The sequence below is a fragment of the Camellia sinensis genome, chromosome 13 (genome assembly GCF_055761805.1).
Source record: "Camellia sinensis isolate YWXY chromosome 13, ASM5576180v1, whole genome shotgun sequence".
NCBI classification, from domain to species: Eukaryota; Viridiplantae; Streptophyta; class Magnoliopsida; order Ericales; family Theaceae; genus Camellia; species Camellia sinensis.
In genome coordinates this window covers 73,025,951-73,098,039 of record NC_138973.1, presented here as the reverse complement: position 1 = coordinate 73,098,039, position 72,089 = coordinate 73,025,951, and the positions used below count along the sequence as shown (strand labels likewise).

Here is a 72,089-nt window from a genome sequence, read left to right as displayed (position 1 = left end):
AAAAGTCAAAAAAGCCAAAAAGTCCATCCCAAGCAAGGCTTTTTAACCCCAGGCTAAAATTCAAAAAGCCAACCCACATCGCAAATGAAGGCTTAACATGAGAGAACTTGAGGAGCCCGTGAAACCCACCACAATCTCATTTCAATAATCTGGATCGTTTTATTTTGTAAGGTCTATATTATAAATGAAAAAATTAAATCAATCTGATAATTGTAATATTTTCATTTTATCATTTTTTCTCTAAAAAAATAAATAATAGATGATCTATTTTTAAAAAATATGTTAGAAATGGTTTGGAAATTCTGGGTAAAAACTGGAATTTTTTTCTAACTTTGGTCTATTATTTAGGTGGGACCCGTACGCCAACATTGGCGGATCTAAGTGGTAACGCGTTCTATTCCGCGTTGTGAATCACGTGGTATATTTGGTTGCTCAAAACCATTATCGGTTGAACGGGAAATTGAAGCCAAAGTGTGCTCCATGGAAATGGAGTTTTGGTGGAAAATCCTTAAAGGTTTAAAAAAATGGCTTGTCCCACGTTGATTTTGTGGGAAGTTTTGAGTGGATTTATAAGGCATAGGATTGGAACTTGGGGTGTGCCCTAAGGGGTACCCAAGTTTTGTAGAGAGGGAGGTTATGGGCAAAATGGGCTAGACCCATTGGACCTAAAAATCACCACACGCGCGCGCGCCGTCCGTCCGGTCGGGCAGGCTAGGCTGGGGCGTGGTGTGATTTGGGCAAAATAGTTTTATCTGTTCATTCAAAACCAAACATGTGTTCGTTGTATGAATAAATTAAATTGTAGTGCTGCATTTATTCGTTGATTGATCATTTTATCCTGGGAGATAGACGTCCACCGTGGAGAGGACGAATCTGTCTTAAGGACACAGTTTCGAACACTAGACTTGATCAGAATATTAATCAAGTAAGTTGGTTATTTATTTTCTGTTTTATTTTATTTTATTTAAATCAAATTTTGATATTGTTTCTGTAATAAAATAAAACTTAATATTTAAAACATTAAAACTTACAATTGTTTACTGGAATGAAGTAAGCAATTCTTCAAAATACATAGCTTAAAACAATTAAAATTACAGAGATAGCTATTCTTGAGAAAGGAATGCTCTCAATTTTTCTAGCTCTCCCTTCTTCTTGAGTGAAGAGGCTCTTTTATAATCAAAAGCAACAATTGTAAGCCTTGTGAGTAAATGATCTTGACTTGAAAGGAGTATCAGGAGCACATGGTAGCTGTCTGCTGCTTTCGGTGAGTGACTAAAGTTGATGGCTGCCTTTTACTGTGTTGAATTTGTCGGTTGGATGAATCATGATGAATGAGGAATAGTAATGTTGAATTTTTTATGAATAGTGAACAGTAAAGTTGACTTTTTTTCACTATTCATTGCTTGGAGGCATGTGACTGAGGGAATCAACATAGATATATATATCAGTGGCTTTTCTCAAAAGACGAGTATTGATTGAAGCTGATAATTATAGTTATATAAAATCCAATGACTAAATTAAGCATATGGGTCCTGAGCATCTTGAAACTGGGGCCTATAAGGATCCTGATTAGTTGAACCTTCAGAAGAATTTGAACTGTCTAAACTGTTTTCTGAATCACTATTATCCGAATCTGACTTGACTTGGGCCATAAGGAGACGAGCCATTTGAAGAAGCTCATCCTTGGATGACTTGGATTTAGGCTTAACCTTGGACTTGGGTTTTTCTTTTCATTTGGGCTGATCAGTGATAGACTTTGCTAACTTGGACTTAAGCTTTGACTTGGATGACTTGGGCTTGGAACTGGATGTTGAGCTTCCAAGATTGCCTGGAGGAAGTTGGTTTCCTTGTGTTAATGAAGCAGCTGGGATCTGCTGAGGTTTAACCATAGCAGGAATTGTAGCATGTATGTTGATTGGGAATTCATGTCACGCCCCACTTTTTATTACTCGAAGTATTACCAATTTCATTTACTTAATTTCATTTCAGAGATAACATGCGGAAATAAACTCGTATATTCAACTCGTAGAAGTGAATAACATTGCTCTCATTCGTATGCAAGTAAATACAACATGAGTATAATAAATAAATTGCCCTTGGGCTTACATCATTAACAACAAATCAAGAAGAAGGGTGCAACCCTTTTACACATATGGCATTCTGCCCATATAAGAGAGGCCGCGTGGCCAACAAATCAGAAGATCCAAATCTTGCAGCACATTCAGCTCAACACCTGAAAAAGATTCAACAACGTGGGATGAACATATAGTCCAGTAGGGATCTCAACATGGCCCTCAACAATAACAACATACAGATAGCTATGATCATGAATACCCAATCTCATACTAGAATAGTAATGTGACAGTTTATACAAAATATACATAAGTATGAACTTTTCTTGAAAACAACCATTTCAATCAACGCCATAGGCGATTCAATTTTCTTTTCTTTTCATTAATCCCCGTTTCCAATCTTTCATAACATTAACAATCACTTAGGAAATAAATTCACTAAGACCACGACTCTCCTCCATTTCCCAGATATACAACAGATGTATCTTTTCAAAACATATTTCTAAAACGTTCGATTCTGTTCACACTTTCCAAAAGAACAAAGGGGTTTCCGTTCAATCCCAATTCTATCATAACTATACATGCATACCTTTATAAAAAGGGAGATAACAACTCAACTACATGCATAAGATAAACCAATGAGGCAACTCAGCCCTCTAAAACTGTAACCAGCACAATCTACAACGTTCCCAGATACACTGAAACAATAACAACAAAACTTTGCTCTACTAACTATGTGCGTAGTAAGCCAAAGATACACTTCTCACAACAACATACCAATTTACCAGGCGCTAGCTGGAAGGGTGTGGTACCTTAGATTCTCAGCGCATTCAGTTCTCCAGGCGCTAGCTGGAAGGTAACGGTACCTCTGATTATCAGCGCAGAGTATAACACCAACAATCACAATACAACAAAGCATAACCAACATGTGTAAAACATACATATAAACTATCAGGATACCAACAATGTGTTAAGGTATATGAACACATAGGTGTGTGGAGTCCATCCCCTATCTTCTCACACACACTGGAGTACAACCCTTCTCTCCTCCCTAACAAGTATACATATATAATGTATCTCAACACTTCATACCATAAGATGTTCAATCAACAATGGTGTAATGTATACACGGCAATTCAACGCAACCGTGACATCCTACACCGATGACCAAGGACAAAACCTCTAGATGTAAATATTTAGTACATCCATTAAAGACTCAATTGCTATGAGACCATAAACCCACCAATAACACTAACACGGTAGTTAAAGATACAGCCTCCACGTGTGTGTGTTTAACACTCAAGAAACAACAATCCAATTTTCATACTTATCAAAGATACTTTTCTCATTTCATAAAACAAATTCCGTTTCCTTTTGTTTTCACAAAACCAACTCCATCCCTTTTGTTTTACAAAACCAATTCCTTTGCTAATAGAGCCATAACTCACATTAATCCACTACATTTATTTCAAAACCATTACAAAAACCAAAGTTAACCCCTTAGGCATTAACACCTTCACCCAACTCGCATTAACAATAGAGATTTACAACATAGGTTAACTACCCTCCATTTTAATTTACCAAATCAAAATATAATTTAGGGCTTTTTCTTCTTTCAACTATAACATGCTAATTTACACTCCAATTAGCCCAAGACAACCATCAATGATAAAATAACCATTTTCAAACAACCAACCCTAGGTTCCTTCTCATGATTTCAAACAAATCCAACATGGATATGATTTTCATGCAATACAAAACTACCACAAGTCTATCTATAGACGAAGTATTGAAAAAGAACAAGGAAATCTCTACCTCAAGCTTAGGAGAGAAAACCACCCAAAAATCACCGGTGACGAAACCACGAACCACTCAGACCAAAAGGAAGCCCTTGACGAGATCTACAATCCATCTCAAAGGACTATGGTGAAAAGATCACTCTAGGTGAGTAGATCTAGAGATCTTAGAGTAAAAGTACCTTTTGAGAGAGAGAGAAGGTGTTTCACGCTTTAGAGAGAGGAAATGGAAGAAAAAGTGAAAGAAAAGGTCAAGTGAGGGCCTTTATATAGTACTAGGTCAAAATAGATATAAGCCCCAAAGTCAACTCAAAATATTTAGTCAAAATATCCCCAAAAGGTAGGTCCAAACCGTGAGAAAAATCTGGGAAAAGTCGCAGGTGTCGACCCCTGCAACAGTGGTGTTGACCCCTGCAACAGTGGTGTTGACACCAAAGAGGAAAAAAAATCTAGGAAAGCTTTGACTGCACTGTAGGTGTCGACACCACCCCAGACTGGTGTCTACCCTAACTTCCAACAACCAACACACAGACAGAAGAGGGTCAACACCATCCCAGACTGGTGTCTACCCTATGTTCCAGCAACACCTCCAGAACTTCATCAACAGGTAAGGGTCGACCCTAGGAAGGCTGGTGTCGACCCTAGAATGGAATTTCTAAGTCTCCAAGGAACTTTTGACAAGAATAAGTGCGAACAACCAAACCCAACAAGTTTAAATCAATTTTTCACTCATCGAAAACCAAGGTACAACAACACCAAAGATTCTCAAAACATAATACATGATTCGAATACACTTCCTAAAAGTTTTAAAAGGGCCCAAGTGCTACAATTCAGTTTGAACAATTTCAATGATGCGTGGAATTTTGAAATTATTCCACCATTCAACCATGTGTTGACGGTAAATAACATCATCAGAAATACGATATTGCCATTTGAATATCCAAGGGATTTTGTATTTGGATATAAAAATAAGCAATTGAGGGAATTTCTTTTGCTGAGGAGTGAATAAGAAAACAGTGGAGAAATAATTGACTTGATCCATAATTACAGATGGGAAGATTTCTGAAATGGCGCCATACTGAGTCCACCATCGCAGAAACTAGGTAGGTAACTTGGATTTGAACTTTTGATCAAATTGAAGAAACAAATAGTGACTGTTTGACTCATTTTGATACGAGAGGACTTTGAACAAAGCATCAATGTAATCATAGTAACTATATTGAATTGAATGACCAGGCAAATCTCGCAGTTGGTAAGGAGAACCACAATCAACTAGAGAAACAAAGTTGTGAATATAGAGTAAATGGTACACAATTTTATTTGTGTAAGTGCGATCATAAATGGGTTTAATCACAATTGACTGATGGTTGAACAGGATGTCTTTATAGAAAGTAATTGTTTTTTCTGGATGGAGAGGAATAAAATGCCATCCAGGAGGGAAATAAGATTTAACCAGATCATGAACAGTATGACTCTTTGGGTGACTAGGTTCTTTGAAAAAGAGATTAGTAGTGGTGGATTTAACATAATCAGATCAGGTTGATTTAATAGGATTAGGAGGGTGTGGAGTAATTGCTTGACTAGATGAAACAAAAGGATTAGTAGCCAAAGCAGATGTATAACTAGGCTTAGGAATGTTACCAAGAATTTGGTAACGGTTAACCAATTCAGCAAGATGGTATTTGGTGACTAGTTTTAAAGGAGGAGGAGCAAAAGGTTAACTAGATGGAACCAAAGCTTTGGAAGGAGGCCTTGGGTGAGACATCTGTGAAATAGATGAATAGAAATTACCATCCACTGAGGATATCTAATTGATCAGTATGTTCATGTAAGCAGTTAATATAATGAGCAAGTTGTTGTTTCTGAGCTTTAATCCGATGAAATTGAATGTATTGGGCTCTTTTAGTAGGTAAATGGGTTGATTTGAGAATAGCAAGGCGACGAGCAGTGTGTTTAACAAAGGATTTATGATGGGTAATTTTCTGTTTGTGGTAAGAAATAAAAGGAATTGGCATGATGTAACTCAATATCCACCCTGTAAAAATTCTCTGGTAACAAAACCAGGAATAGAATTTGAACAACCAAGTATATATTCAATGTCAAAATCAAAAATACTTAAAATAGATTGTCAACGAGCAAAAATTTGTTTACTAGAAAGATTTTGAACATCTTTTTCTGAAACATATTTAGCAGATTTGCAATCAACACGAAGTAAAAAATTTTGATTTAAAATATCATCTTAAAATTTACTAATACATAAAACAGTAGATAAAATTTCTTATTTAATAGTACTCTAATTCTTTTGTGCTTTATTCCAGACACCAGAATGAAATTGAACAATTTGTTCAGATGACTGAAGAGTGATTTTTTGGAGAAGGATGCCACCATAACCAATATCAGAGGCATCGGTTTGAATAATTTTAAGGGAATTTTCAATAGGAATACCAAGACAAGGAAGAGACTTGACATATTGTTTGACTTGTTTAACAATAGCAGTATGAGTAGGAGACTAAGGGGGAGGATTGTCTTTTAACCTATCAAATAAAGGTTGACAAGTTTTCCTAAGGTCTTTATAAAATTCAGCAATATAATTAAGGGATCCTAGAAAATGTTGTAACTGGGTTTTTTCGAGAATTTCATCAGGAAATTTAGAAGCAAATTCAATAGAGCGACTAATAGGGAGAATTGTATTCTGGTGAATATCATATCCTAAAAATCTGACTTTAGTTTGGAACAATTTAATCTTAAGAGAAGATATGACTAGACTATGACTTTTAATAGTATAAAAGAAAGCGATAAGATGTTTCTAATGTTCACTAATTGATTTTGAAAAAATAAGAATATCATCTTTATAAATTATAGAAAAATGACTAAATGGATTGAAAATATCATTCATTATATTTTGAAACTCACTAGGTGTATTTTTTAGTCCAAAAGGCATAACATTCCATTCATAATGACCAAAGGGTGTAGTAAAAGCAGTTTTATATCTATCTTAGTATAGCGATCCCGGGTTTGTCCCCTATATGAACAGTGCTTCGGTCGTAGGTTTCCGTGGAGTTAGTGGTTGTATGTCTTGTTGCCATCCTTTAGGTTCCGTATGTCTGAGTTTTAGGATGTGTTGGGCGTGTTTCGAACAGGCTGGTTGAGCCTTAGTCCCTTTCCTTGTTGCCCAGAGTTTTGGTGGTACACTCGAGCGGGTACCCTTGCGCTCGAGCGGAGTTTTATTTTTAGTTGCACGCTCGAGCGGACCATATCACGCTCGAGCGGAGTTTTCACACTTCCAGTATCTGTGCCTCTGCAAAACTTCTGCAGATGTGTTTTTCACGCTCGAGCGGGTTTCATTACGCTCGAGCAGGTCACGCCCGAGCGGGTCTGTTGGCGCTCGAGCGGGGTGTCCTTTGCCTGCGAAAGTTCTGAGAGGGGGTAATCTACGCTCGAGCGAACTGGTTTTCGCGCTCGAGCGGATGTGCTTGGTTCTTGTGTCCTGGAGCTCGAGCGGGCCTTATTGCACTCGAGCAGTTCCAGTTTTTGTGCTTGACGCTCGAGCGTTCTATTCTCCGCTCGAGCGAATCATGCGTATATCAGTTGGCAGCTGTGCATTTTTTAATCACATTTCAACATCCTTTCTCTCTCTTACTTTTCTGAAAAAGCCATTTGAGAGCTTCTCTCACTAAAACTCAACTTCTCTCTAAGTATTGATCTAGTTAGAGTGTTCTTCTACCCTTTGTCCTTTACAAAAAGTGTGTTGATCGTCGAGGGCTACGTTTTGTTTCGAAAAGTTTGGAGTTTGGAGCACTTTGAGTTTGGTCCTCTCCTTCGTTTGAGCTCTAACTTCGAGGTAGGGATATCCTACTCCATCTTATGAGCTTTGTCTTTGAATTTTGGCATTTTGGTATGTTTGGAGTCGTTGGGTAATTTTGAGGAAGTTTGGGTCTTTGTGTAATTTTACAAAGTTGGGGTTTTATTTATTATTACCTATATGCATGTTGGGCATAGAGAAATGAGATGAATGTTGGATTGTTGATAGAAATGAAACCTTAGGGTTGTTTTGTTAATTATGGGAAATGCCCTAATTGCATTGTTAAATCAATTTGTGAAATAAATGTGAGAAATGAGAAATGGAATTGAAAATGTTGGAATTGGGAATGTATGGGATTAAAGGGTGCAGTTGGGTTATTCATCACTCACCAAATTGAAATGTCAATATTTTACCCATTTGGCGCATTTATTCTCTGTTTAGAAATAACTGTTTGGGGCTATCGGTAGAGGATAGTTTTGATTGTTATTGACAATGCATGATGATTAGGCAAACTAAAAATAATCGATTAAGTGTACTATTGAATATAGCGATTGGAATAATACATTAACTTTATGTATTGATTGGTTGTATATGATAACTGTTTATATACATTGTTTGTGTGGGAGGAGAAAGGGGCTGTACTCCACGGTTTATTGGAAGAAAGGGGCTGGACCTCTAAACCGGACGGTTTATTGAAAGAAAGGGGCTGGACCTCTAAACCGGAAGGTTTATTGGAAGAAAGGGGCTGGACCTCTAAACCGGAAATTGAAGTGTAGTTACAGCTCATATGCTTATCTATTGAAGTGCAGATACAGCTCATATGCTTATTTGTTGATGTATTGATACAGCTTGTATGGTTATCTGTTGATGTATTGATATAGCTAGTATGCTTATCTATCGCGAAATGTAAATGCTTAATATGGGTGTTTGTCTCATATAGGTTGTTTGATCAGGCTCTGAGTCATAGTCATGAATTGAGAATTGGTTAAGAAACGGAAAGTGAATGTAACATGGACATGATTGTCGTTAAACTGTAACACAGTATAAATTGGTATATAAGTGCGGACCACCCATTGAACGCTATTATCTTAGTCATTGTTTATAGTTGGTTTAGTGTATTTCTACTGGGCTGTGGCTCACCCTATATAGGACACCATTTTCAGGTATAGGAAGCATTCCACTTCCAAGGGCGTAGTTTGGAAAGCAAGAGGCAGACAGACTGCTTTTGTTGTTTTGCTTTCTTTGATGTATTATATGTAAATTCAAGCCAAGGGCTTAAGATGTATTGAGTTAGTACTCTTCTCTTTTTGTAACCAAGTGTTAACTTGGAAAGCTGTAAGCCCGTAGGGCATTTGTTTGTTAGTAGCTTGTAATATTTCTGTAAGAGCTACTCTGATTAATAGAAAGATATTTATTTCTCGTACATCATGGCATGTCTAAAATGATGGGCTTTTCGTATTATTTTGAGGGCGTGACACTTAGGATGAATTTGAATTTACCAAAAATCACTTTTTAAATCAAATTTACTAAAAATAATAGCTTGACTAAGTCTTTTGATTAAGTCTTTTTTATTAGGAATTGGATAGCGAATCCATTCTAAAACTTTATTTAATGGTTTATAATTAATAACTAAGCGAGGGACACCTCGTTCTAGTTCAGCATTTTTATTTACATAAAAAGCAGGACAAGACCATAGTGATTTACTAGGACTAATAATTCTATTTTTTTAATAATTCATTGATTTCTTTTTTGCACATTTCAACTAACCATGATTCATTTGAATAGGTCAGGATTTTGTAAGGATTTGTCGTTCATTAAAATTTTTAATATATGGTAATGTAACTACATGTTTTTTTCTATGCTAGAAGGCAGTGGGTAAAGTAGAACAAACAGTTATTTCTAATTTTAATTTAAATTCTTCAATTTGAGATATAATAACAGGATCAATTAATTGTTGTTCAATTCTTTTATAATTGACTTCTTCTTTAAGAAAACGTAACTGACGAATTAATCGATTAATAGATTGAGAAATAGAACAGTCTCTTAATTGATTTAATTCCAAAATTTCAGGTGGAGATAAAAATTTAAAAGTAACAATTTGATCAAAAGCTTGAGTAGTTATTCCTTCACTAGATGTAGGAAATGGATATAATAAAAATATAAATGGTGTTCCTAAAATAACTTTATCAGTCATATTTCTGACTAAAACAAATGATGTTTTAAAACAAACATTATCTTGACATATATGAACTTTAGGTAATTTGTATTTAATATGCATTTTACTACCATTAGCAGAAGTTAACTGTTCACTAGTTTTCCCATAATATTTTGTAGGGAGTAAACCTTCTTGAATACAATTAAGATCAGCACCAGTATCAATTAGGGCAATAATATTTAATTCAAAATCATTAATAATTAATTTGACTTTTGAATACCATTTTTGAATATGGATTTTATTGATAAGATTTAATCTATTAGATTCAAGCTTATGGGATTGATGTGATCTATTATCAAACAAAAGATTATCTGGGTTAGTATGTTCAGATTCATGTTCAGATTCATCGGGAGATTTATCATCTTTTTCTTGGAAATTATCTAAACTTTGATTGAGTTTTAATGTAATAATTTCATCTTCTAAAACTCTATCTTTACTTTGTAAATCTTTAATAGTTTGTTTAAGTTGATTAATTTCACATTGTAAATCTTGTATTGTAACTTCTTTTTGTTTATTTTTAAATCTTTCTAAAGTTTTAGATAAGCTAATAATGGGTTTATCATGCTTTGGTTTATGATCACTGTTAGTAAGTAAAGATTTTAATTTGTCAGTATACTTTTGTTTTAACTGGAGATCTTCTAATCGACCAATTAATTCAATAAGGGCAGTTTTTTCTTGATTTTGTTTAGTAAGAACAGTGATTTGTTTAACTAGTTTGCAACAAATATCATTACATCCTAATTCAATGTTATTAGTAGAATCATCACTAGGTGAATGGTATTCAGATGAGGTATTAGGATTATCAAAAGAAGAATTATTATCAGATTGGTTTAATTGGAAGATTTTAAATAATTGATGTTTGGATTCATCATTAATTTGGAGTTGATTGACTTTATCTTTCAATTTTTGTTTTTCTTTACATTTATTAGAATAATGACCTTTTTTACCACAGTTATAACAAGTAATATCTTTGGCAGATTTAGATTTTGGATGGGATTTTTTATAATATTTCTTTTTGGGTTTAGTATAGAATTTATCATTTGATTTTGAAGGTGAATAATTCTTTTTATACTTATGAGAATATTTGTAAGATGATTTATGTTTATTATACCTATGTTTTTTACGATGAGAATGGGCAACAGGAGGTAAGTCATATTGTTCACAGAAATTTCCTAATTCGTAGTTAGCCTTATGTTTATATTTAGCAGCTTTTTGACTAAGTTTTAAGTCAATACACATTCTTAGGCCTTCTTTTTGAATAGTACTAATAATGTCACCATAAGTTAAATTATCATATTCAATCATACCTGTAGGTTGACTAAGAACATCTCTAATTTTATGAGCAAAAAGACTAAGTAAGCCATTAATGAATTTTTCTTTCCAAAAAGATTTAGTACAGTCTTCTCTTAACATAACTCTAGAGGTAAAGACATCTTTATATCATCAAAAATCACTTAAGGTTGGACAAGTGAGATTACTAAATTGATCATGTATGCGAGAATAGATATTAGTAGGTGTTCCTATAAAATGGCGAACTATGGTGTAGATTAATGTATTTATACCATCAGGTTTATAATAACCAATAGTTTCATCAAAGATAGGTAAATCATTTTCATCTTTTTGATTTGCATGTAAAATAGATTCTCTTTGATCTTCAGTTAGATATTTTTCCCACCAAGATTTGAGCATCCCAGTAAAGCCAAAAGTAATTAAGGAAACAATTTCAGGTTGAGTATAATCAGGATAGTTACTAAGATAACTATTTGTAACCATAGATAAATGATTTAATTTTTGAAGTATTTGATCTTCACTGAGACCATCAATATTCCATTCGTATAATTTTTTAGCAGATACAGAAAATTGATTACTAAGATTAGTTTCTTCATATTGGAGATTAGGGGGAGTAGGTCTTGAATACCAATTTTTTGTGAGCGTTGTAGGATTAGGTTTAGGATAATGAAGTTTATTCAGAGTAGTTGATTGAAATTGTTGAGCTAAATTACTAATTTCATTATCAGTTGTGTGTAGCACGTCCCCGAACGCCCCGGGAGGGTGAGTCCCGTTCCGTTCATTTGGGGTTACTACAGCTCGAACTCTCAAATTGTCACGGTTCTTAATCTTGAACCAAAGAGTCCAAATGTGGCAAATCGTTTTGAGAAAACAGATTTTTGAAAGAGAAGTGCCAAACATGGACTGCTTCGCCAGATACAGAGTCGCCACCTAAATATTTTTTATGGGGGAATTTAGGAAACCCTGACTCGGTGCCGAAGGCCACATGTCCGTCATCACCAAAGTTGTCTCGGCTCGGGAGCTTGGGTACGATCGGGGAAGGTCAACTATGAGCACCCCCTTTCGCCCGGTCCGAAGACCAGCCTCTACTAACCATGATATCTGATTTTGAAAACGTTATGTGTTCTTATTCCGGTTATTAGCTATAGCGATCCCGGTTTTCCTTTTCATGCTTAACTGTAATCCGGATTCGATTTCGTAAGGGTGCTGTTGTCTTATCCTCTTTCTATCCCTTTCTCTTTGTGTTCGAGCTTGGAGTTGTGTTCGGCAAGTTGGGAATAAGTTGGTTGCGTTTTAAAACGTAAAGTCTTTGCCCAGTTTTTGGTCTTACCGCTCGAGCGGCGATTTTGACGCTCGAGCGGGACTCTGTTGTTGCTTGTCCGCTCGAGCGAGGGTGTTGGCGCTCGAGCGGGGAAATCACCCATCCAATATTTCGTCTGCAGTGGTATACGCTTGAGCAGGAGTATGTGTCTGACGCTCGAGCAGGGAGTTTGACGCTCGAGCGGGCATCATGTCTGTAACAGTTCTGGGAGCGTGCATCCGCCGCTCGAGCGGGGGATTGGACGATCGAGCGGGGATCTGTGAGTGACGCTCGAGCGGGGCGACTTTTATATAAAGCCGAGATTCGACCTTTTTGTTCACTTTTCAACATCCTTTCTCTCTCTTACTTTTCCAGAAAGCTATTTTGAGAGTTCCTCTCACTAAAACCCTAACTTCTCTCTTGGGAATGATCTAGTAGGAGTTGTTTTCTCACCTTGGGCCTTTACAAAAGTTGTGTTGATCGTCGAGGGCTATCTTTTAATCTGAAAATTTCGAGATTTGGAGCATTTTCGTTTCTTCACCTCCTTCGTTGAGCCCCATCATTCGAGGTAGGGATAACCTACTCCATCTTATGAGCTTTGTCTTTAAATTTTGGCATTTTGTTATGTTGGTGGTTGTTGGGTAATTTTTGAGAAAGTATGGGCCTTTGTATAATTTTACAAAAGTTGGGGTTTTAAATATATAAACCTATATGCATGTTAGGCATAGAGAAATGAGATTAATGTTGGGACATTGATGGAAATGGAACCTTAGGGTTGTTTTGTAAATTATGGTAATTTGCCCTAATTGGTTTAATTAATTAATGCATATAATTAATTGAAGAAAGCGAGGAATTGAATTGAGAATGTTGAAATTGGGAATGTATGGGATTAAAGAGTGTAGACAAATCATTTGTTGCTCACCTAATTGGAATGTTGATATATTATCCATTTGTGCATTTATTTCCTGTTTAGAAATAATTGCTTTGGGCTACCGGTGGAAGGTAGTGTTGATTGTTGTAGACAATGCATGATAATTAGGCAAACTAAAACTAATCAATCGGATGTGTCATAGAGCATGACGGTTGATAGAATACATTAACTTTATGTATTGAGTGATTGTGTATATGACCAATGTGTTTATATGCATTATGTGTAGACGGTTGGTAGAATACATTAATTTTATGTATTGATTGATTGTGTATAGAACCTTTGTGTTTATATGCATTGTGTATAGAGGAGGAGATGGGGGATGTACTCTGCGGTTTAGGGGAAGATGTGGGATGTACCTCTAAACCGGATAGGATTGGGAGGAGATGGGGGATGAACTCCGTAGACACAGCTCATATGCTTGTCTAGAGAAGTGAAGATACAGCTCATATGCTTATCTTTGTGAAGTGTAGATACAGCTCATATGCTTGTCTAGTGAAGTGTAGATGCAGCTCATATGCTTGTCTAGTGAAGTGTAGATACAGCTCATATGCTTGTCTAGTGAAGTGTGGATACAACTAATATGCTTATCTGTTGATGTGTAATATGCTTATCTATTGGAATGTTGATATAGCTCATATACTTATCGGATTGTAGTATTGATGTAGCTTATATGCTTATCTGTTGTAGTAGTGATGTAGCTCATATGCTTATCTATTGAAAAGTTTGTTTGATTTGATATAGCGCTAAAATGTATATCATCATCGTTTGTGAACTATGGAAGTAGTTTATGTGTTATTGATACAACACCAAAATGTGCATCCACCGTGAATTTTGAAAGTGTTCTAGTGATGAACTATAATCTCATCAAAATGTTTTGGCCAGAGTACTGAGCCCTGTTTTTCAAACTCAAAGTTGAATAAGAAATGAAAAGTGAATTGTAACGTAGGCTTGGTTGTCATGGAATTGAAATAAGATGTAAATGGAGGTGTAAGTATCGACCATCTTTCAGTTGCTAATCTTTTAGGCATTGTTTATAATTGGTTTAGTATATCTCTGCTGGGCTGTGGCTCACCCTATATGGGAACATCATTTCAGGTACAGGTAACATGCCACCTCTGAGGACATAGCTTGGGAGGCTAGGGGCAAACATACTTTTGTTGCCTTATTTTCCTTTTGATGTATTATATGTAAAATTCAAGCGAAGGGCTTAATGTTTAACCGAGTCAATACTCTCTTTTGTAACCAAGTGTTAACTTGGAAAGCTGTAAGCCCGTAGGGCATTTACTTTTGTTGTTAACATGTAATACTTTTGTAATGAAGTACTCTAATGAATTGAGGAAATGTGGATCTTTTGTATATAAATGTATGTTTATATTGATGGGTTTAATGTTATTATTTTGAGGGCGTTACATTAGCCTAGAATTACTATGTTATGCGCACAGCAAATAAGTATAGACTAGATTGCCTAATTTGGAAAGAAACATTGCCTATCCGTTTGTTTTGGAAAATGTTTTGGAATTTCCTACTCGCAAGTAGGCTAAAATACGGATTTCAACGAGTTTTTCCAACTCAAACAATCCAACCTTCACCCACAGGCATTCAAACAGTTTATCACATAAGCATCTAGCCACATGGTAAGCATACTGTCATGATAGCATTCACACACATGCGATGATGCTAAAGCGTAAATACTTACATCGTACTCCAAGCCAAAACAATAAACTGGTTAGCAAACATGCGTGATCCTAGTTCATGTTAAATTGACTAATGCAGCACATACAGGATGCAATTAGATAGGCTCGGCTAACCTAAACATGGTACGTGAAATGCTACAACTATCACGTATTCAATTTGAAATTGAAGTACAAATGCAGTTAACGTGATGCGCCGAGCCCGGTGCACGCAAGACAAATGTATGAATGCACGCATGCATTGCATAAGGTATGCTAAATTTAAAGATGCCCTAGTCTACCATCAAAAGCGGGTAAATAAAAGGGAAGAAAGACATGGGGTTGGAAGACATACACCCACTCACGCACACTTATTACACAATTGCCCTCACTCGGAGGGTACAAATAAATATTACAGTCTGAATAACAAATACATTAATTATTACAGAATTTCTACTTAATTAATAGAAAGAATGCAAAAAAAAAGAGAAAGGTGGCCACAGCCTCCACCTCGAGATGCGCGAATGATGCATGCTCGAACCCGCCTTGCCCGGAAAGTCCGTACCATACTAAGGTTGCCTCTGTTTATACTGCCCTGTCTCTCTGAAAATTGCCAAAGCCCTAGGACAGGTTCCTTGCATGCTTCAGAATACCACCAGCTGGAGGAAATTCCCACCGGCCAAATGTAATTTCCATCGGCTGCTGTTGGAGTTATCGGCCATTCACACATGGCCGGTCGGCATTAGATTCTGCCGGTCGGCAGAAGATTCCTGCAGAGGACAGTTTTGACAGCAACAGAAGACAGACAGTATATGGCATGGGATTTCAGGCACATGTGAGCACGGTCATGTTTCCCATCACGCTTTGAACTCAGGGAAGCATGGCCCTCGATCCTCGAGCCATCAATGGTGCATGATAGCCCAAGAGATCAAGCTTGCCACTTGATGTAAAAATGCATGCAATCACACAAATGAGGACCAAGACCTTATCATACTGAAGTTAAGGGCCCCGGTGACCGAGAGTCAAGGCACATTACATCACTTATAGTATGAATGCTCCTTGACCCTCACACTTGGTTTGACGCCCCAAACCAAGTAATGCAATGCATGTTATGGGAACAATGACTCAAAGGTACAACATGAGATTGGAAATGCAAGGCGTGCCAAATGCCATGCAACTAATATGGCAAGTATGCAATGCTAGGCATGAAAGATGCAAATGCAATGCAAACATGGATAATTTAAGCAATAGGATCAACATATTACAACACTTAATGAAGCAATTATGCAATGGACATGAGACAAGCATGCAAAGGGGCCTTAAACCATAGAAGGGTAGACCTTGATCCACCCCAAAACAGTGGCCAAAAGTGCCCGAAAAGATGGACAAATACTCATGCCAACAAGTAAGCCAATGGTCCTAAGATTAAGGCACAAAAAGGGGCAATTTACTTCCACCAACATGACCACTCATGGCATGAATTAGATAAGCAAAAACAAAAACTTAACATGCAAAAATAGGCCCCAAAACCTACTAACATGGCAGCTAAAGTGGCTCCAATGAGATGCATGCACCAAAGCTCATATCTAGGCATAAAAGGGCATACCCTCAAAGCATGAAAGAGGTCACTTATGTACACATACAAACATGATTTATAGGCTGAAAAACGATCCTAAATGATGCCAAATCATGAGGATGGTCTAAGCTATGCATGCTAGAGGCCAAAATGTTCAAAGCTTACAAGCCAAAACACAAAGAGAGGACACCAAATAAGGCAAGCATGACTGAAATAGATGGCCAACAGGCCTTAAACATGGTAAAATAATGCCAACACCTTCATGGGACTAAGCCAACACATGCAAGAATCATGGCCTAAACACAAGATGCATTTCTAGGCCAAATAGGGGATGTAAAGCAAGTATGTTGAGCATGCAAAGGGGCATAAATCCGACCAAAAATAGAGATTACATATGACCTAAAAACACCCAAAAACCTCTGAAAAAGGGCCAAAACCAATCAAGCATGCATGTTACCCTTTAAGCCAAAATGCAAGGAAATAAGACAATGAAGGGAGAGGGGTGTCCCTCCCCTATGCAAGACTTCAAACCACCTTCCTCACCACTGAAAATCCACTGGTTTTCAGTGGTGAAAAGACCAAAACACTTAAGCAAACAAGGCCTTACCAAGGAGGCAACAAAAAAGGCCAAATAAGGCCTAAGAGGGTGGGTTTGAACTCAAACCACAAAGGACCCTTAACGAAAGTTCTTAAGCATGAAAATATAAGCCTTTTTTATGTTATGTACAAAAACTAAATCAGCAAGCAAGATAGGTAAAAGACTAGTGCAAGTTTGGGGAAACTAAAGCAAAGTGCTCACCCTTGAAGCACACCTCAAGAACAGCCAATGCAGCCCTCTTCTTTTGATCAAAAACAGCCCCAAAACTCAAGAATCAACCCTCAAAAGTCCTCAATCTCGGAGCAAGGTGTAATAGTGTGTGTATTAGTGCAAAAGTAAGGTAAAAACACACTTTTAGGCCAAGAAACACACACAAGGGAGGAGAGAGAGGGAAATATAGAGAGAGGGTGTATCTATATGTATAAGCTCTGGTTTTTGCCTTCAAACTTGCTAACTTAGAACAAGGAGAAGACCTCTCCTCTTATAGAAGTCCCTCTTGCAAAGCTTACACAACAAGCTTGCTTAGAGGGAAATCCCTCCATACACGTGTATGGAGGGTAGCAGAGTTGGTTCCAGCTATCACAGCTGGCACAAAATATCTACATAAAGTAGATGAACAGTAGTCGGCTCCTCAAAATTGCCATTTTGACAAAAATGAGTGTCGACCGGCAATATATATTGCCGACGGCGACAAAAACCAGCCGGTGGCCTTTGGCCATGGCCGGTGATGTGCGGGGATGCCTCACAAGGCATTCCCTGCCCCTCCAAGGCAAAACACAAGTGTTTGGTGCAAAACCAGACACTAAACAGTCGAGTTCAGAGATCCTGAGGCAAGGCGCATAGCCGAGACCTCCGAGAACTCCAAACGAACACAAACAAGGGTAATCACCAAGTGTTCCAATGGTGACGTCCAAGTCTTGAGGACGGTCAAAAATGGGGTGTCTATATTGTGTTAGGGTCTGAATGAGTAGAAACTATAGCGATCCCGGGTTTACCCTTGTTGTACAGTGATCCGGACATGTGTCTGTAGATGTTGGTAGTTGTTTATTATCTTGTCTGCATCCTTTTTACTTTGTATATTGAGTTATAGGATGTGTTGGGCAGGTTTGTTACAGGTTGGTTGTGTTTGGGAGCCTAGTGCTGCTGCCCAGATTTTTGGACCTTCGCTCGAGCTAGGAGTTGGTCGCTCGAGCGAGAGTGGAGTTCGTGTCTGGTGGATCAAGCCAGAGTGGCTTCGCTCGAGCGAGCGATTGCGTCTGGTTCTGGACCTGAGAGTTGCATTTCCTGGCTCGAGCGAGCATTCCTTCGCTCGAGCGGTCTGGTTTGTTCTTCGCTTGAGCGAGAAGTCTGTCGCTCGAGCGTGCCTCTGGTTGCAGACCTGAGGGTTTGAGTTGTTGGCTCGAGCGAGCATTCTTTCGCTCGAGCGCACTTTTGAGTTTTTGGCTCGAGCGAGCGTGTTTTATATCAGCAGACAGTAGCGTTTTTGAACATCAGTTTTTCACTTTCTTTTTCTTTCCAACCCTAGATCCGAGACTCTCTCTCTCTAAACTTACATTCTCTCTAAGATTTGATCTCCCTAGAGTGTGAATCTAGCCTAGGGCCTTTGTTAAAAAGATAGAGGGCGTTGAGAGCTTCGATTTAATATGAAAAAGTTTGGATTTGGAGCACGTTGATCTTCGAGTCTTCATCTCCTTTTTGGCTCAAACTTCGAGGTAGGGATATCCTACTCCTCTCTATGGGTTTTGTCTTTAAATTTTAGTATTTTGAGATGTTGGGCTTGGTTAGGTAATTTGGTGAAAGTTTGGGGCTTTTGTGTAATTTTACAAAAGTTGGGGTTTTATTCATAATAAACCTAGATGCATGTTTGGCATAGAGAAATGGAATAAATGTTGAATCATTGATGAAAATGGGACCTAAGGGTTGTAATGTTAATTATGGGAATTGACCTAATTACATTGTTTGATTAATTGGGATAATTAATTGGGAGAAATGAGGAAATGAAATGTTGATTGAATATCCATTTGTGCATTTAATTTCTGTATAGAAATAACTGCTTTGGGCTATCGGTGGAGGATAGTCGTGATTCTTGTAGACAATGCATGATGATTAGGCAAACGGAAACTAATCAATGGAATGTGTCATGGAATTTGACTGTTGATAGAATACATTAACTGTATGTATTGAGTGATTGTATATAGAACCAATGTGTTTGTACACGTTATGTGTAGAGGAGGAGATGGAGGATGTACTCCGCGGTTTAAGGGAAGATAGGGGATGTACCTCTAAACCGGATAGTGTTGGGAGAAGATAGGGGATGAACTCTGTAGATATAGCTCTTATGCTTGTCTAGAGAAGTGAAGATAGAGCTTATATGCTTATCTTTGTGAAATGTGGATACAGCTTATATGCTTATCTGTGAGTGTGGGATATTGTTGTTATACATATCTGTTGAGATGATGATAGAGCTAACATGCTTATCTGTTGAAAAAGGGAAAATGAAAGGTAACTTGGACTCATAAGTTGTATGACATAAATATGTGATTTATGTGAATGTATCAGTGTTGGCCATCTATCAATTGCTAATCTTTTAGTCATTGTTCATGGTTGGTTTAGTGTATTTCTACTGGGCTGTGGCTCACCCTATATGGGAATATCATTTTCAGGTACAGGTAGCATGCCATCTCCAAGGACATAGCTTGGGAGGGTAGAGGCGGACATACTTTTGTCGTTTTATTTTGATGTATTACATGTAAATTCAAGCCAAGGGCTTAATGTGTAAACGAGTTAGTACTCTTTTGTTGTAACCAAGTGTTAACTTGGAAAGCTGTAAGCCCGTAGGGCATTTTGCTTTTGTTGTTAACATGTAATACTTTTGTAACGAAACTCTGATGAATAGAAGAATATGGTTATTTCATATGTCAATGAATGTCTTATTTGATGGGTTTAATGTTATTATTTTGAGGGCGTTACAGAAACAGATTCAAGAGTAGGATGTTGGTTTAATACAGTAAGACCTTTCTCAGTGGATGGAGAAACCTTTTCAGAGGTAGTTAATTTAGTAAATAATTGTTCAATGGCTTTGACAGTAGAATTATCTTGGGTGACTAAACTATTATGTTTAGAACGGTTACTAGGTAAATTAAGCAATGGTTGGTCTAAAGATTGTTGAGTAGATGTATTGTTAGCCGAATAATCATCTAAATTGGTTTCTATTTTATCTAATTGTTTACCAATTGTTTTTAGACATTGATTAGTATAATTATTTTGTTCAATAACTTTTTTATTTTCAGAGTCAGTGCCAGGTAACTTAAAAGGAGAGGCTGGGACTTCGAAGCCGTGATGATCAATAATTATAGTAGATAAAGGAGGATGACTAGAACTAATAGTAGTAGTAGGAGAAGTTTTCCATTTATGTTTTGTAATGGTTTGAACTTTTTTATAATGGTCTTCTAAATATTCAAAGAAAGGAATTTCAATTTTATGTTCAATCATAAATTTGTACCATTGACGAGTAATTTTAGATTGTTGAGTCAAATCATATTTGGTACGATATGCATAACGTTTAGTCCTATTATCTTTAGATTTAAATTCAATATGTAATTTATCAAGATCAGGAGTAAAGAGTCTACTAATAGTCATTAATTGAGGATTTATTGGAGGTATAACTTCGAAATCAGTTTGAGTTAGAGAGTCTTGAGACTCAGTATCGTCTTCATGTAGATATGTGTGAGTAGAATAAATAGGTTTACTAATTTGGGAAGTTGTCGAATTATCAATTCCTTTCATTTTACTATGGGAATTCTGACCAAGATGAATTTGACTATTTTTCTGAATAAAGGTGTATTAAATATTTCATCTTCAGTTTCAACATCAGTAGGTATACTAGAAGTACTATGACGAGAAGATTGAGATCAATTAAATTTAATCCTAGCAGATCCATCAATAAATTGTTGAATATCTTGAATATCTTGACAAGTAGATTGTTGTTGATTATGTTTGTAATTTTCATTAACTGTAATCTATTGGTCGGGGAGAGTAATATTTTTCCATTCAATCATTTGAGAAATATTTATATTAGTATCATTATTACTACTTTGGATTAGTAAGGTTTTGTCTTTAGGACTTTTATGTAAGGCTTGAACATTCAAATTGGTTTTAATACATTTGTAATGAACACGATAAATTAAAGCAATATTATGAACATTTTCTTTCATATTTGTAAATGAGCCATGTAATTGAATATTTAGAGTTAAAGCATTTAATATATGGGGGTCTCTAAGACTAAGAGTGAAATCAGGAAAACAATTGAAATGGACGGGTCCTTTGTGAAGACCAGTTTTCATCATACCTATTAAGCTATCATTATAATCAAGAAAACGAGCATCTCTTAAGCATGATAAAAAAGAAGTATTTTTACCTTTTTGTGTTAATGGTTTGATTCCAACCTGAATTAATCCTAAATGAATAAAATTGTGATTAGTTTTTAAATGACGTTTAATAGTATTAGCATCAAATAATTGACATGTTTCTCTAGATTTTTCTAAAGCATAGACTTGTTCTAAAGTTTTAACATGAAGATTAACATTAAATGTATTTTGTATAAAAGTAGTTTTATAAATTTCTTTGATTGGTAAACATGGTATATTCCAACTTAAATCAATTTTATCATTTTGTATTTCTACATCTTCTTAATTGATTACTAAACCTTGATTAGGTATAGAAGGCAAAGTTGTTGACCTAGAACTAACCAAAGAATTACTTCTAAATAATCGACTCATTTTATCTTGAAATAGTTTACAGTGAGCTCAATACATTATCTAATTTTATCATGTTTTCACATACGATATTTTCACACATACCCAGTTCGGAGAACCCCTAAAATCCAACACTGCCTAACCAAAGGTCTTACTTAGGACTTGGGACGAAGGATGGGTGGCTAATAGTAACGTGGAAAGACACGAATATAAATTGGATAGATTAAGACAGTAAACAATTTCAACACAGGAGAATGAGTAGACACAAAAATAATGATTCAGTGAGTAACAGAATACAACATAACGTGTCTCTGATTCCAAAAGTCTATTTTTTATTTATTTTATTTTATTTTTCTGGTTTGATTTTTGTAATCAAACAAATTCTCTCATTTCCTTTATTTCTTTTATATTTTGTTTGTTGTTAAGTACACAACATAATTTATTTTTCAAATACTGTGAAGATTGTCCAACAATCTTAAGACAGAACTTTTTTGTATCTTTATTGTATTTAATTTTCTGTGTTTTCACAAAGTGATATTCTGGTTGGAAAATACAAATAGTATTTATAAATAATTTGACAGATAGTAATAATGTACTGTCTATTTTCTTTGACAACTAGTAGTAATATGCTAGTGTCATTAACAATTGCAGAATATTATTTGGTGTTATAGAAAATTATTGTGGTATTTTATTTTTCTGATTTTTGTAACAAGGAAAATAAATTTATTTTGTGTTATAATTTATTTTATGATTTTAGTAACTAGAAAATTAATTTGTGGTTTGTTTTTCTAATTTTTGTAATCAGATATTACTGCAACTGGAAGTGGTACTCCAATTGTTACACCAACACCGGTTCCTATACAGAACCATGTTCAAGTACCAATAAATCATGGAGAAAAACGAGAAACATTTAACGGTACTGAGTTTAAGAGATGGCAGCAGAAGATGTTGTTCTATCTGACAACTCTAAATTTGGCCCGGTTTCTCCATGAAGAGGCTCCAGCACTTAAAGAGGGTGAAAGTGATCGGCAAGTTGTTGCTGCAGTAGATGTTGGGAAACATTCAGATTTCTTATGCAGAAACTACATCCTCAATGGCCTTGACAACATGTTGTATAATGTTTACAGTCCTCTAAAGTCAGCAAAAGAATTGTGGGACTCTTTGGAAAAAAAATACAAGACAGAGGATGTCGTCACGAAGAAATTTATTGTCGGTAAATTTCTGGACTTTGTTATGGTAGACTCCCAAACGGTAATTTCTCAAGTTCAAATTTTTCAAATAAGTTTGCATGATATTCATTCAGAAGGTATGTCTCTTAGCGAGTCTTTCCAAGTCACTGCTCTAATGGAAAAGTCACCACCGGCTTGGAAAGATTTCAAAAATTATTTAAAACATAAACGCAAGGAGATGACCATGGATGAATTGATTGTAACATTGAGAATTGAAGAAGATAACCGAAAGGCTGAAAAGAGAAATGAAAAAAATCCCATTGAGTCCAAGGCCAATGTGGTTGAACGAGTTCACAAACCACATAACAAAAAGAGGAAGTTTGCTGGAGATGGTCCTAAACAAGGCAACAACAATGGCAACAAGAAGTTCAAAGGAAAATGCAATAACTGTGGCAAGACTGGACATCGAGCTTCTGACTGCCGCCGCCCTAAGAAGGATCGCGGAAGTACAAGCAAGAAGACTACCAATCAGGCCAATGTAACTGAACTAGATTACATCTCTGACGGGATGAATGACATCAACCTCTCTACCGTGGTGTCTGAGGCTAATTTGGTTGGAAATCCTAAGGAGTGGTGGGTTGGCATTGGGGCAACTCATCATATTTGTGCGGACAATAAGATGTTCACTACCTACAATGAGGCTGCAAATGGTGAACAAGTTTTCATGGGAAATTCTTCTACTTCTACTGTGGCTGGACAAGGAAAAGTGATCTTGAAAATGACATCAGGGAAAGAATTGACCCTCAACAACGTACTGCATGTACCTGACATCCGGAAGAATTTGGTTTCTAGCTCTTTGTTAAGTAAAAATAGTTTAAGGCTTGTATTTGAGTCTAATAAATTTGTATTATCAAAGAGTGGTATGTATGTTGGTAAGGGATACATGAGTGATGGTCTCTTCAAATTAAATGTAATGACAGTTGTACCAAAAGTTGCTATGAATAAGAATAACACATCTTTTGCTTATATTCTTGAGTCGAATTTATGGCATGGTAGATTAGGACATGTAAATTTTGATACATTGCGCAGAATAATTGGTTTGGATTATATACCAAAGTTTGAAATTGATCCTAATCATAAATGTGAAATTTGTGTAAAAGCGAAACTAACTAAGCCTCAATTTAAATCGGTTGAAAGGAAAACCGAACCTCTAGAATTAATTCATACAGATGTATGTGATCTTAAATTTGTTCAAACTAGAGGAGGCAAAAAGTATTTTATAACATTTATCGATGATTGCGCAAGATATTGTTATGTATATTTATTTAGAAGTAAAGATGAAGCCTTAGAAATGTTTAAACTCTACAAAACAGAAGTTGAAAATCAACTTAATAAAACCATTAAAATGGTTAGAAGTGAGAGGAGTGGTGAATATGATGCACCATTAAATTAATTTTGTGCACAACATGACATTATTCACCAAACTACAGCACCCTATTCTCCTCCGCAAAATGGAATTGTTGAAAGGAAAAATAGAACCATAAAAGAAATGATGAATGCCATGTTACTAAGTGCAAGCTTACCACATAACTTGTGGGAGGAAACAATATTGTCTGCTAATTATGTTCTTAACAGAATACCCCACAAGAAAACCAATAGCACTCCTTATGAATTGTGGAAAGGTCGATCACCTTCCTACAAATACTTAAAAGTGTGGGGGTGTTTGGCAAAAGTTGATATTCCTGTTCCTAAAAAGACTAAGATTGGACCAAAAATAGTAGATTATGTATTTATTAGTTATGCTCAAAATAGTAGTGCATATCGGTTTCTGACTTATAAATCAGAAATACCTAATATAAATGTGAACACTATTATAGAGTTTAGGAATGCTGTATTTTTTGAATATGTCTTTCCTTACAAGAAAGGACAGGAATTAAGTTCACAGAAAAGAACTTATGATTGTACACAAAGTCAAGAAACTAATGACAATCAAACACAAGAGACTAGTAATGGTCTCAACCAACAGGATTTAACTGATGATGAACCAAGACAAAGTAAGAGAGCGAGAACATCAAAATCCTTTGGTCCAGATTTTCTGGCATACCTATTAGAAAATGAACCTCAAAGCTTTAAGGAAGCAATGACAGATCCTGAAGCACCTTTGTGGAAAGAGGCTGTTAATAATGAAATTGAATCCATTATACAAAATCATACTTGGGAATTGGTGGATCTTCCACCTGGTTCTAAACCTCTTGGATATAAGTGGATATTTAAGAGAAAAATGAAAGCAGATGGTTCAATAGACAAGTATAAAGCAAGACTTGTAGTAAAAGGTTACAGACAAAAGAAAGGTCTGGACTATTTTGACACATATTCCCCTGTGACAAGAATAACATCCATTCGCATGCTTATTGCTATAGCAGTGTTGTTTAATTTAGAAATACATCAAATGGATGTTAAGACAGCTTTCTTAAACGGTGATCTAAATGAAAAGATCTATATGAAGCAACCCGAAGGGTTTGTAGTACCAGGGCAAGAAAAGAAAGTTTGTCGACTTGTAAAATCTCTTTATGGATTAAAATAAGCACCTAAGCAATGGCATGAAAAAATTGATCATGCAATGTTTACTAATGGGTTTAAGATAAACGAATGTGACAAATGCGTCTATGTTAAAAATACTGACCAATGATATGTCATAGTTTGTCTTTATGTGGATGACATGGTTATCATTAGAAGCAGTCAAAACATGATCAAATCAACTAAGCAAATGCTTAACAAAAGATTTGATATGAAAGATATGGGGGTCGCAGATGTTATATTAGGAATGAAAATTACTAAAACATCTGACAGATATGCATGATCTCAATCTCATTGTATTGAGAAAATTCTTGATAAATTTATCAAGTATAAATTGAATGTAGCTAGAACACCTGTATACATCAGTCTTTATTTATCGAAAAATAAAGGTGATGCAGTGTCTCAGTTAAAATACTCTCAAATCATTGGAAGCCTAATGTACCTAATGAATTGTACTCGTCTTGACATAGCTTATGCAGTCATTAAATTGAGTAGGTACACTAGTAATCTCAGAGAAGACCATTGGAAAACGATCATTTGGGTTCTTAGATATCTAAGATTTACCCGTGATCATGGTTTGAACTGTACTCAATATCCAGCAGTACTCGAAGGTTATTGTGATGCAAATTGGATATCGGAAACTAAAGATTTAAAATCCACTAGTGGATATGTCTTTACTCTAAGAGGCACTGCTGTTTCTTGGAAATCCACAAAACAAATATCCATTGCACGATCCACAATGGAATCTGAGTTCATTGCTTTAGACAAAGCAGAAGAAGAAGCAGAATAGCTTCGTCACTTCTTAGAAGACATTCCAATGTGGCCAAAACCTGTGCCAGCTATTTACATTCATTGTGATAGTCAATCTGCAATAGGCAGGGCACAGAATTATATGTATAATGGTAAGTCACGACACATTCGTCGTCGACATAATACCGTAAGGCAATTGCTCTCAAATGGAATAATCTCAATAGATTATATAAAATCTAAAGAGAATATTGTGGATCCGTTAACAAAAGCTTTGACAAAAGAGCAGGTGTATAGTTCATCGAAGGGGATGAGATTAAAGCCTATTACATAAGAGTCATCATAATGGTAACCCTACTTATATGACTGGAGATTCCAAGAACTAAGTTCACAAGGACAACTAAGTTATGTATGTCTCACCAGAAATCACCAAGGGATTAAAATTCCTTACCCATTCCTATGGTAAGAGTGATATCTGCAACATGTGTTGTTTGTAGGGGTATAAGGATAAGCTTTGCTTTTAATGATTACTTATATCTTGATTAAGGCATAAAATCAAGACGAGTATAAAGAGATACTCACAATAAGAATCACCTATATGAGTGTAGAACTGCGGCTGGTTCTATGAGAATGAAGAGGCTAAATTCTCTAGAAGCACTCATGAAAACCAAGAGCGTTCAAGGCCAAAATGAACACAACAGTGAGAACCACGATGTGTTAGAAGATATTTTGTGTGAAATCTATTGTCTTGGCTTACACAAACGGCTGAACAATTCAAGGCATCGCGTCCATTGGTTAGCTAGTAAGTCCGATAGGTTATCACTAAGGAAGGTTCAAGGCCGAAAGCTACCTATCCTGATGCAAGATATTTTCGATTTATACTCTTTTGACAAATTCTGCATATTGTTGCATTTCCGTTGTCATCAAATTCCATTCATGTGGAGGATTGTTAGAAATGGTTTGGAAATTCTAGGTAAAAACAAAAAAATTTCATAACTTTGGTCTATTGTTTAGGTGGGACCTGTATACCAAAATTGACGGGTCTAAGTGGTAACGCGTTCTATGTCGCGTTGTGAATCACGTGGCATATTTGGTTGCTTAAAACCATTATCGGTTGAATGGGAAATTGAAGCCAAAGTGTGCTCCATGGAAATGGAGTTTTGGTGGAAAATTCTTAAGGTTTGAAAAAATGGCTTGTCCCATATTGATTTGGTAGGAAGTTTTGAGTGGGTTTATAAGGCATGTGATTGGAACTTGGGGTGTGCCCTAAGGGGTATCCAAGTTTTGTAGAGAGAAAGGTTATGGGCAAAATGGGCTACACCCATTGGACCTAAAAATACCTACATGCGCGCGCGTGCCGCCGTCGCCTTTCCGGTCGGTCGGTCGGTCGGGCTGGGCTTGAGCACGGGTGCGTGGTGTGAGGTTGGGTTGGGCTTGTCCGGCCCAATACTAATCTTTTTGGGCCAAAAACATTTGAATTCAATTTTAGTTTTTGGTAAAATAAAATTTGTCCAATTTAAATTTCAATTTTTTGAATTCAAAATTGGGTCCGTTTTTCTCCCACCCGAACAGAATTGAATTTGTTTAAAATTCAGAAAACCCGGACAGATTTAAATATGGGCAAAACAATTTTATCTGTTTGAATTTTGAACCCAACAGATTTAAATCTGTTCATTCAAAACCAAACAGGTTTTATACTTGTTCAGAACATGTTTGCACCTATTTAATTCAAAACTAGCAGCCACTAATCCATCTATAAATAGGCAGCCTTCATTTGATGTTTCATTCACTATTTTCGTCCCAAATAATTCTGCTATTATTCTCTTTATATTGCTGCATTAGTTTTTTGTGAGAAAGAGTATATACACTTAGTGTGTTCGTTGTACGAATAAATTGTAGTGTTGCATTTATTCGTTGATTGATCATTTTATTCTGGGAGATAGATGTCCGTATTCTGAAAGTATCGTGGAGAGGACGAATCTGTCTTAAGGACACAGTGTCGAACACTGGACTTGATCAGAATATCATTCAAGAAATTAATCAAGTAAGTTGGTTATTTATTTTCTGTTTTATTTTATTTTATTTAAATCAGATTTTGATTTTGTTTCTGTAACAAAATAAAAATTTGTTTTTTATTTATTTTATTTTATTTTTCTAGTTTGATTTTTGTAATCAAACAAATTCTCTCATTTCCTTTATTTCTTATTTATTTTGTTTGTTGTTAACTACACAACATAATTTATTTTTCAAATACAGTGAAGATTGTCCAACAATATATATGTGCGGTGCTCAAGTGGTAAATGTATTCTTTACCAGACTTAAGATTTTAATTTAAAGACTCATCGTTTTCTTTTATACAGTTGTGTATTTTTAATAGAGAAAGTGAAATTAACTCTGAACAGTTAATTATTCATTCGACTTGATTCAATAAACTTAAAACTATATAAAAATATCAAATTACTTAAACTCAACTCAATAAAAACTAATTTGAGATTAATTCAAAAGAATTAATATGAACAAATTTTAAAATTCGTTAAAATTTTAAACTAAAATTTTGAGTCGTTTATCTTCTAATTATAAGAATAAAGATTGGTAGTTTGCATTGAGCTTGCCTGAATGGTCTGAATTTGTGCTTACCGGTCAACCAACCAGACAATTACTTAGACAATTGGTGCAACACTTGCCTACTGCGATTATCACCTTGTCGACTGTGGTTGTCGGCCTTCTTGCCAGATGCCGGTCGATAGGGAAGCTAAGGTAGCGTTTGGTAGAGTTTTGGATTTATGATTTGAGAATAAAGTTGTATTTTGAGTTTGTGAGTTTTGAAATTATGATTTGAGTGTGAAAAATTTTTGGTTATGAGTTTTGAAAAGAATTTTGAATTGAGTTTGAGATTTTTGATGTAGCATATGATATTTGATTCAAAAATTTACAACTCAAACACACAATCCAAAATTATATTCAAAGCTCATAAAATATTTTAAAAAATTATGAAAATATTTTTTATTTAAAATATAAAAAATAACGGGTGGTAATTGCAACAAAAAAAAAAAAAAAAACAAACAAATAATGTTCCGGTCAACTGGCCAGACGATCGAGTAGGCCAAATTTTAAAATTTAAAACTCTGCCTAAAATAGATTTTTAAAAATAAGTGTGATATTAATTTTTAAAAATTATATCCAAATACCTCACTCAAATATGAGTATGAAATCATGATTAAAACTCCATGCAAAGCCAGCCTAAAATTCAAGACATGCGGGCAAAATGAAATTCACGCTGCGTAGCAGCCTTCTAGTGACAATTAAAGATGTACATGGTCGGATTTTATCAGGATTAAGAGAGAATTTAACAGCAAATCGATCTTAAAAGAGCCTTGGTGAAAAAATTATTTGTTAGTTTCAGGACATCATGTGGGTAAACTTCTGACCAATAACAATCTATCATACCTTTTATATTCTTCAAACACCTAATGGCCTTGTTTGGAAAGTGACTATTTTAGTAGGCAATTTTAATTTTTAGCTATTTTAGTAGGCTAAAATTTTTGTGTTTGGGAAGATGATTGAATTTTTTTGTGGTTGGATGTGATGTTTGTGAGAGAAAAAGTGAAATGATTATGAGTTTGATGTGATATTTTGTCTTATTAGCTATTTTAGCCTATTTTGTCTTTTTGTGATTTTTAACCTAAACTAAACTATTTTTTTTCTTCCCAAACACCCCCATAAAATCGTGAATATCACTATTTTCATCAATCAAAACACACATAAAGCATCATGTGGTACACCAGTACCACCAAATAATTTCTCTCTCCCATGACTCGTTTGGTGGGACCCGTGGCGTTTCTTTACTCGCACTCAAAGCCCCAACCCGAAAAGTGACAAAGCAGTACAAGGCGGGAATACAGTTCCAAAATTTGTGTTATTTTGTGTGCTCAAAAATCACAAATAAAAACAGTTAAAAAAAAAATCATAGATAAAAAAATCAAAATTTGGAGTTTGTTTGAAATACACAGCCATATTTTTATCATATTATGGCCAAGTTTGGAATCCCTATATAATTTATTTTTTTATCTTTTTTTTATCACATCACTTCTCTATTTTTTTGCATATCTTTTCATAAAAAGACAAAAAATATATTTATTTAGATCATCCCAAACAATCCCGATATTTTTTTTTTAAATTATCAAAAAATATTTTCATTTAAATAATTCCAAACAAGTCATAAATTTTTAAAAAACACAAAAAAACAAAACCCCCCATGCCCACACCATTTCCATTTCCATTTTTCCGTAACCATATCATATGAAAATGGGCTGTCATCATCACAGCTTTCCCATATAAAATTTCGGATTTTTGTTTTCAAAAAACAGAGAAAACACTTTCAATACATAAGCATTGCGGTTAGGTGGATCGATCTGGAGCTCAAAGCCTCCCATTTTCTCTCGATCTGAAAACCTCCAACAGGGCTTTGGTTTCTCACGATCTCAAATCTCTCCGCACCCCCCACCAACAGGTTCGTCATTTCCAACCCACATTTCGTTTCTGCAGAAAAATCTAGGGTTTCTTGTGGATCTGTTTAGATTTCATTTACATGGATTTTGGTTTTGATGCCCTGAATTCGCAAATGTGCTATGTTTTTTCAAATTATACGTACCAATTTGCTTCCATTGAAAATTGGTGTGTTTATACTCAATAGGGTAGCTGAATTTTTGATTGTCTTTAAAGGGTTCACATTGTAATCTTTTTCAATGTTCATTTATTGTCTAGATTTTGAAGTGGTTTAAATGAGGGTGCTTTCTTAGCTGTTTAGGTAATTGGCATTAAGTTTCTATTCCCGTCGAGCTTTTTTATTATCTTTAATTTGCATAAAAAAGAGGCTTGCAAACTATAAGCAATGCGTGAGCTGGAAGTTCTATTTCTGCTCAATTAAGGAAATGATTCCAATTTCTCTTCCAAGTTTTCCATGCGGTTATCCTATGCCATGAATTTTCCTGCGAAATAGACATGCATTATAGATAGTGTTAGAAATGAGGCAGTGATATTGGGAATGTAGAGCACCATTAAAAATAAATAAAAAAACTCGTTCCGGTTTATGATATCAAACCCTGACAGTTTGATAAGCATGGAATTTAATTAACCGACCCCATACCAGGTTACCAACTACTTCTTGTTACCCATTCAGCTGCAATTAGGCCTAGGGGCAGAACCGGTAAGGGTTGAGGATAATACCCTGAAAAAAATAATAATACTACTAATAGTATATGTTTTGGATAACATTTGTCCCTTTAGGAAAAATTTTTGAGCACCCTATGCACTACTTGTCATCCCTTGAACTTTTTTTTACACACCTTTGTGCCACTTTTTTTTTTTATTTTCGAACACCATGACATCAGCTGTTGGTTTGAGCCCAATTAATCAAAGTTTTGAACGACTTTTTTATGCATAGTTGGTTCCATCCCCCCCCCCCCCCCCCCAAAAAAAAAAAAAAAAAAAAAAAGAAAAAAGAAGAAAAGTAGCTTGCATTCTCACTAACTTCCAAACCTGACTTTTTATTATTATTGTTTTTTTGTCTACGAAGTTAGCCCATTGTTCAAGAGTCTATGCTCTTCATTAGGAGGTTAGAATTCAATTTTGTCCACCAATGTGTCCTTTGTGTTTGTTTGAGGTCTGTCATGTTTGTTGTATATTAGTGGTTGTGTGTTGGACTTTTTTTTCCAAGTTTAGTATTTAGTTTGATGTAATTCTTATAATATTTGTAATTTATCTTCTATTGATTGACAAAAAATAATAAATAAATTTGTCTACCGTAACAAAAATTTATTGAGTACCACTGATTAGGCCTTACTTAAAAGTTGTTTTTCAGTGCCTAGAAGTATGTTTATTTCAACTTATCTTATAGCCATGGCATCAATTTGAATTAGGTTACTCTTCTTTAATAGTGCATTATGGAATGCATGGAATTGAAGCTTGCATGAAGCGTGGTCCTTCATTTGATTCTTCTTTATGCCATAAATTGCATGTCGCTTGAGGAGTTTGCTTTTTTTATTTCATTAGTTGTACGTTCTTAGCCCAAGAAGCCCATGTATGGATTATGATAATGCTAAAGTAATATCTATATATGCATACAATGGCGGACTCAGGGGGCAGTCACGGGCCATGATCCCCCCAAACTTCAGAAAAATATGATTAGTCATTGGCAAAATGTTTGGGTCTGCACTGCAAATATTTGTATATAAAAAGGAATCATATTTTTTAACACAATATGTTAGTATTCCGTCAATGCTCATTCTTAAATCAAGGTCTTGCTAAAAAAGAAAAAACTTAGAATAGGTATATGATATGCTTTTATTAATCATCCAGTTTTCTTATTTGAGTGATATATTAGATGAAAGGACGAACATAAATTTTGAGATATTTTGGCTCAAAAGGACTTTATCAAGACAGTACATAGCTTCTAGTCACTGGCTGCCAATTTTTATGTCAATTGAAAGCATAACCAAATCCCTATCTTGATTTTGGAATTGTAATCAAAATGCTTATTATGAGAGCACTATGCTTTATTAGTGAAACAGGTATTGTATTCATCATATCGGCTTTTATAATCAATATTTTGTTCTATTACAGTTTTGTTTATTTTCTTTTGCGGAGTCCATTATTTGACTGGTGATTTTTATTGGAATTATTTCTTTGTAGCACTGTGTCCTGTAATTGATTTGAGAGACTCAGTATCTATCAAGTTCTCCTGATGAATCCACATCTAGAAGTATATGCAAGTGAAAATGGGAAACCGAACAGTCTAAGTGAAGGTCATAATGGTGATGTTGCTGAAGAAACAGAAAATAAGTTTTATGAAGCATGCCAATTGAAGCAAGGATGTTATGCTGATCTTCCTGCAGCTAAGATTGCTGAACTGATGAAAGGGAATTTACGGGTAACTTCTTACGTTATTTTTTCTTATTGAGTGAATTTCATCTTACATAGGTTGTACATCTTATGTTATCACCCTTTTAATTTGATGCTGCTCTATAACTTTTTATCAAATGCTAACATGTTTTTTTAGCAATTTCTATATGCAGAACTCTTCAACTCAGTCGCTTTTCAAAGTTGTCAATAAGATTCTGGATGACAGCATTGAAAGAAAAAATGGAGATATACCTCATGTATGGCAATTGGAGGGTGCATGAATGCTATATCACTGGACAACACATATTTTCATATTGTCATTTTTTCCCCTTTCTTTGTTGGACCGAGTGTGCATATATTGAAATCTTAACTAGTGGTATGTTAATTTTCTCAGCGCATGGGATTTTTGTTGAAAAGAGTTGTTCAAGAGATTGAACAGCGGGTTTCGACCCAGGCAGAAAGTTTCAAAAAGGTAAAAGGAATTAGGAAATTATTTTATTTGGAGTATGATTTTGTTTACTGCTTCTGAATATTTTTGCAAGGTGCCCGCAGCAAAATAATCTTTACAAGGTTCTTGGAGAGAAGTATCAGTCAAGAATGAGAATACTTGAAACCCTTGCAACTGGAACATCCGAGGAAAATGAGGTACTCGGATGAATATTTGTGGATATTCATTTCTCACCTAAGCTTTTACTGCTGCTTTTTATTTACTAATTTAATTTTGAATATTTGGTATTATTTTTTGTAGGTTGTTATGAATCAGCTTCAGAAGATAAAGGTGCAATTCTTATGTCTGAGCCCAATATTTTATTAATGAATAATGAAGCATGTTTCTTCTTGTTGATTCTTAATTTTGGGTTGGTCCTTGGTCTGTTTTCTAGTAATGCAACCTGCATTGCTCATTTACTCTTATAATCTTATTGCACACACTTTTAGTAAATACTTTAAAGTAGTTCATTTTATTTGGCTTATTGAGGAGATTGCTAATTTTTATTGAGGGACTCTTTCCAATATCAATGAGTCTACAAATGGGGTCTGAACCAATCTGTTGAATTAAAGGTGGTTCACACATACATGTTTAGTGACGTGCTTGAATTTCTCTTGCATTATTCCTTATTATTGGTTTATTTTTTGATTAACAACAAAAAAGACATTTTATTAAAAAAGAGAAATGCAAGATGACAAGGAGTCTACCCAAAGAAAAGAAAAAGCAAATCAAAGTCTCAAACTACAAATCATACAACCCTCCAATCTCTAGAAATCAGAAAAATGGAACCCCTTTGATATTATTGGTGTCATGTGATTATACCTAGTTTTGTCCTATTTTTGTTCTAAGGGAACTGTTAATGCTAGGTTCTATTCGTTTTGGGTTTAGAATGAATAAAAGTTCAAAGGTCCCATTTATAGGGTTAGCACAAACATGAGAGTGGTGCCCAATGTTAAAATCAATCAAAGGATATCCACAAAAATCATCCAAGGACATAAAAGATCGTAATGGATTCTCCAAGGTGAAACTGCCAGTCAATTGAAAATTTCAACAAATTGAAATTAATGCTTAATATAAATTTGATGTATGCAAGTGTTAAGCAAGTTAATAACATAAGTAAAACATCCACAAATTGAATACATTTTTATGTGGAAACCCTGTCAAGGGGAAAAACCATGGTCACCTTGCTGGTCAAGATAATCCACTATATCAAAGAGTAAGATAGTCCACTATATCAACTGGTTGGATCTTCTGCACCATTAAAGCGAGGGAAGATAATCCACTATATCAAAGAGTAAGATAGTCCACTATATCAACTGGTGGGATCTTCTGCACCATTAAAGCGAGGGAAGTCTGACTTCACAAGCTTAGGTGTGTATGAGTTACCGGAGTTTGTGTGTTGGTGCCCACCATTGCCATTATTTCGCCCTCCATGAAATTGAATGGAAGCCTGCGAACAATCTTCTTTGCTGTCCTGAGTAGATTGAACTACTGTTTATTCTACACAAACAACAAGCTTATTAAACATTTCTTCCATTTGATTCTTGATATCAAGCTGAATGGTGGAAAACATCTCCATATCTTCCTCCATCAATTCCACTCATTGGTCCATCCCAGTGCTCTGATACCACTTTGGTATAGGTGGGCCACCTTTTGTTTTATATTTTTTGAATTCTTCAAGAAATTCTAGAGAAAACAGAGAAATTGTGTTGAATCGAGGTAATCTGGGCCTCTGATTGACACAACTATTTAAACACTCTGCCTCCATTATAGATGCTTTGTTTTATTTATACACATCAGTTTACACTCGAATGCTAATGGATAAGATCTAAGCAACCAACTTCACTCAAAAGACCATATATGTAGGACCTAACCCATAAAAATAGAACAACCAAACTAATTACTAGAAAATAGAAAAAGACAGAGCTAACAAAAAGGCGGCACGTAACAATTTTTTGCTCTGTTTTTCCTTGCTTGGGATTTCCAAGCATTTGACAACTCAAGGAACAAACTAAAACAAATTACATTGAACAAATTAAACAAAGTTTTGTCCACAGAAATATGGCAACAGAAATGCAATTAGCAGGACCATGTGGTCCCTCTACCCTCTTAAGTTCCTCAAAGTCTATTATGCCCTGACAGTCAAATATCTACCTTCAGAATAAATTGATAGTTGATATGTGTTCTGAGGGATATGATAAATTAACTAGTCATCCCTATTGATTTGGCACTATGCTGAGCCTCCATGTTTCTCCAAGTCCAAGATATGCATTGATTTGTTGACTAGTTTGTAAGACTTATTTTAGGTTTCATTTCCTTGGCATGATATTTGTCTTAAAGCTGTCCATTAATATGGCCAAAGAGGGAAGAAAGAAAGAAAACAGACCCTTGCAGTTAATCGTGATTTACTAGCACTTTTCTTGTTTCTAGAATTTTAAACAACCACTTCGCAATTTACTTGTTTTCAGACATCATAAATATGCATGCCAACACCTGTTGCATTAATCCTATAATTCGTGAGCAACTCTGATGTTACCATAAGCTGCTGGCTTTTGGTTTCTATATTCTGTTTGTTATTTTTCTAGGCAGGTAATTCTTGTAATTGTTACCGCTCAATAGATAAATGTTTCAGTAAAAAATGTTCCTGTTAGTTTCATGTGAGATACTCATTGTATTGCAGCTAATATTTGTTTACTTGCTTGGTGCAGATTGAGAAGACTGAAATTGAGGAAAATAAAAAACTTGAAGAGCAAGATGTAATTCAACTAGTTCAAGAGAAAGATCGTAGTGAAATTCAGATTTCTGCACTCAAACAAGAACTGGAATTGGCCAAAATGACCTATGAAAAGCACTGCTTGCAGCTTGAAACAGATGCTAAAGAAACTGAAGTGGAGTTGGAGAAGAAGTTAATGGAACTTGAATACCTTCTGAGTGATTCAAGGAATAAGGTCAAAGAACTTGAGACATTTTCTGAGTCTAAATCACTAAGATGGAAAAAGAAAGAACTCAGCTACAAGTGCTTTCTCGATTCTCAGTTTGGATCGCTTCAGGTTTGCATCAGCTGTCACTTCTGTAACTCAATACTGCCTTTTGTATAGTTTGTGACATGACGTTATTAAACTGCTCAGGAACTAAGGGTGGCTTCTGAATCCATAAAGCAAGAAGTTTCGAAGACACAAAAGGTTTACTCTGAAGAATTTTATCACTTAGGTAGAGTGATGGTCTAAAATTTGTTTTGTCTACCACTAAGCTTGTGCATTCATGATGGACATGGCATTTCCTTGTGATTTAAACCTTTCTTCGTGGACAGGGGTGAAGCTTAAAGGACTTGTAGATGCTGCTGAGAATTACCATACAGTCCTTGCAGAAAATAGGAAGTTGTACAATGAGGTTCAGGATTTGAAAGGTACAATGCTGAGCATCACAAATCTTGGTTGTTCATACAGCATTTATTTTAACTCATTTATTTGTTTCTTATTTGGTAGGAAATATTAGAGTTTATTGCCGAATAAGGCCATTCCTTCCTGGACAAAGTAAAAAGCATACGACTATAGAATATATTGGTGAGAACGGGGAATTGGTTGTTGCAAATCCCTTGAAACAAGGGAAAGACAGTCATCGGTTGTTCAAATTTAACAAGGTGTTTGGTCCAGCAGCTACTCAAGGTTTTGATTTTTACCTTTAATATATGTAGTTTGGTGTTATTTATTTATCTTTATTTCCTACATTTTTGGTATACAATTTTAACTCACTATTCTTATATTTACATTGGCAGAGGAGGTATTTTTAGACACTCAACCATTAATTCGATCTGTCCTTGATGGATATAATGTTTGCATCTTTGCCTATGGTCAAACTGGTTCTGGAAAAACTTATACAATGGTATGAGCCATTCTCAATGGTTTATGGTGACAAATATGTTGTTTATTCATAATTGTACCTCACACTTTAATTGTGTTTCTCCCAGACTGGCCCTAATATATCATCTAGAGAGGATTGGGGGGTCAACTATCGAGCTTTGAATGATCTTTTCCATCTCTCTCAGAGTAGAAAAAACTCCATCACATATGAAGTTTGTGTTCAAATGGTGGAGATATATAATGAACAAGTGCGCGATTTACTCTCCAGTGACACTTCTCAGAAGAGATATCCTTCCCTTCACATTTGGGATTTTAGCTATATGTCTTGACTAATTTCCACTTTTAATTTACTATAGTATATTTATTAGAAGAAATATTTTTTTGGGAGCTTTCCTTTGTTCTTCTCTTTCTCCCCGTTTCTCTTCGTCTTTTAAAATACTGGAATTTTCATGAAATTATTTTTATGATGCTGCTTTTTTTTTTTTTAAAGTTGCGATGCTGTTGTTGTCATCTACTCATTTGGTTTAATGTAAATATTATTATTGTCCTCCTTTGTTTTGGCATTAAAAAACTTTTGTTTCCTTTGACTTGCACACACTTGGGATCTGGAATACTGCCCTACCAAATGGGTTTGCTGTCCCTGATGCTAGCATCCATCCTGTTAAGTCAACTGCAGATGTCTTGGATTTGATGAATATTGGGTTAATGAATAGGGCTGTAGGTGCGACTGCCCTAAATGAAAGAAGCAGCCGGTCCCACAGGTTTCTGGCTGATAATATTTTGTTGTTTCCTATTCTATATACAGCTTTGTAGCTGTGCCTAATTTTCATTGATATCATATGTTTCAGTATCGTCACTGTTCATGTCCGTGGCACCGATTTGGAGAGTGATGCTGTTTTGCGTGGTAGTCTACATTTGGTAGATCTTGCTGGCAGTGAAAGAGTAGACCGTTCCGAAGCAACAGGGGACAGGCTACGGGAAGCTCAACATATAAACAAATCACTATCGGCTTTGGGCGATGTGATATTTGCTCTTGCACAAAAAAACTCTCATGTTCCATACAGAAATAGCAAACTAACTCAAGTTCTTCAAAGCTCTCTGGGTATATCTACAAATTTCCCCATTTTAATACTGACTATTTTATGGTTTGCTTAGGCATTTTAAGTTTAAAACCATTTTTTCTTTCATGGATTTGCTTAATCCTTCATCTTTTCTGTGGTGGGTTTACATTATAGGTGGTCAAGCAAAGACCCTCATGTTTGTACAGCTCAATCCTGATGTTGAGTCCTATTTTGAAAGTGTAAGTACCTTGAAGTTTGCTGAGAGAGTGTCTGGTGTTGAGTTAGGTGCTGCACGAAGCAACAAAGAGGGAAGAGGTGTCAGAGAACTTATGGAACAGGTCCTTATTCTTTTTTAATTTTCATGAATGTTACTTATATAAGAGGTTTTGTAGGGATTTTGTAATAACCTGAAGTTTTGAATCAAGACTCCTGTTTTCTGCAAATACAGAAATGTGGGAAAATTGGGCAACAGTTTGACTGAACATTTAGAAAAAAATAAAAATAAAAAAAAAAAATCCTCCACTAAACATTTAGGAAAAAACTTCCTGTCACCAACCAAGTTCATTTTTCTATCTTTTCTAATGCTTCACATGCAGTGTCTTCCCTCCATGTTGTTTATAATCCAAATGTATTGTCTCAAGTTACCTAACCGAAGGAAGTGATGAAGTGTTAAAAGCGCATCAGATTGAAATGTGCAAGCCAATAAAAAAATGACTAGGAGAGAGAGAGGCCTATATGTGGTTTTTAACTTTTGCTTGTAGAAGGATAATGTCTGTGGCAAGCGCACAGTGAACAAGATTATGAATGTGGGATCATCTGTACATTGCGCAATGGTTTGAGACGTGTTGCGGTTATCATTGATGACCACATGTTCGGAATACAGAATAGTAAAGAAGTATGGACACAGACATGTGACACGATAGACATGCTGACACATACACGTAGGGAACATATGCAAAATATGAAAAATTATATATTTATTATATATAATAAAATGAACATTTAATTCAAAAGTTATAATTTTTGAAGTCTAAAAGAGGACAATATGTATAAATATACTTTTTTTTTCTTTTATGATTTTTTCATTAGATTCCAAGTTATTTTATTCAAATTATAATGTGTTTCATGTGTGTCTAAGCAATAGACACGTGTTTCCCAAGTGTCCGAAGCGTGCTGTGTCTAGAAAAATTTTAAAATAGGATGTATGTCAAACAGGTGTCAGGTAGTGTCCAGCGGCTGTTCATTTGACACAACATGCCACCTGAGAAGTGTCCGTCTTTCTTAACAGAACAGTATGAATGTGGGGTTTTGAAGTACAGAACCTACATCCATGCAATTTGGCATGAAGATCCTTGACTACTTTCCTCCGCAACAATATTTCACTGTATTTGTTAATTTTTAGGGATCCCAAAACCAGCTTTCACGCATTCCTCCCTATGGATGTCTCATCTGCCTTGTCAGTTGTATGCAACAATTAGCAGAATCTTAAAAGAATAGATCTAGGTGCATGTATTTTGACATACCAGAATTTTGCTTGGGGATGGCTTTTGCAACATGATAGTGGCAGAGATTTAAGTACACTGGTGTACTTTTTGGCGTTTCTGCTGAAACTGAAAGTGAAGGGCCAATTAGCACTGACACAGACATGACACGCGACACGACGCTAACATGCGGACATGTCAATTTTAAAAAAAATGCAGGACAAGACACTTTTGGGACATGTTAAACATGTATATTTTTATAAATTTATTATTTTGTCAAATATATGAATAGTTTATTCAAAGATAATGAAAAAATATAACACTAATTGAAGTTAGAAAATCATATATTCCATCACTAAAACATTAATATATCAATCACGTAACAATTGCAATAAAGAAAATGCAAAACAATTGTGAATATAGAAGTACAAATGATGTATTCATCTTATTAATGTTACAAAATATATTTAGAGTAAGTTGCATTTTGAGGAATACAATACATTGTTACTATGAAGAAATTCATCACATAGGTCATGCTCAGAGGGTTCAAGAAGTATCACCGAAGTGTCTATAAAGTGTCCGATATTATGAATTTATATTTTTAATTAGGACATATTGAAGAATTTTCGGGCACACTTTTTAGGAGTGTCAGAAGAGTGTTGTGTCCGACACGAGACGCTTTCTCCATATAAATGTTTGTGCTTCTTAGGTGAAGGGTTTTCCTTTATAATGTTGTAGGAAGACATAAATTAAGTGTGGACTTAAGTGCTGAGGTCGTCTCTGTTAGACGAGTAATAATGATTAAAGGAGCATGGGCTAAAACCCAAGGGAAGTGGGTCAATTAGAGGGTCGAGCCTCGTCCGACCTGCCAAAGGTCCGAACAAGCTCCATGCAGAAAAATGGCTAACTCAAATTGCAGGGACAACACTTGCAGTGGCCAAGTGGCTGAGGCATTTTGTCAACGCCGCCATCTCAAGTATCGTCAGTGTCGCCATCTAAACTTGCTGAGGGAAATACTAGCCACAGCAATCACAGTCACCGTAACTAACTCGCAGAGGCAACACTTGCAGCGGTAAAGTTGCAGAGGTAGCGCCGACATCCCAAGTAATGCCGGTGCCGTCATCCCAAATATTGTGGCCCCACCATTCGAACTTGCTGAGGGAAACAGAAACTGTAGCAACTATAACTGCCGCAACTAATTTGCAGAGGGAAAACTCTACAAGGGTGACAACAACCTTCAAAAAAAGTTTTCCCTCCACAAGTAGAGGCTAATGTTTGGCGTTGATAGCAGGCCCTAAGGTATTACTATTCTAGGGCTGATAGCAGGCCCCAAAACATTATTAGCTCGGCGCTGGTAGTAGACCCTGAAGCTCAATAACTTGGTGCTGATAGCAGGCCCCAATGCTTACTGATTGGAGCTGATAGCATGCCCAAAAATATCAGTGTATTGCAACGACCCCACGAAGATGGGAGTAGGGTAGTCCGAAAGTAAGGGACTCTCTTTCCATTATCCAGGTCATGGACCTGCCTTGGTTGCATAGGCAGGACCAAGGAAGCCCCCTTGGGCTTGGTACTTAGGCACTATACGGCTGATAGCAGGCTTAGTTGTGGGATTCGTCCTGGGAAGCTGGAAAGTTTGTGGTTAAGTGGTTAAGGGTGGAGGCGTCGCTGAGGTGAACACGAACATGGCTAATGGTAGGCTGTGAAGTCCTGAGAATATGCATGTCTTGGCTAAACCAAACTGAGAAGGCAAGTGCAACGACAAACACTACCGCCGCAAGTGCACTTGCTGAGGTTCAAATTAAGAAGGTAAGTTCAGCGGCAAACAGTATCTCTGCAAGTGCACTTACTGAGGTTCAAAAAGGTAGTTGCGGAGGCACTTGTGCCAAACAGATAGTACATAGTCTATGAAGTACGGGTACGAGTACCAGTATTGGTACGGGAACATCGATACGTTAAAATTCAAAAAAAGTAGGGTACGGGTACAACGTGGTATGCTTGTAAAAAAATATTTGTTTTTAATTTAGAGTAATGCAAAAATTAATTAAATGGTTTAATTTGTTAAGATCCAACTTGCAATTAGCATTTAATGTCAAAAGTAAAGGTATAAATCAAAATCAAATGTCAATATATTAAATAACGTACAAACCAAAGTTTAATTTTAAAAACATGCTAAGCATACCTAAAAATAAAAAAGAAGTCTAGGGAAAGAAGTTTTATCTCTGTAATAGAAGAAAATATTGTTTCAACTGAGGTACAGTACGGCTTGGGTATCTAGTAGGTACATCTGGGTACAACAAAAATTAAGAAGAAAAATTTGGATATGTGTTTCGTGTACCCAATACGTATGGAGAAGTACCATACGAGGTACCATACATTGGTAAGTATCTGGTACGGGTACGGCATGTTTTTTGAAGTACCCGTGTTTCATAGTACATAGTACATGCAAAAGGACATATGAAACCTTCAGCTAGTGGTCCAAGGCAGAATATGCCATGTGATTCTTAGGGACACTTGTCCTCACCTTATTTGGCTACTTGATATCCTTTGGTACCAAGGACATGCTTATAAATAGGACCCATTTTAAAGGTCCAAGAGGAGGATTTTCTTGAGATTTGGGGAGGTGTTGCCCATTTGTGCATTGCCATGCTTTTCTCCTTAAACCACTTCCTCCACCCTCACCCAACTACTCATTGTCCAGCCAACCTAAATTTGTTGGACCATTGATACAATTTTGCCTCTCTAATCACTCTCTTAATCACTGTTCACTCCGAACCCCCTTGCAAATGTTAATGTTGGTGGATGATTGTAAAAGATGCTTAAGATTCGGAATTGTATGAAGATTTTCTACTGATGACAGAGCTGATTATGTTGAATTAACTTCGCATTATCATTGTGACAATTACTGTGCCTTGGTAACCTAACCATCAATATGCCACTTTATGTACATTATTTGACTTCTTTTACAATCTGTGTTTGCTTTGTGTTTCTTGTAAGAATTTGAGGCAAAATGCCTCATGCCCTACTATTTGATGCTTGCTTGCCTTCACTTGTTTATATCTGGAATGGCATTATAATCTATCTGATTGCAAACTCAAGAATGCATGCTAAAATCTCTTGGGTGGCCAATTTTATTTTATTTAAAACTTGATTTCATTCTACTGTCTCATATATGTTTTTTGGTTGATCTTGTAGGTGGCTTCCCTAAAGGACACAATTGCGAAGAAAGATGAAGAAATTGGAAGGTTGCGGCTGCTTAAAACCAGTGTAAATGGTGAGAGACATGGTATGAGCTCACCAAGGTATGGGTCTTCGTCTCCAAGAAGACATTCTGTAGGACCTCCACGTCCAGGACAAACACTGCCAGGGGGGAAAAGCTCAGGACTTACTGACAAAGCAGTTTCTGATTTGGACAATAATAATAGCTCAGAGTACAGTGATAAGCATTCTGAAGCAGGTTCTCATCAGTCAATGGATGACTTTAGGCACCATAAGGAATTTTTTCAACAATCAAGACTTGCCGTAGCAAATGGACGTCAAAATATTACTGGAAACATTGAATCAAGGCTTGCTTTAGTAGATGGAAGCCAAAATACTACAGAAGACATTGAGCTTCTGGGATTTGGGGATGCAGATGCTGGGGAGAGATTAAGCGACATATCTGATGGTGAACTTTCAATGGGCACAGAAACTGATGGTTCAATGTGTAGTATTGTGGAGTTTACTCTTTTCCCTGAAACTATGAAAACTCAAGCAAATAGCACAGAAAAGTGAGTGTTTTCATTCCTTAAAAAGTGTTTTGAGTGCTGCCGAAATTTTTTATGTGGGTAAAAATAAAGTATTTTGACATTCTAGATTCTCACATTTTTTTTTTTGTTGATCAGCAACAAATTAAAATAGAGAAAACAGGAGACAACAATACAAGGAGGACAATACGTCCTCAAAAGTGAAAAGCAAAAAAAGAAAAACTAGACCCACATGACCTTCCAATAACTAGAAATTAACAAAAGCAGGATTCCCCTAAATGGGGGAGCAACTAAAGCCCAAAAAGATGCCAAAAAACTGACTTTCTCCCACATCGAATGGACTTCGATATTTTGTCCTCAAAGATTCTCTAATTTCTTTCCAACCATATGACCCAGAATAGAGCAAAAACTGCACAAAGCCCCAACACCTTTGCTTTTTTGTTACAGCCCAGAAATCGAAAATCAATAGAAAGCATTGAACTACATGATTCGGGTGCCACCCAAGCAAGGCCTCCCCACGAAAATCAATAGATTCTCACATGTTTTTCTCTGCCTTTATAATTTTCAGTTTTTTAGAATGTCATCTGTTGTGGACACTAAATATTTCTTTCGTCTCCAAACTCCAGTAATGCACTGTAGACGAAAATTATACTCCCATAAAATAGTTAAATTCTTTTCATTTGTTTTGGTATGTGCTATGTTGCCATATTGGAACTACCACAGGACATTTTTTGCCTGTTATTTTCTTTTACTCATGGTTGCTGTAATTTAGCTTTGATCAGTTCCTGAATATGCATTAGTTCTCAGATAATTTTATATTTTCTCACTGGACTATGAGACTCAAGCTGTATGTGATAACTCTAGGAACTTTATTGAAGACTAAGTGCATTACACCTGACATTTCTGTTAATTGTGCATCTTTACTGTATCTATATTTTGGCGGAAGTGTGGGAAATGATATAATATCTCATCTAATTTAACAACCTACAATTAGAAAGAAGCATGTATCACATTGTTTTTGAGTTGCAGTACATATTGGTTAATGTATGAGGAAAATGGATTCATTTTGTCATTCTATATTTGCTTCCGTATTATTTGGTGTGATGAACTGCTGATGTGCCTGCATGTTGTTTTCTTTTAGAGGATCATCTTCCCAGCAATTAAATTTTTTGCAAGGATAGAGTACTGAAGAATTGCAAAGAAACTGAAATTGCTATGAATATTGAATATCCCACTGTTATGTAGAGAGCTTGTACCCGAAATGAGTCTTCATGTGCATTTTATTCTGTTGTTTGATTTGACTTTATTTTTTAGGAGTCTTATCTTATTATTTGTTAACGCTGAGGGCTGATTAACCATTGATATCTATTAGTCGGTGTAGGGTTAGCAGTTCACCAGTAAAAGGCATGGTTTGCTTTATTGATGATACTTTTGTCCAACCCAACACCACAAAAGAAAAAAGAAAAAAGAAAAAAAGAAAAAAGAAATCATAATTCTTATTATGTTGCCTTTCTCTCCTTCCAGTGCCAGTTTGAGGTATTCAAGTATCTGTATATGCACATCCTCTATGTTCTGAAATAGGTTTTCTTCAGCAACCAGCATCCTTGTTTTTGTTGTATTTTGGTATATCTAGGAGATTCACACATTTATGTTTTGATCTCTGCATTAGTTGGTTTGTTTGCAGTTGGGAACATCAGAATCCTCACTTGGCTTCACAACATGATTAGACAAATCTAATTCTGCTTCTATTATTGGTTTATTGCAGGCCCGGTGTGCCATCTAAACTTCCTAGACCTCTACAAAGACAGGTGCAAAAAGCAACTTCGCGGTTGTCATTGATGAGGGGCTCCTCAAAAGCTTCATCAAGTATGTAAAACTACTATTTTTTCTTTAATGAAAAACCTGCCATGCATGAGATGTATGTCTTATTTTTTATGCTTTGTTTTTCAACTTGGAATGCCTTTTGGTCATATTTTGTCTGTTTTTCTTTTTGGGTAGAATCTGATATGAAATATCACTAAAGACTTTTTTTTCCGCTGTGATCCTCAATTGAAGCCCCTTCTATCTATTTATTTCTTCCTGAAAATAATATCAAAAAATCATTTCAGTAGTGATCAATTATTTTCCATATCTTGTAAAATGTAAACCGTGGTGATTAAATAAAAAACTAATAATTGCTGATCTCTGTGCTTAGTTTTATTGAAAATATAGGTCCCATCTGTTATATAGGAGAATGAGGGAACAACTTCCTAATAACTAAACTAGCAGCCAGTAATGTTATACTCCAGTATATTAACCATGCATAATATTTATTTCCTTTGCCTCAGGTTCTAAGAAAACAAGTGTTGGCGGTTTTTCTTCAACCAAGTCCACAAAACGATGGCAGTAAATTAGAAGGGCTACTTTGGGTGGCAGAAGGACTATTGCAAACCTTCCTGCTTGTAAAGTCTGCTGACATTCCTTCACTTTTAGCCTATTAACAGGCTTCCATTACTGGAAATTCTTGTACTGGAAGAGCTTATTTGTAAACTTTACTTTGTAATGTATACAACCATTCATCATATAGGATGAGATTCACTATCATGTCCATCTTTGTATCTTTAGGTTGTTGGTGCTTAGCATGTTGACGTGGTATTCGTAATTATGAGATGTGTGAAGCCGATTTGATCCTTCTTGACAAGATTGGTCCCGTTTACTTCTGTTTTTGGCGTTTCATTGATTAGTTGCACCATGTGCATATGCCACGATATTGCTTGATAACTGAATAGTTTTTGTGATTGCTGGGTCATAGAGGAAGCGGTATCACAATTTTTGTTCATGTTAACAGGTGGGGGTCTCGGTGTTGATTATATCAGTGATAGTTCAAATTTTGGGTTGTAAGAAAAAACAGTTGAACCGAATCCATTGTTTTTGAATTCATAACGTATCCAATATTAACGGAAATATTATATTTCAAATATTTTTGTAGTTAATTTGATTTTTTAAGGATTAGAAAATAAATGATCAATGTTATAAATTTTGTAATAGGAAAATGCGTGAGAGTTCAAATGTGTGAGAGCTCAAATGCCTCGAATGTCAAAACGATGTCGTTTTGGCATTCTTACCGGTAAGAGAATGATTCAGACTTGGTTCGGAAAAATTATCTTACCGTAAGAGAATAAATCTTACCGCTAAAATAAAAATAAAAAAAATTCAAAATGACGTCGTTTTGGGATTTCGGGCCATTCGAGCCGTTGATAATTCGAGCTACGTAGTGGAGTGGAGTTGTTTGTAATAAAGGCAAGGGGACATACTCATCATTTTTCATCATTTTATATTATGATGTGGAATTTTACATGTTTTATAATAAAAAGAGTAATTACCAACTAATCTCCTTAAGAAGACTTTAAGTCCTATTATTTTTTATTGAGCGATAAATTTATCAGTCTTTCATTTTTATGAATAAATTTATAGTAATAAATTTATCAGTCAAAATTTATAGATAAATAAGTCTTATTAATAAGAACGGTTTGTAAATTTCTTTTATAAAACCCTCAATGTTTCATGTGAATTCTTTCCTCATATATATATTATTAAAAATAATATTTTTTTTATACTTAAGTGGCACATTATAACGGTTTATTTTTTTCTAAGACAATTACGTTAACATGTATTTTCTTAATTACATATAAAATTCTACACAAATCCAAACATAATTTAAATTATAGTAACTTTATCTACTTTATATGGATTCTATTTGATAAATTATCTAGAGTTCTACACAAATTCAAACATAATTTAAATTATACTAACTTTACTTATTTTATATAAATCCAAACATAATTTAAATTATATTAATTTTACCTATTTTATATGGACTCTATTTAACAAACATTTTTTTTCCCCATATATTTTTCATCGTAAATTGAGATAATCCACAAACTTAATCATCAATTTTGCATTTCGAGTTTTTCTTCTTAATTCTTTTAAGGGTATTAGGATTTTTTTTTAATGCTAAAGTGCCTTCTTTGTTTCCTTCTTATTTTCCCATGTATTATTCTATACTCAATACCAATTCTATATTAAACTATATTATGGATTTGTCGTTTAAATTTTATAGTAATTCTATATATTAAATTATATTTCATTTCTTATATTATTTTATATAATCACAGCTCACATAAGGAAAAATTTGCACAACAATGATACTCTTGAGAAACCTCTAAAGTTTGAATTTATTACTTGAGTTATTTTTTTAATTGTTGAATAGTAAGTTCTTTTATGTTTTGACATCATATTACAGATGATTAATCACTTTCACATAATGAGATGTACTATGGTTTGGATTATATTTTCCTTTTGGATTTAAATGTTGTTATGTGATTCTTTTTGGTTAGTCGTTGTTGAATTTCTTTTATATACTTGATATTTTAATTTAATTAAGAGTAGTTATTTTATAATCTTATAATTTAATATATATATATATATATATATATACATATCATATAAAATCATTATATGATAGTCCTATTACAACATATTTATATTTAATTTTTTTGATAAATTTTATATAATTTCTATCTCTACATATTTTTATTTTCCAAATGAATATAAAAGAAAATTAACTAATTAGAATTACTTTTAATTTTATGTTACTAATTTTTCTTCTAATTTAACTATTATTTTTAATATTAAAATGAGTATTTATTTTACTATTTTATAATTTAATATGTATCATACAAAATTATTATATGATAATTACACTTTTATAATACAATTGAACTAACATTTTCAAAATATACAAATAATTTAACTAAAATTAATATATATAAATATTCAAATAACAATTTTATAAAACGATAATGACAATATTATTAAAATAAATAATTAAAATCATACTTTAAAATTTTAAATTAAAATTAAAATTATTCTTTTATAACACATATTATATCATCAAATATTTTTTTTTTAAAAAAACAAAAAATACGTGCGTTACACAGATCAACTGGAGCTTGTGATCGGTTTCAATCTTAACTAATAAAATTGAATGATTTGATTCTATGATTATTAATTTTTTTTTTGGACTCTGACGAAACCACCACTTGTATCTTTAGTCAGACTAACTCACATTCCTGGTTAAACTGTGAATCTGGTTATTAGTATAAACAAAAGTGAAACGATGGGTTTGTTTGGGCTTTTTTAAATAAAAGTCAAACGATGTGGTTGTTTAGATTTTTTTTGAGCTAATTTATAGTTTTTAGTTTTTTAAAAATTATTTTGAATTGTTTGGTTAAATTTATTTCAAACAGTTTTTTATTCTAACAACTTATTTTAACTTACAAAAATTGATTCTGAGAAGCTGCTCACCACTTATTTCTGATTATCAGTTTCTACTGTGGACATATTAATTTACAGTTATACTCTTAGATTTTTTATTTTTTATTTTTTATCTTTTTAAAAATAAAAAAAGACCCAAACAGACTATAGATTATTATTATTATTATTTATGAGAAATGTAGACAAGTAGTGAATAACAAAAAATAAAAATTAATTGAAAAAGTTACTTCACAGTTTATTTAACAAACACAGTAACTTAAATTTATAATCCAACAATTACACCAAACAAATTAACAGTTTTTGATTAAAGTCATAATTTATAATCTATTAAGTTATAATTTATAATCTGCTTTAATAGTTACACTAAACGAGGCCTGAGTATTAATATTTAAATTGTAGAAAATGGCATCGATGTGTAGGTAGTGTAGTCAGTCATCAGTTGTTGAGGAATTTTCAAAATGACTTTTCAAATTTATAATTTATTTTTGGGTGTTTTCAAAAACTTTTCAGGTTTTTCTTTGGAAAGCATGAAATAAGCTTGAGACTGTGTCCCATATGAGAAAGAGAGGAAAATATGGAACACTTAATAAAGTGTTACATAGAATATTCCTTTGAATATGGAATTGTGAGGTGAAAGCTAGTGTGCATGCATCCACACCGTAAGGATGGTACTTCGCACCACATGCACGCGGCGTGCGCAGTGGGCTGTGTGGCGTTTGATGGCGTACTTTGCACTTAGCAACATGCCATAAGGGCGCTTTCCTATTTGCATCGGACAAGTTAGAGCGATAGCGTGGATCTAACGTGACATGGGTAACGTGGAATACAGTCAGCTCCACGTGGTAGTGACGTGTCATCCGTTGGCGATGAGTCAACAAACCGATCAATCCGTTATGTGTTCGATTTAGAGTGGGTTGATCATAGTTGTTGATTAGAGATGCGCGCGATCGTACGGATAGGATGGCACCCGATCATGATCAAGTGTGATTAGTCAATGGGTCTATTCAGTGTGAGAATTATCTTCACCATAGATCGTCGATCCAACGGTCAGATCTGATCGGATGCGATCAAGGGACATGATCATTCGATCAGGTGCATCAAGGCCTATAAATAGGTTGTGAAATCAGCCATTTCATTCCATTCAAAAATTCAGAATTCATTCCTGTAATTCTCTCTCTTTCTCTCTCTCTCTCTTTTGATTTAGAGTTTTCAATCAAAAGTTTCTTAAGCAAATTTTTGTTTTTCTTACTGGTAATCAAGTTCTGTAGTTTTGATTATTAGTGTCTTGGTTTTCTTGATTATATCAAGAGTATTCTGATCTACTATCGTCAGTATAGACGCCAATAGATTTGATCTTTAGATCAGGCTTCATTGTATCCTAAAGGAAAATTTGCTGTAATCCCCTACACACTTTTTTGTGAGTGCAAATATTGTCTTTAAGAAAGTGACTAACTAGCGTGACTTGAAGTACCAAATTTTTGTCCTAAATAGACAAGATCATTGCGAAGTTTTGAAGACTCAAAAACCACCAACCGAAGAATTCAAGGCGAATTATTATAACACAAGCTAGTCTTACACACTAGATGTCCACATTATTTTATACTTTTTTTTAATAATTATATTTATTTTTGTAAAGACTTATTCGTTTTGGAATTAATTATTTTAATTAATTTTTTAATTTTTTTTATAAAAATTATGTAAAAAAATAAAGAATAATATGATAATTTATAGTGATTTTTAAATTTTCTTTCTGACTATTTTAATCTATTAACAAAAGTGTTTGATGGAATTGGTTATGTTTGTGTTTTAGTATAATACTGTAATAATTCTCAACTTTTCACACTTGGTACAATCTCATCCTTTCTGTGTGGGAATATTATTGTGTGAGAAATTTTTCGATCACACTGTAAACTCAGTAATTCAGCTAGAGAGCACTGGTAGAATAGATGGCACCTGACTGACCTGCAACAGAAATATAAGAATCCCGCGGTGGTTCGTCCACCCGGGGGCACTCTGACGATCAAGTCAGTATATCTCTCAAAGATAATCAATTATTCAACTCACAAGCTTGAGTCTAAAAAGCATACCTTAGACCCGTGGGGGTGCCTCTCTTTTATAGCCAACATAAACCTAGTCCCAATAGAAGCCTAACTTCTATGGACTCAGGATTACTGCTAATTTTAGACTCCCAGTAAGATTAGGATAAACTCTCTAAGAGTCTTATCTTAATACAAACTGAAGTCTTCTCTTATTCTAGGACTCTTGTCCCTCATCCAGCTTGAGTTCCCTTTTCATTCTAGGACTTTTGTCCCTTATCCACTTATCTCGGATTTCGATATCTTCGGAGATAATCTCGGCCTTGTCGAGATCACCTCGGCGTCACGACCAGGACACGTGGCACCTCGGCTGACACATCGGTGTCACCTTGCCACGTATTAGTACTCAGAAAATATATCCCCACAAATGCTCATGTGACATCTAAATTTAAATTTATTTTATTATTGATAAAAGTACAGAAAAACTAGAATTAGTGCTAGTTAATATTGCAATAATTCTCAACTTTTCACTTGGTACAGTCTCATCCTTGTTGCATGGGAATATTGTATAATGCTCATGTGGCATCTAAATTTAAATTTATTTTATTGGATGCAACTTACCTCTAGTTTGAGATCGGATTGGCGGTCTTCTTCAGTTCGTGAGGGCTCACCATAGATCTCGTTTTAATAATTTAAATCGTTCAATATGTAGAACTCGTCGAATACTATATATAAAAAATCACGTTGATCGGATATCGATAATTATGTAATCAAATTAGTTTTGTATAAAAAAAAAAATGGACGGTGAACAAATTAACGGTTGATAAAAAATTGATCAAACGAAATAGTTATCGATATCCGATCAATATGAATTTTTACAAGCATATAGTACTCGACGAGTTCTATACATCGAACGGTTCGAATTATCAAAATAGAATCATAATAAGCTCCCATAAACTAAACAGTACCATCCAATCCAATCCAATCTCAGAGGGGAGGCTAGCTGCTCCTTATTTGATTATTGATTATTGACTCTTCAAAAGATCTTAAATAGCAACCGCCATAAGTTCCCTTTTTAAGACCAATTCCAATCTCAATACACCACCATAAATAGATAGATATAGAATTTACAAACACGCTGCCATAGTTTCAGACTCGATTTCCCAATTAATAAATCTCTCTCTCTCTCTCTCTCTCAAAAAAAAAAAAAAAAAAAAAGAAGAAGAAAAAGAAAAGCAGAGTTTTGATAGACATGTCCAACTGGTCCAGCCTCTCTGAAGACATCTTACTGTTAATTCTAAAACAAACCACCAATCTCTCAGACTACATCCACTTCAGCGCCGCTTGTTCATCATGGAGATCTGCCGCCAAACACGATCTCCACCGCCACCGCTACCAACTTCCCGGCCTCATAGTTTCATCCAACTCACAGACCACCGCCACCACCCAACCCTCTCTTTTCCTACCCATCACAACAATCCATCACTGCCACCGCCGCCGCCACAACTACCTTCGACAGCTATTTGTACCTAAAAGCACCACATGTTGTGGGTCCCATCAAGGATGGCTGGTCACAATAGACACCACCCACATGGCCATGCAAGTCCTAAACCCTGTCACAGGGATCCAATATCCACTCCCTGATCTCACAACTCTCTCATCTAAAACCTCCTCTGATTGGCCCATAACTAAAGCTGTTCTATCCTCAACCCCACCATCATCAGACTCAAACTGCATCATGGTCCTATTGATCTACGGTTATGGAGCATTAGCCTTGTGCAGACTAGGCGACCCTTCATGGACCTCCATAGACTCCGCCACCACAGTCCCTTCTGATGGACCTCTTGGTCACCTTGACTCCATTTTTCATCATGGAAAGTTCTATGTGGTGCACTCTAGTGGAAGCCTCTCTGCCTTAGAGTTCAATTTCAATCCAAATCCAATTCTCATCAGATTGACTAAATTGCCTAATCTTCCTAGGCTTGAAAAACGTTACTTGGTTGAATCAGGAGGTGAATTATTTCAAGTTCTTCGTCTATTTCATGACAATGAATTAGGGTACCACACCACTGGTTTTGAAGTGTACAAGTTAGATTTTATTGAGAACAAGTGGGTTGGAGTGAGGAATTTGGGAAAATTTGCTCTGTTTCTGGGATTGAATCAATCGGTGTCACTGTCTGAATCTGATGTGCCTGGGATTAAAGGCAATTGCATATATTTTACAGATGATTTGTGTTGTACAAACAGGTACATTAAAAGTTCAGGATATGACACGGGTGTGTTCAACTTGGAGGACTCAACCATTGAGCCACTTTACCCAACAAACATTGTATCAACAAAGCTTCCCCTTCCTGCTGTTTGGGTTACTCCAATTCCTTGGTGAGACCATGAGATTAGCCGCATGGCACGGTGAAAGAGAACACAGAACCTTTTATCTTTGTTCTATGAAAATAACCCATATGTTCAAAGTATTTTACTCTTAACAGTTTCTATCTTTTGTGTTTTATGTAAATTTGATATTCATTATCAGGCATTTTATTAGAATACAAGGAATTTTCAATAAATTCAAGTTTGTTGTAGAATGCTTTTGTTTAAAGGAATGGAAAGAAGTTGGGGCCGTTTTGGGCAAGGTGCTATTAATATTATTTCAAATTATATTTTTAGTTTCTATAATTTGTCTTTGTGATAATTTTGTCTTCATCGTTCTAATTGTATTAATTTTGTCTTTGTGATAATCTTGTCTACATTTTGAGCAAGGTAGATGTGATTTTCTTTCTTCTTTATTATTATATGTTCAAAAGAGTATAAGAATTAGGGGAAAAATTACATATCAGTCAAATTAGTGACAAAGTTATAAATTTAATTATTAATATTTATAAATTTTACCACTGATTAAAAAATATTTTTGAACAATTACTGAGTTGTAATTGTCCCTAAGAATTAAGCATTGGCTTGTATTTGTACACTTCAAAGGAATTTAATTCAAACAAGTTAAAGAAATTTGAACATAGGAAACATCCAAGTCGTTGTAGTATAGTGGTAAGTATTCCCGCCTGTCACGCGGGTGACCCGGGTTCGATCCCCGGCAACGGCGTAACTTTCTGATATTTTTAAAGTTTGTTGCCTCTCTTTTTGTGCTCTTTCTCTTTTCACTGTATCCCTATTTTTATTTTGGTTCTGTGCTTTCATTCTAATAACAATAATTCTAAGGATAGTAAACTGACCACATAATATACAGGTGGTCATACACGTTACACAATGAAATCCCATTGTGAGTTGAGCAAACACTCTTGTAGCGGGCTCTATTGTCCTACGCTACTGTCTACGTGTATGGTCACCAATACTTTTTGTGGTTTTTTGGCCGATTGTGCCCATAGAATTACTCTTCACAAGTGAGAAAAGAGTGCAAAAATTTAAAGGCTAGATGGACACCACAACAATTCTACAGATATGGAACCGACCAAGTCGCCATACACGTCAAACACGTGGCCTCACTGTGAGTTTAGCGAACTCTTCTATGACGGAAGCCCCCAACCTGTGTGCATGACCACCAATTCTTTTTATGGTCAGTTCTTTGGATGATTGATTTTGTGTGTCAGTAGAACTTTACTCACAAGTGAGAAAGAGTGCAAAGGGTTAAGAGGTTATTTAAACTATATAAATGCATAATTCCCACTGTGAGATAAACAAATGTTTCTGAAAATTGCTATATAGTTCACAGAAGAATAAGATAAAGAGTACACACCATTTACCATTTATTCTAGAGATAAAGAGACTTCTGAAAATATACAAGTGATCTTCTTGCCTTCAAACCCGTCACGGTGGAAGCTCTATTTCATCATTCTCAGAATCTACGTTCCCTAAAACATTTACCCATCATAAAAATTACAAGAACAGAAGTGAAAGAACTACCATCTCTCAAAAATTGAATGATTACTTCTTTTCCTTCACTATCTACTAACATTACGGACAGTATTGTGGGTTGTTTGAATCTTGCTATAAAAAGTGAAAGTTTGAACAAATTATGTAGAGCCTCGCTAGAAGATGTAGCACGGTCCCTCCATTGTAGTAAACTTGCTTAAAGTAGTACAAACGCGCAGCCCATTACCTATAATCCCAATCTAGAATTAACTGATAATGCATTTGTGCCTTAATAAGCAAAGCCAAAATGTGTCTACGCCCGATCAATTGGAGAAAAGGGTGGGTTGAGTTTAAAGGATTTTGGGATTTCTTCCATCTTCTTGATGGCTTTCCTCTTTTCCTCCTCTGTAACTGCATCAATTAAAATTTTAACTTCTTCCTCAATAAACACTTTAAGCGAATTCCTTTTCAACAATTTGTTGGCTCTCTCTTGCCCAACAGCAATTGAGGCTTCTGTGCCATGCAATATAGCAACGCAAATGGAGAATGCTTGTAATGGAGATAATTGTGCGTGGAAGTCAACTGAATACCATCCCTCCTCAATAACAGTCATGGTCAATGCCGGTGTATTTTCTTTTGATCCCTGTAGACAAGTGGAATGAAGTAATAGTTTGTGAGAGATGGGCCAAATTTACTAGAAAGCAAAAGGGCAGCCACTAAGAATTTATTTCTGAAGGTTGCTTTGCAAATAAAGTTTTACTGATACAAAAAGAAAAAAATTGTCTTTGTTATGCATGTGTAATTGCAAAAGTTGTAAAAGTAAATTTGTTCTGACTTGTTTGGCACAAAGGCCATACATATGTTGCTTAACTTGTTTAACACTAAGAGAAAAATGAAAAAAAATGAAATCACCATATTGTGTTTTAATGGAATTAAAGAACACCATTTTTGTTGTCTAAAATGTAGTCAATACCCTACAAAGTCATTCAAATCACTGGAAACGAGATAGAGATGATAATGAAATATCACCGTGAACATATTGAATGGTTAATGATCCAAACTTACATGAGCATAGGAAGAACAAATGAATTCATTTAAAAAGCAAAATGGGTCACAAACATGTGAATCACTTGGGAAAACAATTATTTGATATGTTATCTGCCATATCGGATGAGAAGTTTACCTGAACAAAAAGCTCCAAAGGCTGCTGATTCTCCATGAGCCTATGATCTTCAGCACTCTGAATATTGGGATTGCCAAAAACAGTAAGCGGGCATGCCATGTCCCAACCACCACAGTCACAGCCTCCACCCAACCTCCACCGATCAAGTAATGGTGAAGGACCATGGTTCTCATTATTGGGCAAACTATGGTTTCCAAAAGGGACAACCACATTTACCTTTGTGGGGCTTGAGCAATCAAGAATGCCTTCCTTTCTCTTCTCAGCCGCAGAGAGGTCAAGCAAATTTGGATGTGTTTGATCACTCTTTCCAAATGGGACTTGTATGACAATGGCCGCTATTTCAAGGCTTGGATGCAAATCTTTAGGTGCCCAAGGTTTTGGAGTTGATGAATCAAAATGGGTATTGTCCACAACATGTTTTGGTTGAAGTTTGAGCCTCGATTGATCTGGCACATCATCCAACTCACAAGTTCCACGTGCTGGGCTTTGATTAGAACTCTTGGGAGGTCTAACAACACCGTGCACAACATCGTACAATACAAACTCAGTCACCATAGAGTTGTCGAAAGCCCCAACATCTTTTAGCTCTGTACATAAATAACACGAAACCTTCATTTGTCCCACCATAGAGTACTCTTTGTTCCAATTTTTCAATCCCCATCCGCCAGCATTACTCTTTCTTCTGTTGTGAAAAGTGTACACCAAATTTAAAGCGTTTTCTGTTTTCCATGTCTGGGCCATAAAAATGTCTTCTGTGAAATTCAACGAGAACTCAAAAAATGGCACCCCGTGCTTAGTTTCCAACTTGAGGCATCCGTGCAAGTGACCTGGTGAACCTGAAACGGCTGAATTTTTACAGAGATCTCTTTTTACAAACTGAGAACCAAAATCAGGACTATGCAAAGTGTTTGAGAAATCATTTGATAAAGATTTCCGCAACGTGTTTGTCCTCCTGAGGCTTGACATCCGAGATAGTGGAAGCCCACGAGAGCCACTTGCAGGACCCAAAGGACTTCGCTGAGACTTGGATTTTGTGAATGGATTAATCAAGCTTCTGATAGGACTGAAACGTGCTTTTGTACTACTGGATCTAGAGCACGGCTCTATGTTGTCCGTGGGAACAAAAGGTGTACATAAGTTTGAATTTAGCGAGCTATCTTCATCAGAGCTACACAAAGAGTCGACAATTCCTAATGAGAAAGCGATGGCATTGCTTTCTGTTAATTCAATTTTTCTCCTATCCTCCTCAGCTCCAATCTTCTTCATCTTCCTCACTTCTCTGGAGCTTTGATAATTGCGCTTTAGCACTTGATTCTCTTCTAGCAAAGAGTCCGGGGTGGAATGCTTTTCCAAGATGAACTGCAATAGTGATGAAAGTTAATCTCTGTAAAGTTTTTCTTTTCAACTTTTGAATGACACCAAGTTGATGGAAGTTTAGTTTTTGGGCTACCATCCAATTTGCAATATTTAAAGAATTCCAATTCCATGCCCGGTCATGTTAACAGATCTACAATCTATCGAAAATAGAGAAAGCACAAACACAGAGATAAATACCTAGAGAGAATTGAAAAACAACATGCTAGCAATCTTCTACAATAAATAAAAAAAAAAAAAAAATTGAACTCTAAATCAGAATTAAACTGAGAATTAGAATTGAAAAATGATTTCCTAAATAATGTATCTTGTACCGAAATTCTTGGTATAGCACATAAATTGGTTTCTCAGAAAACCAAGAATCAAAGATTTCAAATGCAAATTTTTGATGGGATTTTGATTGAAATGGTTGATAATAAAAAATAAAAAATAAAAAAAATGAAAATCAACTTATGTTGTATTATATGCCATTGCAAAAGCCATCTACAATGCTAAACCATCACAACTTCTACTAGGTGAAAGGACTTCATCTTTACCAAATAATGTGTACATTTAAATGCTTATTTTATCATCAAACTAAACTCTCAAGACAACTCTCTATGACTTTAACTGTTGAGATGAGCAAATAAAAATCCACAAATTATACACAAAAGCAAGATCTCAGAGAATAACACCCAATTAAAAGAACATACAAAAAACCATACCCATGTGCTTGAATTGAATTGGCGAAAAAAATGTCCACAAGCAAACTAGTAAACTTGAAAGCCCAACTTTCCTTAAATTTTTTTATTCGTGAAGCACCAGTTCAAAAGATTTTTATATTTAGATAATAGCAAATTTATGGACCCTACAAATAATAATTCAACATGAAACTGAAACCCTTCAACTAACAAACAACCTTAAGGTATCAATGAAAGCCCAAAATGGGTGTTAGTCTGTCTGTTAAGAGTAATAAAGAAGCAAAATCATTAAAAACAACATCTTCATAAACACTCTTGGATTCCAAGCCAAAAAAAAAAAAAATGAAAAAGAAAGAAATTAAGCACAAATGCTTGTGAAAATGGACATACCGTACCCCATTAGATCTCAGAGAAGTGAATCCAAAGAAAAACCCAACAAACTGCAAGTAGAGCTAATCATATCTTCCAATCTCTTGAGCTCAAAGTCTTCATCTGAAACTATAAGTGGCAATTGAAGCACGGGTGCAGGTACGGCTACGGGGAATGAGTACAGTAAATTTTTTAAAAAGTAGGATACGAATATGGCTAGGGTATGTCAAATTTTTTTTTTTTTTTAAACTAAACATCCAACATACAAATCAAAATTTCAATATCAAAACTAAAAAGAGAACAACTTATCTAAAAAGTTATATAATTCTTTATTTTTATTTTTATTTTTTGATTGTCTAAAACAGGATGCAAAAGAAAGCAAAATTATAACTCATGAGTAAAGGGTGTTGGAAATAAATTATTTGATACTTTCAAGATTGAAAAAAGAATAATAAAGGCTATAATAAATTCTAGTAGTTGCAAAAAAAAAAACTCACCGAACTAAGGCTATAATAAATTCTAGTAGTTGCAAAAAAAAAAACTCACCGAACTACTGCCATACCCACGGCATACCCATGCCGTACCCACAATGTATCCAAATGTATTTGCCATACCAGGTATGTATTCGGCATATCCGGTACACGTATCACCGTACCGATACACATATCTGCACCCAATAAATATCCAATACTCGTACGATACCATTTTTGAAGTACTGTGCTTCGTAGACAGAGAAGCCAAAGCATACTACTCTTCAAGAACAGTCAGATGTGACCAAAAGGGTAGTTAGAAGTCTCAAAGAATCCAAAAAGTAGATGGGTAAAAAGGGAGAAGGATCACTAACATGACCAATAAATACCTGTGAAGTATAATAAACAGAAGAAGAGAGGTGTTGACTGTAGAGAGGAAGGAAAAAAAAAAAAAAAAGCCTTATTGAGAGAGGAAAAAATGATTGACTGGTGGTGATGATTGTATCCCTCTCTCACAAGAAGAAGAGCAGGGTTGGGAAACAGAGCTGCCAAGCCTCTGTTCATGTCCACTAACTAAAAAGGCATTCTTCCTGAGTCATGCTGCTGCCGTGTGTACTGTTCTCTCTCTCTCTCTCTCTAATTTTTTTTGGTAAATGACATTCAATTCTCGAGGTTTGACACAAAAAAAACAGTTAGTTTACATTAATATATCTTTTAATATGATTAAAACGATTAAAATTAATATTGAAATAAATAAAAATAAATATACATTTTAGTAAAAAAAAATGACAACATTATCTTTTCATCTATACAACTCATGAATTATTAATAAAAGAGGACTTAAAGCATCATGTGTGTGTACTAAAATCTAACTTGACCACACACGATCAATAAGATCTTCTCGTAAAAATTGGAGAACAAAGTTAATCTTCTAAATGAATTTGCTGATAATTTGCTAGACAAAGAACTGTTAGTGCTCCATCCGGCCTTTCCATATAGGTGCTCCGATACTAAAGTCAACAACTTTCTCTCTCTAGAATACTCAATAGCGTAAATACTAAAGCTAATAATGTGTACCTCAACCCATGGGGTGTGAGTGTCATGCCTCATCCTAGGTTTCATTTTCCATCTAGGACTCTACTTGCTTAGCAAGTATTCCTTATCTAAAATTCTTCTTCCTAATTGAGTTAGGTTTAATCTCCTTAAGAGTCCCATTCTTACCCAAAATGTAAGATGAAGTGTATTTTCTTCAAACATGAGTGTATGAATCCATAAGTGTACGTGTATCCTTTTCTTATTAGGCGAAGGATTTGGATTCGGGGGTAATGTTAAGAGAGGTATATAAAATATGGGTACTTATGTATAAGTCTAATAAGTAGACTTATTGTCCAATAGGTCCTATGGAAAAAATTTGTCATAAAAAAAATCACTAATTGTAAGTTTTAGCTACAATTTATAAAAATCATGACAAAAAAGTCACTAATTGTCAATTTTTAGCGACATATATAAAAAATTATCATGAAAAAATTATTTTTAACGACAATTTTATCAAGACTAATTTTCAATAGGATTTGATGGAAATTAAGTCTAACTATTAGGACCTATTGGTAGTTTACCGTATAAAATAGGAGCCCTTTCTAATCCAATGGTAATTAATTGCTCCTTGATCTCGACTCGTTTGGAAATATATTATTTTAATAATGTTTTAAAATCAAACTATTTAAGTAAGTAATTTTTTAGTAACTTCTCTAAAATATGCGCGTGGGTTGTAGTAGTTATAAATCAGGGCACCATCATAACCCCAAACTCTGGAAAAGGGTAGTCTTTGTTTTCTTTTTGTGTTTGTGTTTGTGTTTGTGTTTTAATTGATTTAGATAGATGCGGAAGTGGGCAGAACTCATATCAGATGTTCTGGTCCTCATCGCTAAACGAATCGATGTGGTGGAAGATTACGTTGCTTTCGGTGGAGTTTGCAAAAGTTGGCAGGTGGCGGCAGTGAAGGAGAATTTTAATGAAAGAGGTTGGTCTCATCAAATTCCATGGCTTATGCTCGCCCAAGAAGAAGAAGAAGAAGAAGAGCGCCGTTTTGTTAGTCTGAGGAAGGGCAGCATGATTTGCAAAGTGATGAGGCTACCAGAAGCAAAGGGAAAGAGATGCATGGAGTCGCTTGGATGGTTTGTTACTATCTCCCAAGATGGCCAGCTCAATCTACTTCATCCTTTTTCCCGAGTTCAAATTGGTCTTCCTCCTGTGACTACTTTGAAGTATTACGACCCTGATGGCCTAATAAGCAATTTGATTGGCATACAGAAGGCAGTCTTGTCCTTGTCACGCCCCAAGTTCCATGACAACGCCGCACACTCATTTAAGTGAGCATGCAAGGTTAAGAGTCCAATCACATAACCTACAATGTAAAATACTCAAATTAAATCCTTAATTATCATAATGCTAAAATCCATAAAAATAAATAGTTCTTATATGAAAATGTCCACAAAGTCCACTAATTTAATCCACTAACAAAACAATAATCCAAGTACTTAAATCATGGTCCTACTCTCGGCACTCCCACATGTAAAAAAATCAAGAGCAGCTCTACTCTTCAGAATCTGAAAAAAAATAAGGGTAAGCTAGATAGCTCAGTAAATAACCAACCATCACTGCTAGCTGGATCAAGTATATAAAAATAAATAAATAAATCGATAAACAATAAATATAATTTTTGATACAAATCACACTACGCCAAAATTGGGCTTTAGCGGCGGTTTTTTACCGCCGTTAAAGGCTGTAAAACCGCTGTTAAAGCCTTTAACGGCGATATTAACGGCGGTTTTGTTACCGCCGTTTATGCGCATGTCGGAAAAAGTACAACCGTCGTAAAAAGGTAAATTACCGTCGTTAAAAGTCGACCAAAAACGGCGGTAACATAGGACAAAAAACGGCGGTTTTTTACCGCCGTAAATAGGTTCAATTTTTTCAAAAAGTAATTCTTTCTTCTTGCACTCCCCAAGTCTTGAACCCTCAACCTCTCATCCACCCACACTAACCACTCTACCATAACCACTCTTCATGAAATATATTCCCTAAATAAATATTTAAACATTACTTTTACTTTATTGTAGATGGTTTCGCTGGAGCTCGCCGGAGCATGCCGGAGTTTCGTCGGCAAAGACCGCCATCATTAACGGCGGTAATGATTGGGCATTAGCGGCGGTTTTGTTACCGCCGTTAAAAGTGGGCATTAACGGCGGTTTTTTTAACGGCGGTAACAAAATCGCCGTTAATGATACCTTTAACGACGGTTTTCGTTACCGCCGTTAATAGTACCTTTAACAACGGTTTTCGTTACCGCCGTTAAAAAAACCGCCGTTAATGCCTTGTTTTGGCGTAGTGTCAATAAATGAACAATTATTTCTAAGGTGGTTTTATAGCTAAAAATAAACAATGTACAATACATTTTAAATGAAAAGCCCACAAGATAATTCAAAGTAATTCGTTATTCAAATCGATGGTTCGACATTCAGATGGTTCAATGATTTGATTCACAAAACCTAAGTCTTAATGACTATGGTCACTTAGCCCGTGACAAGGCCTAGAACCACACATAGGCCGGTGGTAAAGCCCCAAAAGAAACTAGTTTCTGTGCCAATAAATAACCCCCATTGGCTAGGGTCCAAATCATAGTCAGACTAGAGTGATGCTCAAAATTCAAACAATATACAACTTTTAAATAAGGCATTCGATATTTTCAGAATAAACGTTTAGTACAATTTTTAGAATAGTTTCACCAAATATTCAAATAATTTTCATAATAATATTCGATGTTGTTTTATACTTGACCCATATTTTATTTTAAGAGAACATGAAGGCTATAAATAAATATTTATGATTTTAAACGATTCGATAGGAATAAAAAAAATGAACCAACAGTGATAGAGGGTTACTTACCTCAAACAACTAAATAATATTTCCCAAGCTAATCTCAAATTACCAAGATCCACCTCAATCTCACAAACCTAATAAAATATTACACCGCATAAACAATTATTATGTGCACCAATCTTTCTCTTCTTGTAACAACAATAGAATAAATTAACCCAATTGCCTATTAGGAACTCCCACAATTTGGCATCAAAACAAAGCCATCACGGCTTCGGAAATTCTCAACCCATATTATTCTATTATTGTTTATATACATGTAAAAATTTGTAATTGCTTGAAGTCAATCTTGTATCCCACAAATACACCACCATTAAACTTAACCCATCACATATCAATCTCAAAATATGAACCACCCAAACAGAATGCAAAATACACTCTAAAATTGAGCAAAATCGAGACCCCCAACATAGACTACATCAATATATCTATTTAATCATATATGCCCATAAAATCATCTATTGATATATTAACACCAAAATCATAGATAAGAATACAATAAAATAAATCTTACCTTAAGTGATGAATAAAGAAAAATCACCACTCTATGAATCCTTCTTCTTCACTTTGGTTTTGTTTTGTTTTCTTTAATTTTTCTTTTACTTTCTCAAACCCTAGCCGCCTATGGAGCAATTCCCAGCCTCTATTTTGTTTGTTTCCCAAGACTTAATAGGTGGGCTTATTAACCTAATTTCTCAAAGTTACAAAATTACCCATCTAAGTAATAGAAAATATAATGCCATCTCATAACTAATTCTTTGATATTAATAAATGACCCATATAAATTAATTTAATTACTACTCTATCCAATAAAATAATCCTACACACAACTTGGGTTTTACAGTCTTCAAGTCCTTCTCCTTCTCACAAAGACAAAGACAACAACCACTTTGTAATCATGGTTATCTATGGCGTTGGATACCTGGGTTTTTGGAGAGTTGGAGATAAGACTTGGACCACAATTGAAGCACGCAATGGTGCCTTCTGTGATGTTACTTATTAGAATGGCAAATTTTATGGGGTCGATGCTTGTTGCCGTGTTTATGAATGTGATGTTGGTGGCTCTAATCCAACTGTGGCACGCTATGTTGGAGGAATACGAATACCTATTCAATTAGTTGTCTACAAGCGACCATACATAGTCGAATCCGCTGGGGGGGGGGCACTACTCATTGTCCTACGAGATGGATATGCATTGATGCTGATAAACTTGATCATGATGATGATGATTATGATAATTCCGGGACTTGTGAGTTTCTAGTATTTCGACACAATACAAGCAATGGGAGATGGAAAAAGATGAGGAGCTTAGAGGACAATCATTCTCTGTTTTTGGGTCACAGTGCTTCTATTTCTATTGAGGTCACCTCTAAATTTCCCCGCATTAAGGCTAATTACATCTATTACACCGACGATTATGCCGAACAGTACTGGTCGTTCAAGCGAGGAAGAGGGAAAGACATGGGTATCTACAACTAGGAAGATGGAAGCCGAATGCCTTTCTATGAAGGCGAATCTTTTAGCCGTATTTGTCCTCCTATCTGGGTCATGCCATCTTTCTTCTGATCTGCACTACTACTACTACTATTACTGCTACTACTATTCTACATTGATATTTATTGTGTTTTTGCTTGGTTTTCTAAGTAGTGTAATTGTTTCTTGGAGAGTTGGTGGAACTATTTATTCTTTAATTTATAACTGCTGTCATTGTTTCGCTATCTTGCTTGATTGCGTGTAATTCTGTTCTTTATTCAATTGCTTCATTACTATTATTATTATTACTTTAAGTGAACTCTTGTTATAAATTAATACACCTTCAAAAGTGTGCGTACCGGATTCCGCACTAGATGAAAGTGGATCGGGGCTCCGCACTCAGTTGGACTATCCAGGGACCGGGACTCCTGCCACAAGAAGCACCGTTAGAGCTGCCCGGTCGGGGTTGGCCGGATAACCCCTCCGGCGTGGGAATCAGTGATCGCAGAAGGAATGTATGTTAAGTGTGATTAGAACAGTTCTCCTTAGTTCAGTCCAATTCCGTTACCTTCAATGTGAAGTTTATAAAATATATATAGTATTCCTTACTTGCTTCTCAAGATGGTTTCATGGAATGTGGATACTGCCAGGTGTCCTTTCAGCATTGCTCCAGGTGGGGGACCACCTGGTAGTTGTCATTGATTGCATATACTCATTGTAGGCATGCTGATAACAAATCACATTCCTTTGGTTCAACAACTTCCGTGATTCTAGGTGTGGAGGACTAGCTAAGGTGGCAACCTGCACATGCTTGCACTCACAGCTCCCACGTTTCTTTGTGAGGTTTCTCCAGCTCGGTACTCATGTACTTCAGTTCGGTACTGATGTGCCTCGGCTTGGTCTTTTTCAGGATCATTCATGGAGATGGGCTGGCCCATTATCTATTCGGCCCATAAATTCCGTTTCGCAGCTCGGCCCAGACCAGCACTATGGCTGGGCTAGCCTTTCCACTGCGGGTTGGGCCCAAGTGCTTGAGGACTTGGGTGGACTGTTGATCATGAAGTTGGGCTCAACTGGTTTGTCCATATACTCATCTGACCCACTTGGATTCGGACTTTGTCGGATTGGGTCGGCCCAAGGCTTAGACCTGACCCATTTCACATTTAGCCCCTTCATTTGCCCCCTAGCTCGCGCTAAGGTTCCCCTTGGAGGGAGCTATTGTTTGGCTTTCCAAGCGTCGCGTCGTTTTGGTTCTCTCCCAGTTCGGCCTTGGCGGCAGTTCAATCCTGACACACAATTCCCGCATGCGTCCTTTCATGTAACACGTGGCGACGTGTGATAGGTGTGCAGAGATAATGCGTCGACTCCATACCGAAGGTCGTGATTCGTGTACCTGCACGCCGACTGGTGTAATAAATGCTCAGGCTATCAATTCAAATCCCTTGATTTACTTTTCTCATTCCTCTAGTGAGTTCCAAAGAGAGAGATAGAGCTTCTTCCCATTCCTCTGGACCGATCTCGTTGGTGCTCCGCTTGGGCTTCTTCGCCGCTGATCTTGCTTCGCTACCCCTATTATGATCTCTGTAAGTCGTCTCATGACTCTTCTTCTCTTTCCCTTTTCTGTTTTAATCATCTTGTTTGGCCCACTTGCTATCCGTGTCTCATACTCTGTTATCTGAATCCTACTTCTGTCCCATTAGGTTGGTCGAATGAGGAAGTTCCGTTCCTTGGTTAATACCCCAGAGGCCATGGCTATGTTTCGTCTGGATTACAATATTCCCCATGACGTTACCCTTTCACTGGCGAAAGTAGACGCCAAACGTATGGGTACGAGGAACACCGTTGCCTTTCCCATCGCAACAATAGTCGAGGGAGGGGTTCAGTTTCCTCTTGACCCGTTAGTGCGCCGTTTTCTGCATCAAGTCCAGTTAACCCCAATGCAAGTATCTCTGAACCTTTTCTGTGTTGTTTGCGGCGTATCTGCCCTCAATAGACGACTGGGCCTGAACCTTGACATATGGGATATCTTGGGATGTTACACCCTTTCTCATAACAAAGACCATAGTACATATTACCTGCGTGTTCGCTCGGCTGATTGTCACTTAGTTACTGGACTACCTGATTCGGATAAACACAATGACGATTTCCTACAAGTTGGTGGAAATTGGGAGTTCCCCGCCGGAACCGTGTTTCAGTCTGAACGGATGCCACAAAAAGACGGCTACCCAGGTCCGGGCCTCTCCTTCTAATGCCTTTGGTGTTTCTTACTCTCTTTTGAATATTGCTCTGATGGGTTACTTTCTTTTTGCAGAGTCCTCCCGTTTCCAACGAAGGCCGAACCGAGAGAATGCTGAAGCCATCAAAGTTGGCTTGAGGTATAAAAAGAGATCGGCACCTGAGTTATTGGACTACCAGTCAACTTACCGTTCCGTTATTCTAAAGAAGGCAAGGCTCACTGCTACCCTTCTGGACTCTGATACCGAGACTGACACGTCTCTCACCCCTTTGATCTCGAGCCGTCGCAGGAGTCAAGATGCATTTTCTGAGAGAGCGCCCTCCCCTACCCCCAGTTTCGCAGGAAGCGGGTCTATGGTGAAGAGAAGGGTGTTGGTGGATTTAGAGGCCGAGGCCTTCGGAGCCTTCGGTGCCTTCGGTTCTTTGTAAACCCCTCTGGAGAAGACCGAGGTGAAGAGCCTCATAGAGGTAAAGATGGAAGTTGGAGCTTCTGAGACCCCTGTGACTGCTGCCGAGCCCTCAACTTCAGTCGCTGCACGAGCAAAAAAGAGAAGAAGGGAGGTTGGCAAAGCAGTGGTGGGGGAAGCTTCTCAGGATCCTGTTGAGGATGATGCTTTTGAGAAATGGGAGCTGCCAATATCGCATGAGGGCAGGCCCATTTCCACCTCTGATTCAGTTGTTGCTTCACAAGATTTTGCCTTTGATTTGACCAAGTTTTTGTTGTTGCCGGTTGATATGGCCGACCATAATGGGCCTCGTGACATTCCTATCTTGAAGGGGACCCTTCAAATGATGACTGCTGTAAGTGTTTTCTTCGCTTTACTTAACTTTGCTGTTGCGTTGCTGTCTTCTTTTTTTCTAAGAACTTTGTCGTCCTTTGCAGTGTATCCAGAGAATGCACCTGTCCATTACTCGTGCTGAAGAGCTGGAAAGGGCTGTGCTGGAGGCTGCAATGAACATAGAGAGATTGACGGTAAACTTGGAGTCAGAGAAGAAAGGACGCCGAACCACTGAGAGGGAAGCCTTTCGTTTGAACAAGATTGTCGTTTCTGCTGAACAATCAAAGGAGGCTGCCATTGGGACACAGGCTCAACTCGAGGGGAAGGTGGCCGAACTGGAGGCCGTTATTGCCGTGATGCCTGCCGAACGTACTGCGCTGGAGGCCAAGCACTGGCAACAAGGCTGGGATGAAGCTGGGGCGGCGTACAAGGAGGAGGTTCTAGTGCTGCGAGACAAGCTCTTTGTAAAGGGTTGGACGAGTGCCTTAGCCACTGCGATGGTTCCTGAAGGCTCTTCCCTGTATCATGATGTCCCTGTTCTTTTGAGATCCTTGGGTTTGAAGACTATTTCTACCCCTGCTGTTTTTCCAGACGATGTTTCCCCAGAAGATGATTCTGCAAGCAAGACCCAAAGCGTGAATGTTGCCGCTGAAACGATGGATGTTGAAGGGGTTGAAACCCTAGAGACCGAAGCCACGGGAGATGTGGTTAAAGTGGCTCCTACTTCTTAGGAAGTTGGAGCTTCCTCTACTTTTCCTCCCGCAGATGGCCTGGACAAAATTGCTGATACTGCTCCTGAGTTGCCCGCTGTTGATGAAAATTGATGTTAAAAGGATTTGAACTTTTTGCTTTTCTATTTTGGTGTATTGTGGCTTGGTTTCCATGACGGGCTTTCTTTCTTCACTTTGTCAAGACAATTTTTCCTTTTCTTTTTTTTTTTTTGGCTGCTGGTTGTGAGGCCTTCTGTGCCCTTTGCTGGATGATATAATTTTCTCTTTGAACTTGCAATTTGATGCTGTTTGGCTTTTATGTTTGAATGTATTCTATACTGCTTGCCCTCGGTCGAGCTCTGTTGGGACCTTTGGGCCGAATAAGTGCTCGGTCTGATTCTATACTGTCTTTAAATAGATGCTCTGTCTAATTTCTGTACTGCTTGCCCCCGGCCGAGCGCTGTTGGGGCCTTGGGGCTGGACTGGTGCTCGGTGTGGCACTGCACTATTTGCCCCCAGCCGAGCACTGTTAAGACCTCGGGTCCGAACTAGTGATCGGCGTGGCTAACGGATATGTGGTATGGCTGTGCTTTGAGTTCGTAAGTGGGTCTTACTTAGGTCCAGGCTGGTTTCGAAAGAAAACAATTGTTTGCTCTCACCTGGAGCTAAGTACGATCGATACTGAAGAGTTGTCCCTTGTATAGAACTGCTTGAGTCTGTTTCGACTGTGATAGTACAAGTGCATTTGAATGAGAGAAATGAAAAAAGGAATGTCTTACTCAGGTCCAGGTAGGTTTTAAAAAAAAACGATTGTTTGCCCCCAGCTGGAGCTAAGTAAGGCTGATGCTAGAAGTTTGCTCTTGACGTAGCTCAGTTGAGTTTGTTCCAACTCTGCTGGTTTGAATCAATACTGAAGTGTTAATGTGCTGATACTTAAGAAGTTCTGTAGGTGCAAAGATGTGTGCTTAAGATATGCCAATGTAGCTTCCACCAAGTAATTCCACTTGGCTAAATAGAGATATTTTACTTAAGATACATTAGTGTGGTTTCCACCAAGCAATTCCACTTGGCTAAATAAAGATGTTTACTTAAGATACATTAGTGCGGTTTCCACCAAGCAATTCCACTTGGCTAAATTCCAATTTAGTTGCCAAACATTTTTCCACCAAGCTATACCACTTAGCATGTTTGAGTGCTAACCAAATTTAAATTTCGTTCAGTCGTTCTGAAACTGAGCCATTTGGGTTAAAACCAAAGTTAATTCCGCTTGACAAACATCAAAGCTAATTCCGTTGGGTAAAGACCAAAGCTAATTCCGTTTGATACACATCAAAGTTGATTCCATTTGGTAGAGACCAAAGCTAATTCCGTTTGGTAAGAACCAAAGCTAATTCCGTTTGGTAAGAACCAAAGCTGATTCCGTTTGGTGGGAGCCAAAGCTTATTCCATTTGATAAACATCAAAGCTAATTACAAGAATTGGATAAATCTGAGAGGAATGGGAAAACATTTGCATTGGTCAATAAATAAGTGCCTTTACATCCTGATAGAGAAGTTAGGGGATGATTCTATTGATAGTATTTCTTGAGGTTTGCTACGTTCCAGGGCCGAGGTATTGCTTTGCCATTCAGATCCTCTAGGTAGTAAGCTCCATTTCCAACAACGGCTGTGATTTTATAGGGACCTTCCCAGTTCGGCCCAAGTTTGCCCTCACCAGGCACCCGTTTGTGATCCATGACTTTCCTCAAAACCAATTCTCTTGGTATAAATTGCCTTGGGAAAACTTTTTGGTTGAAACTTCTGATGAGCTGCTGCTGATATGCTTCAAGTCTGATCAGCGTTGCGTCTCTTCGGCCCTCTGCCATATCCAGTGCTTACGCGATGGCTTCCTCATTATTGGAGCTTTCAAATAATTCAGACCGAAGGGTTGGGAGACCTACTTTGAGTGGGATGATGGCCTCCATTCCATAGGTTAAAGAGTAAGGTGTTTCTCCTGTGGGGCGTCGTGCTGTAGTTCGGTAGGCCCATAATACGTGAGGTAACTCTTCAACCCATTTGCTTTTGGCATGTTCAAGTCGCTTTTTCACTCCATTGATGATGGTTTTGTTCGACTCTTCTGCCTGACCATTGCTCTGCGGGTACCCTGGAGAAGAGTTCCTATACTCAATTCTGAGGTCGGCACAAAATTTTCTGAAGATCTTACCATCGAACTGTGTTCCGTTGTTCACAATCAGTACCTGCGGAATGCCGAAACGCACTACCACATTTCTCAAAACAAACTGCTTTGTGTCGGCCTCTTTGATGCTTGCCAGTGCCTCAACTTCAACCCACTTGGTGAAATAGTCGGTTGCAGCAATGAAGAATCGCCTGTTCCCAGTGCCTCGTGCCAATGGTCCAACAATATCCAGGCCTCATTGCGCAAAGGGCCATGGGCTCTGAGTGGAGTAAGAGTTTTAGCTGGCTGATGAATGAGTGGAGCAAACCTCTGACATTTGTCGCACCTCTGTACGTACTGCTGTGCATCTTGTTGCATCTGTGGCCACCAGTACCCGTGAGTGAGAGCTCGGTGCGCCAGTGACCTTCCGCCAACGTGGCATCCACAAATCCCATTGTGAATTTCGTAGAGAACATTCTCAACGAGATTTGGATGCACACATAGGAGGTAGGGGCCAAGGTAGGAAGGTCTGTATAGCTTTCTAGACGGTGAGATCCAGAATCGAGCTGATTTGTGCCTGATCTTGTTGGCTTCCCTTCTGTCTTTGGGGAGTTTACCAGATTTCAGAAAGACCAATATTAGATCCATCCAACTCGGCTCTAAGTTGTTGCAGAGGACTGGAGATGCAATACTTGGTTCTGGTACAAACTCAACCCAAACTCTCCTGGCATCCTTTGTATCCACTGATGAGCCGAGGCATGCCAGAGCATCTGCGTGGCTATTTTTGTCCTGACTGATTCGTTCCACTCGTATGGATTGAAATTTTCTGAGGAGGTCTCTTTCCTTGCCTGCGTACATAGCCATTCTTTCATCTTGAGTTTCATAGACCCCAGAAAACTGGTTTACCACTAGTTGTGAGTCGTTGAAAACAAGAAGTTGTTCTGCACTGAAGTGTTCGGCGCTACGCAAGCCAGTCAATAACGCTTCATACTCGGCCTCATTGTTTGAAGCCTTCCAGTCTAGCCTGAGAGCTTGTTCCCAGATAAATCCTTCTGGAGAAATAAGAACTACTCCTGCCCCCGAGCCTCGGTTATTGGACGAACCATCGACGTAGAGTTGCCAGATGTTTCCAATAAAGAGTTTCCATGCTTCCGAAGAGCTGGGTTTTCCTTGTTCGGTGGCGCATGGCACCTGTGCCGAACTCATATTCCCCGGTTTGGTACTCTGGGTGGGAGTAAATTCTGCGACAAAATCCGCCAAGACCTGGGCCTTGATTGCTGTCCTGGGTTAATACTGAATGTCAAACTCACCAAGTTCTACCGCCCACTTTGCTGTTCGGCCAGAGAAATCGGCTCGGCTGAATACAGATCTGAGGGGGAATTCAGTGAGGATGTTAATGGTATGCCCCTGGAAGTAATGTTGCAACTTTCTTAAGGCGATAAGCAGCGCGTAAGCTAACTTTTCTAGTGGTAGATACCGTG

At 36.4% G+C, this 72,089-nt stretch overlaps 3 protein-coding genes and 1 non-coding gene across 5 annotated transcripts; 3 read left to right on the top strand and 1 right to left on the bottom strand.

Moving 5' to 3' along the window:
• Nucleotides 1-30,752: 30,752 nt before the first annotated feature.
• Nucleotides 30,753-46,712, top strand: LOC114321861 (kinesin-like protein KIN-14J). Its single transcript, XM_082902521.1, has 18 exons — nucleotides 30,753-31,007; nucleotides 33,188-33,425; nucleotides 33,571-33,654; nucleotides 33,792-33,869; nucleotides 33,950-34,042; nucleotides 34,146-34,175; nucleotides 36,593-36,934; nucleotides 37,013-37,094; nucleotides 37,195-37,290; nucleotides 37,370-37,549; nucleotides 37,660-37,766; nucleotides 37,852-38,031; nucleotides 38,342-38,505; nucleotides 38,593-38,846; nucleotides 38,980-39,143; nucleotides 43,482-44,056; nucleotides 45,798-45,898; nucleotides 46,360-46,712. Exons 2-18 carry the CDS (start codon nucleotides 33,240-33,242, stop codon nucleotides 46,419-46,421), a joined length of 2,778 nt encoding a protein of 925 aa, XP_082758647.1. The 5' UTR covers nucleotides 30,753-31,007; nucleotides 33,188-33,239; the 3' UTR covers nucleotides 46,422-46,712.
• Nucleotides 46,713-52,492: 5,780 nt separating this feature from the next.
• On the top strand, nucleotides 52,493-54,054 carry LOC114321878 (F-box protein At2g26160). Its single transcript, XM_028269106.2, has one exon. The coding sequence runs from the start codon at nucleotides 52,637-52,639 to the stop codon at nucleotides 53,765-53,767; it is 1,131 nt and encodes a 376-aa protein (XP_028124907.2). The 5' UTR covers nucleotides 52,493-52,636; the 3' UTR covers nucleotides 53,768-54,054.
• Nucleotides 54,055-54,406: 352 nt separating this feature from the next.
• Nucleotides 54,407-54,478, top strand: TRNAD-GUC (transfer RNA aspartic acid (anticodon GUC)). Its single transcript has one exon. It is a non-coding gene; the product is annotated as a tRNA-Asp (tRNA).
• Nucleotides 54,479-55,062: 584 nt separating this feature from the next.
• On the bottom strand, nucleotides 55,063-58,698 carry LOC114321860 (uncharacterized). 2 transcript variants are annotated; one of them, XM_028269090.2, is made up of 4 exons: nucleotides 58,507-58,698; nucleotides 57,879-57,942; nucleotides 56,429-57,787; nucleotides 55,063-55,888 (listed from the first exon to the last, which is right to left on the bottom strand). In XM_028269090.2, the coding sequence occupies exons 2-4, from the start codon at nucleotides 57,879-57,881 to the stop codon at nucleotides 55,559-55,561; spliced, it is 1,692 nt and encodes a 563-aa protein (XP_028124891.2). In that variant the 5' UTR covers nucleotides 57,882-57,942; nucleotides 58,507-58,698; the 3' UTR covers nucleotides 55,063-55,558. The 2 variants fall into 2 exon arrangements, with proteins under 2 accessions (XP_028124891.2, XP_028124892.2); XM_028269091.2 differs by lacking the exon at nucleotides 57,879-57,942 and having other exon boundaries at nucleotides 58,507-58,640.
• Between the last annotated feature and the right edge of the window lie 13,391 nt (nucleotides 58,699-72,089).

Coding starts and splice junctions, on each gene's coding strand:
- LOC114321878 (XM_028269106.2), top strand. CDS start 52,637: ATGTCCAACTGGTCCAGCCTCTCTGAAGACATCTTACTGTTAATTCTA.
- LOC114321861 (XM_082902521.1), top strand. CDS start 33,240: ATGAATCCACATCTAGAAGTATATGCAAGTGAAAATGGGAAACCGAAC. Junction 39,144..43,481: donor TCAGAGAACTTATGGAACAG/GTCCTTATTCTT, acceptor TTGATCTTGTAG/GTGGCTTCCCTAAAGGACAC. Junction 45,899..46,359: donor CTCCTCAAAAGCTTCATCAA/GTATGTAAAACT, acceptor CCTTTGCCTCAG/GTTCTAAGAAAACAAGTGTT.
- LOC114321860 (XM_028269090.2), bottom strand. Junction 55,889..56,428: donor CTTTGGAGCTTTTTGTTCAG/GTAAACTTCTCA, acceptor ACTTGTCTACAG/GGATCAAAAGAAAATACACC.